Source organism: Dromiciops gliroides, chromosome 4 (assembly GCF_019393635.1).
Source record: "Dromiciops gliroides isolate mDroGli1 chromosome 4, mDroGli1.pri, whole genome shotgun sequence".
Lineage (NCBI taxonomy): Eukaryota > Metazoa > Chordata > Mammalia > Microbiotheria > Microbiotheriidae > Dromiciops > Dromiciops gliroides.
In genome coordinates this window covers 362,465,751-362,528,868 of record NC_057864.1, presented here as the reverse complement: position 1 = coordinate 362,528,868, position 63,118 = coordinate 362,465,751, and the positions used below count along the sequence as shown (strand labels likewise).

General features: G+C 37.0%; 1 protein-coding gene across 1 annotated transcript; it reads right to left on the bottom strand.

Annotated features, from left to right (window-relative positions):
• Positions 1–10,365: 10,365 nt before the first annotated feature.
• C4H6orf58 (chromosome 4 C6orf58 homolog) lies at positions 10,366–32,312 on the bottom strand. Its single transcript, XM_043963831.1, has 6 exons — positions 31,985–32,312; positions 23,977–24,063; positions 16,471–16,655; positions 15,239–15,339; positions 14,350–14,588; positions 10,366–10,742 (listed from the first exon to the last, which is right to left on the bottom strand). Exons 1-6 carry the CDS (start codon positions 32,304–32,306, stop codon positions 10,600–10,602), a joined length of 1,077 nt encoding a protein of 358 aa, XP_043819766.1. The 5' UTR covers positions 32,307–32,312; the 3' UTR covers positions 10,366–10,599.
• Between the last annotated feature and the right edge of the window lie 30,806 nt (positions 32,313–63,118).

Genomic DNA, 63,118 nt, shown 5'->3' with positions numbered 1-63,118 from the left:
AGTAAAGGAAAAGAAAGAAAAGGGTCTTTTGGACACAAGAACTGCTAACTATAGTTTCATGACCATTAAAGACCAAACTATATAACCTTGAAAAAGATTGTGTTCTGGATAGTGATCTTTTGTAAATGTTGAACAACCAGCTCTCTGAAAGAAAAAAAAAATATACACATGACACATTTTAAAGTTTAATCATTATTAACATTTTCTGTATCAGTTCTTAAATCTAGACCATCTACACAATAAATCCAGCCTTGATTTTTAGCATTTGTTTAAGTCTAAAGTGCAAATGCTTATAGTAAAATTTAGGAATCAGCTCTCCCTTTAGAACTGGCTCCAGCAAACCTCAAGGGGCACAATAAAAAGAAATGGTGATCAAACACTACTGGCAGACTTTGTCTAGGTTTTTCTGAATCTACCATAGTTAACTCAAAAATGAAATATATATGCATATATATATATATATATATATACACAAAACACATACATATTCTTTTCTGTTACTGCTAATTAGATTTAGTCAAATTCATCTGTGTATTATCATTAAGATATTTCCGGGGCAGCTAGATGGCACAGTGGATAGAGCACCGGCCCTGGAGTCAGGAGTACCTGAGTTCAAATCCGGCCTCAGACACTTAACACTTACTAGCTGTGTGACCCTAGGCAAGTCACTTAACCCCAATTGCCTCACTAAAAAAAAAAAAAAAAAGATATTTCCTCAAAAGGTAAGCCTTGATTCAGTAGACCATGCATTGGGTTAAAATGAAAAAAAAAGGGATCACTGTCCTCATTTGTTGTTATACTGTACTCAGAGGGGAAGGGAAAGTCAAATTATTTTCACATTATAAAGCTTTTGCTTTGATTTTTACAAGCCATAAACCAATGCTAATAAATCATTTGGATGTTTACCCATAGTATTGTGTTACAGGTTTATTTTAAGGTCAATAAGGATTAAAATGTATAAATGATCTTTACTATACTTTGGTGATGTTATTACTTAATAATAGTCAAATGTTTTGTTAATGTCAATGACACTAAAGAAGATGGATTATCATCTGCTTTGCAGCTGCATCCTGTCTTTTTTGATCTGCCCTGCAGCTGAACCCTTCTATATGGGTTGTTTTCTTTTATTAGAATGAATTCCTTGAGAAAAGGAATTGACTTGCTTTTCTATTTAAATATCTAGTACTTAGCACAACAATGCTTTGCATTATAGTAAGCACATAAATGTTTTTCATTCTTTGACTCCTTGATTGATTGGTTGGTTGATTGATTGATTTATGTGTAAAATTATCTGCCTGTTCTACAAATCTGTCCCAAGGAATTAGTTTCATCTTTTTCAGGTGGACTTTTATCCTTTTCTCTGGTGCTTTGTCTACACCAGTAGTGTCTTCCCGTTCCTTGCCAGCTTCCTATAACAAACAGGCCTCAAAGTTCTGGGTGAATTAGGGGAATGTCTACTCTAAGTGGGTCAAGACTTACCCCAATGGAATGGACAGGTGAGAACAATTTGTTCCTATGGCCATGTAATTGGCTGAAACTTGGTTAGACACTGAAGATGCCAAGGTCATCTATTGCATCCCTGGCCATGGCCCGTCCTTTTGACTTTTGTCCTGACACCGGACTTTGATAACTCAGCAAGAGAGTGAAGCTGACAACTTTGCACAACTCTGCCTCACTTCAATCCAATTTATGTACAAGTCAAGATATCACCCTGTGATGTTATTGGTGCTCTTCTAAAATGAAGAATAAAAGCAACATTTATCTCAGTGGGAATCACAGTAGGGTTGAACAGGAATCAGGATACAAACATTACTGACTTTGAGCTTTAGCTACTCCCAGGAGCTTATGATAAGATTGCCAACTGGAATAGTTAGAACCCAGTGAGAGTAACAACAAGGTTGTGGGTTCAATTCCAATATATACCATCGAACTTAGAAAATAGCACAGTTTTTTTATAAAGAAGGTCAGAAGTTACTTAAAGATGAGATGACATTGTTCACACTTCAATCTGTAGTTTACAATACTATTTATAATAGTACCTTTTGTATAGTTACTGCTTCCCATTAGGTTTTATACCTTAAATTGTTTTTCCCCCCACTGGGAGAGATAGATTCCATTGAACCATTCATAGACTTGTAATAGAGACAATTTTCTCATGGGGATATATATCATTGTTCACAAGGAAACCAGATGAGTGACTGAAACCCATCCCCATGATGGGAAAAATAATTCCATGCCACGGTGGATGGATAGTGTTACTTTTGGTTGCTATTGTATGAATTTCTTTATGGCTGATTTTGTTTTGGTGACAATATTAGGAACTTTGAAACTATATGTAGTAACTGAAATAATTTTCTTTATTCAGATGCAAATTTCAGAATTGGAGGGGACTCAGAAGCCCTCTAGTCCAACCTATATCTGAAGAATTCCCTTTAAACTAACCAGCTACGTGGTCAGGCGTTCTAGTCTGTCACGATATTTTTGAATCTTGACTGTCATTCAAGTTTTAAATCTTGACTGTTTTTTTTCCCATCTCCCAGGTTTGTTTGAAAATTTCATAAGCTTTCCATCTAAACCTAATAAAAGTGGCTGATAAAAATGTTAAAGGATAAAAGTATCATGGCAATCATAAATCCCTGAGGCAATCCCTTAGAGACCAGTGTTAAGGGATATGTCTCCTATGTCTCTTATCTATATCCCCACTTGTGATGGAGTTTAGAAGTAAAGAGTATCTGTTATAAATCTAACTCATTGGTTTTTCATTGTTTAATTCTTATACAATAACTTTTGAAGGGTGTGACTGATTTTAGATATGCTTGAAACTGAAAGGTGACTTATGATTTAGGTTTTGATTTTTAATGAGAAGCCAGCCAACAAAATAAAACTTTTCTACTCAGCTCAATCCCTGCCCCCCACCATTTTAACAGACTTAAATGAAATGTGTTACATGGGCAGAAGTTATTTAAAGTGTGATTACACTGTTCACTCCTCAATATAAGTAATTCAATAGAAGTAATTATAATGGTGCTTTTTAAAAAGGAAAGGTGGAGTTACTGCTTCCCTATCATTATATTTTATATGTTAAATTATTTTCCCAGTTATGCGGAGAGATTGCATCAAACCACTCACATAATTTTTCAAAGCTCCTTTATGACAGACATGAATGTCTAAGAGGTTAGGGGTATAGATACCATAGTCATCGACAAAAAATCAATCTAACTGACTTAGCCTTAAAAGCATTCTGCTCTAGCCAGCTTACCTTCTCAGTAGATATTCATGACAAAACCCTTCAGTCCTAACATTGCATAAATTTCAGTTTTGTAGCTATGCTCAACTACCTAAATATTTGAAAATTTTAATAACCTTAAGATTAGGAACTATTTTATCTTCTGGTCCTTGTACACATTTTGTAGTTTGGTAGAAGCCCTGCATTCAGAGCCAGAAGGCTTGGGTTTGAATCCTGTGTCCTACTACTTATTTGATGTTGATCATCCTGTATTTTTCTGCATCTCAGTTTCCTCATCTGTAAAATCGGGAGGTTGTACTCAATTTCTAAGTTCCTTACCCAGCATTAATTCCTATCCATTAAAACAATGAAGTTGTATTAGGCAAATAGTCTGGTTAATTGTATACTATCTCAACTTCAGTCTTTCTGATTGATCCACAATCTGACTGGGTAGCACACTCATTGTGGAAAGGAGACCAATCTAATGTTCTAAATTTTTATTTACTGAGAACAACGATGAAAATGCACAATATATTTGTGGAGAGCAGTTTGGTTTTTGTCCTTCATTTTCAAAGAAAATGATGTCTTTGATTTATGACAAATTCTAAGTACGCCACAGTGCCTGTTTCAGCCACCTTATCGGCATTAGAACACATTATTCTCATCTGTCCCTTCTGCTAGGGAAAGTTTTCACATAGTTAAGGCAATTTGGAGTCTGAGGACAGGGCTTCCAAATATGGCTCTACTACTTGCTACCTGTGTGACTTTTGACACATTACTTCACCTTTCTCGTCTTTAATTCTGATATGTGGAAAATGAGGTGGTTAGATTAAATTGTCCCTAATGCCCGGTCAAGTTCTAAATCTATAATCCTATGATCCTGCATGCTTATGATTATATTTAATGATCTATAGCTTTATTACTGGGAATGGATTTTCTTTTGGATTAATCAATAAATACTTTTCCTATTGTGGAAATTTATTTTGATTTGGGGACCCTACCTTTAGGCTGAGATTAGAAAGCCTTAGGCCCTCAGGGTCTCCCCCCTCCTCCTCAGCTTCAGCTGAGGAGAAAAAGCCCCGTGGGCTATACAAGACTCCAGGTCAGACAGCTGGGCGGGGGGGGGGGGGATGGTGGAGAAGCCCCCAACTCCCTCTGATCTGAACGGAGCTATCTGAAGGATAGCCTGTGAGGCATGAGGCTTGAGAGCACACCGACCCCCACCACCAGCTGCAGCTCCGGCTGTCGGGTTAGCTTGGTCTGCGGGGGCGAAGGAAGCCCCGAGATTTGAGTGGAGAGAAGAAAAGGTGTATATATAGACCTGGGAGTGAGACAGGAGGGAGAGAGACGGACTAGATAAAGAAGGACAGACTAGATAGACAAGATTTAGGGGTTCGGACGGACAAGAAGAGGTCAAGAGGCGGCTGAGGAGACGGCAAAGATTGGAGACTAGAGATGGGGCTACAAGGACGCAGGAGAAGGACTAGGAGCAGGCAAAAGATAGGCCGAAGGGCAAACTGACAGAGCAGACAGACAGAAGGTAACAGGCCTTAATACAAACCAGGGAAAGTGTAACGTGCCCTGAGGCCTGAGGTGTCTAAGGCCCTTATGGTATTCAAGAAGTTCCAAGTGCAGCAGGTGCGAAAGAGACCCAGTGGAAAGAGACGGCAGGAAAACGGTCAAGTTGTACTTTATTTCTCTGTATTCCTAATTTGAAATAGTATCTCATAAGTAAACTCTGCCTTGATTATTTGGTTAAGAGGCTTTTTAATCTTTAGTCTATCAGTTTGGGAGCAGTGTGGTGGAACTTTATAAACGGCCCACATTAAACTAAACGCAGTCAGATAGCCAATAGTCACAAGTCCCCAGATTAGTCCTCCAGTCAGATTATCCCCCCAAATTAGGGCTAGTCATTTAAAAATATTCTAACACTATATTCATCCTGTTAGCTAATAGACAACAAAGGAAAAATAAAAACTTCACTTTTTCCACCCAATATGCTCCTTAAGACATCTGAAAACCCTATTGTCCAAAACACAATGTGCTTTGTATTGTGTCTAATTCTTATCTATGGTAGTCTATAAGATAAGGCCAACTCTCTAAAGCTGATGCTTCCTAAATACTTACTGTTTGTGATACCATATTTACTCTCTCTTAGGTCTATTCAAGTGTTATTTTAATTTTTTGCTTTGGTGCTTTTCCCTCCAGAAAGCCTAGTGTTTTAGGCTGAGTAACTCCAATCTTCAAAAAGATAAATGAAGAGTCCTTGTTTACTGGTGATGATAGGGGAAAGCTGGAGAGGGGAGAGAGAGAGGAAGAGCATGAAGAAAAGGAGGGGGAATGATAGCAGAAATGTTCCTAAGGTTCTCATCTCCTTGATCAGACAAAAAACATGCCATATGACTGACAGACTTGACTAGTTATTTTCCCCCTTTCCATTATCTGAAAATGATTGCAAGCAACCAACTCTTTGTAACATGTACAGGGATATTGAAAGCATTACAATTTGAAAGGTTTCAACAGTTATTTTTCACACGCAAGTTTTTTTCAATCTGAAATTAAATGTATCTTCCTAGATTTTTTTCCAACTTGCTAGGCCTTATGAAAATATATGTATACATTCTATATGCTTTTATAGCTTTTGACATATAGACATGTACATATGTAGTAGTAGTAGGCTTCTGCCAGTTGCGAATGACCACGGATCAGTGCCTTGAAGAGCCATAGGCCACAGTGTGGCTGTGCAGTCCAATATGGGAGCCGCAGCTCCTGCAGCAATGAGGACATCGGAAAACTGTGCTCTCTGTTGCCCGTTGGTTCCTGCATCTCGTTGGTTTTTCTTCCTCCAGAGCTTGGAGGCCCATCTCAGCTGTGTGCAAGCTGCTCCTGAGTACTGAACTCTATCGGGCGCAGTCCTTGGCCATCTCCTCCTGGCTGCTGATGTCTATTCCCAGAGCCCTCAAGTCTCACTTGCATACATCTCTGTAGCAAAGCTAGAGGCGTCCAGCAGGTCTTTGGCCTGAGGCTAACTCTCCATAGAGTAGGTCTTTAGGAATGTGCCCATCTTGCATGCAGTGCACATGATGGAGCCAGTGCAGCCATCTTTGTTTCAGTAGTGTGTAGATGCTCGGAAGTTGCGTACGTTGGAGCACTTCTGTGTTGGTGTGTGTGTGTGTGTGTGTGTGTGTGTATATAAGTGTATATATGTATAGGTGTGATAAATTAAATTCATATAGGGCTTTACTGATTTTGCCATATGTTCATTATTTCCATGATCTTTATAGTAATATGTTGTAGGTAATGCTACCAAATTGTAGAGGAGGATATCAACTCCCAAAGAGGTTGTTACTTGCCTACAAAATCACAGTTACTAAACTTCAGATTGGAACCTAGACTTTCTTCATTGCAAACCCAGCCCTGTATTGAATGAACCATGTTGTCTCTCGGTGCTAAACAACTTCAGTCTGGTACATGCCTTAAATAATGCATTGAATACTTGCACTTAAATCTATTTTCAGAGGCTGACAAAGATCTTCATTCTGAAATCTAAGAAGCCCACATGGTGTTTTATAAATGACTCCAGGAAGGTTGGAAGTCAGGAGAGTGGGTCCTAACTCTAGCTTTACCACTGACTACTGTAATTTTGGAAATATCATTTAATATCTTTGTACCTTACTTTTTTCATCAGTAAAGTGAGAAAATTGACTTAGTCTCCAATAACTCTAGCCTATAAAATTCTATATTATAGGATCAAATATACAATTGTCTTTTTTAAGGAGGCTAAATGGTGCAGTGAATAGAGGACCCAGCCTAGAGTCGGGAAAAACCGAGTTCAAATCCAGTCTCATACCAGTGAGAACTTGGGTAAGTCACTTATCCTCTGTTTTCCCCATTTTAATCTGTAAAATGGGAACACTAATAGCACCTACCTCAGAGGATTGCTGGGAGGATCAAATGAGATAATAACTATAAAGCACTTAGTGCTTGGCATATAAGTACTATACAAATGTTAGCTACTTTAGGTAGTAAACTTTAAAACAAAATTCTTAACCTTCCCCCTTAAATTAGGGCTTAAATAGCATGTTTTAAGATGTTTCACTATGAACCAGATTTGGGTTTATTTCATGAAAGAGCAGAATAATGGAAAAAATATTAGACTTGCAGGCAGAAGATCAAGAATGAAGTCCTAACTTGATGACTGACTACCATTATGTTGTAGACAAATAACTTAAATATCTTGGATTCTGTTTCCTCACTTGTATAATAGCTTCTACCTATTTCCTAAGGTTGTTTCTAGGAAAGCACTTTGTCAGCTGTATTGTGTTCATACGACCTAACAGTCTTGTAGAAGTGAATGTCGTCTCTTGAGTTCTACTGTCAGTTTGAGCCATTGAGCCCCTGTCAGGTAACTATGAGGAGCTAATTATTAGATTTCAATAAAACAATAAAAATGGCATAAGGCATATTTAGAGTGGTGTTTAAAGGTCAACTATTGGTATTATTATTCCTTTGCATTTTTCTCAGCTTATTTCAGTGGAACTCATGTAGAAATGTACTTGATACAGGTTACTAATCTATTGTGTTTAATGTACTCTGGACTATTATATATATATATATATATGAAATTTACATGCTGAACTAAAAAAAAAGCAAGCTTTACCTAATAGAGGCTCAGAGTTTCACCTACAAGTTTCTCCCTTTGTTCTACAATGTAGATAGAAGAATGTTCATTTTTATTTGCTAATAGTTAAGTTCATAATAAAAAAAACCAAATTTTTTTTTTTGAGATGGAATTGTATTGCAGAGAACAGATTAGCCTTGGAGTCAGGAAAACCTGGTTTCAAGCTCTGTCTCTGACTTGTAATATTTATTCAACCATGAGCAATGCACTTACCTTTAGAAGGTGCAAATGAGCTGCCAATATACTTCGTTGAAATGAGTTTCCATGTAAGAAAAGGATGAAATCATAGATCTATACTACCCCTTGTTCACCCCCCACACACACAAAGTTTATTCCATTGGCTGTGTTTCAATGTTTTCTGGTGATTTTTATTATCTCAAGTACTTGAGACCTGGGCAGCAGCAAGTAGAGTTTATTTTGAAGAGGAAACATTGCCTTGGCCATGAGGGGGTAGAGAAAAAAGTATTTATGATAGGGAGGGAAATAGTTTCTCTTTTTGGTTTGGATGGCATCATGAAAAATATATTAATGTTTTCTGCCTATTGTTTACTGGAATGATTTATAAGAAGTTCCACTACAGGATAGAGATATAATACTTGTCTCTAGAACTGAAAGGTATTTTGAAAAACATCTCCTTTAGTCCCTTAATTTTACAAAGAAAGAAACTGAATCACAGAGAGAGATAAAGTGATTTGTCTAAGATCAGAGCAGTATGAAGTAGCAAAGTCACATTTGAATCTAAGATCCCTGACTCTAGTGCTACTTCTCTTAGGAACTCCATACTTGGGGCAGCTAGATGGCACAGTGGATAGAGCACCGGCCCTGGAGTCAGGAGTACCTGAGTTCAAATCCGGCCTCAGACACTTAACACTTACTAGCTGTGTGACCTTGGGCAAGTCACTTAACCCCAATTGCCTCACTAAAAAAAAAAAAAAAAGGAACTCCATACTTAACATAGATTTTAGCTGGAAATTATTGATCTGGTCTTTCTACAAAGCTAAAACTATCAGTTTTCCATTTGAATAACTACTTTTTGAGGGGGTGATTTATTTATTTAATCTTTGCAGTAAATCTTTGCATGAGCTGTCCCTTAAACTAGGAATACACTTCCTCCTCATTTTCACTTCCTAGAATGCCTTAATTTCCTTCAAAACTCAGCTCAAGCACTATCGCCTATTTAGGGTCTTTCTTAAACTCTTTGTTAAAGTGGGGCTCTATTCCAGGGTGGAAGGAACACTGTCCCAAACCTCAGGGGGTTTATGCAGTTCTCTTCAGAGATACTACTAGGGATGTGTAAATTATCAGTTCTTCCAAGGTGGTATGAGTTAAGGAGAGGTATGTTTACTACTCTCCTGGCATGTGCTCTGGTCTGCAAGTGACCACAAGCCTGCTTTTCTTCCCTGTATCTGAGGATTTTCCTGTGACCACAAGTTCTGGTGTTCTAAGTGCTCCCCCCTGCCCACCCAAGACTGACCTGGATCTGTTTGGGCAAAACAACAGAGTCCTGCCCCAGTGCTAGCAAAATACCCCTGTAATCAACTTCTGGCCAATTGTTCGACCCCTTTACGCTCTGTGGGCTGAGTTGCAGAAGCAGTTGCTGTCGCTGCTGATTGAATGGATTCGAAGGCCTGCTCCTGGTTTGCTGGGGCTGGGTCTGCACTGGTTGTGACTGTGCTGGGTTGGCCTGCACTGGACTGCACTTCACTCTCATCTGGGTGGGACAAACTTTTCCTGCTGACCTAAGTTGTCTTTGGCTGGAAAAGTATTTCATCCTATCCTTTTGTGGGTTCTGCTGCTCCAGGAATTGCCTTATTGCCTTATTTGAAAGTATTTGGTTTGTGGAAGAGCTCAGATGAGTCACTAACTTTGTTCCACCTCCTTTACTCCACCCTGAGTCTTTCTTAAAATCATAGGTTTCTAGTGCTTCTCCCTCAAATTAACTTTAATTTATTTTATATATATGTATCAAATGAGATAATATTTGTAAAGTTCTTAGTAAAATGCCCAGTACAGAATAGGCATTTAATAAAAGTCTGTCCGTCCATCCATCCGTTATGGGGGTTGGAGGGGGTACCGAATATTTACTTCTCATAGAGGTAACAGATATTTAAATTCCTTCTTTTTGAAGATTCAATTATAGGTGTAAACTGAAAAATGAAAAAAAAGTCCAAATGTTATTTTAATTACATTTTAAGAATGGATTTTAGTTCAGTAAATCCTATAGATTTATCCCTTAAAAGTACTTACAGTTTAATCATCTCGATTATATGCAATTGTAAAATCCTGTAGGAAACTTCTTGGTAACAAAGAAAAAAGGAAAAGGAAACTGTATCCAGGAAAGATTTGATTTATTACTTTTGAATTACACCATAATTAATAGATAAGACACTCATTTGTGTTTTGGCTAGACATTTTAATTAGCTAGAAATGAGAAAATAAGAATTACTAATTGGTATAATTAAGCAGAGAAGCATTAATTCAGTTTAAAAGGCACAAACATCATTAACCAAATTATATATATATATATATATATATATATATATATATATATATATATATATATATATATATATATATATATATATATAAAAGAAAATCTAAACCCAAATCACCAGATGGCCCAGGAATTATATGGTGATGTCAAAGTTCATTACTGAAATGACTTTTCTCCAAGAAACTTGAATTAGGATAATCATATGTATTGTGAAAAAATAATATCCAATTCCTGAGGTGTTATATTATAGTTTTTAATACCCTCTTCCATTATAGCATTGACTATCTTCCTTAGAAGTTTAGACTTCATGAAATTTCTGAACCAAGTCAAAAGTTTGTGTCCTGGGAAAGAAAGAGAGAGAGATTATTGGCCAAAATGTAAAATTTACATATCACTTAAATATACACTTTAAATTAAATTGATTTTTATATTAAAACATTAAATGTTCAGGTATTCTGATATTGAAAGTAAGTCACTTTCTTTTTTGATAGGCCAATCTTTAAAGCTTTCCGGAAAGTTCTTCATATGAAGAAATATTGACTATTCATTATGGAAAAGAAATGGAAAATCACACAGGAAATGTGAGCACAGTGCAACATATAACCAAAGAAAGAATTTGAAGAATAGTAGTGTATTAGGACCAGTTTCCCTTTTTTCCTCACAACAGAACTCCCTTTTCCATAAAAGGGAAAAAAAGCTGTCCCAGTGACCTAATTAGCCCTTAGTCCCATCCATTATATCTATAGTTGCCCTTTTGCTTGGTGCATATCTGAAGATGTGAGTCACCATATCCCACTCTGCTGACCAAACACTTTTTTTTAATGAGGATAAGGGGTCTGTGTCTGGAGAAACTAAGTACCACTATACTCTTACTTCATATCCTTGCCATATTAGGACAAACCACATTTTCTTTTCCTAATTATTCAATTACTTGCAAGTTTTAAGCATCATCATTAAATATGAATTAACAGAGTACTGCTGTTGAGCCCACCCCTAAAAAAGTTTAGAAATGTTATTCAGGAAATAAAATGGACTAGTCAAGTGACAAAGGTGAGGGATGTCAAGCAGACAGCCAGAGTGCCCTGTTGCTACCCTTGTGATGTCAGAAGAAAGTGAGGATGACCTTTGGCCTATTTAGTGGACACTTAAAATTTTGAGAAGACCGGAGCAAGAGTCAAAAAAGAATAAACGGGAATGTGTGGATTTCATCAGTAGTAAAAGGAACTTACAAATTGATAACATCACAAATCCATTTGAGTACACAAATATATCTATGATATTTTGCCAAGTGCTAGGGCTGGTAAAAAGGTGAATAAGACACAGATTCTGCCATTAAGGTTATCACTATCTAGTTGAGGAATAAGATAAACACATAAGATAGTGGTGGAGGAATACTCAGAGTCAGCAGGCCTTGTAAATTTATTACATGGAAACTTAAGTAATCACTATTCATCCATCCATGGGTTAGGCCAGATGACCACTAAGGGATAGTTCAGCTCTGAGATTATATAAATTAATCAACAAACATTGCATGTATAACAATTGTAATGATACCACCTGCTGGAGAGCTACTGTAGGAAAGCTCCACCATGAGGAGAAGGTGTCTGAGGGGAAGCCATGTGGTCAGTTCCTTGGTGTCTGGAAGTGACATTTGCTCATGGGTACTGTCTATCAAGGCTACCAGCCAATCAACTTGAGGAACCTCCCATTTTCTGGGAGGGGACAGGAAGGAGGAAGCAGACGCTGGCAGAGGGGTTCTTCCTCTTTTGGTTCCTGACCTCACCATGGTGGGTTGGATGATAGGGTCTCTTAGAAATAGATTTTTACCTTTCTCTCTGATCATAATGCTCTTTAATAAATACTTAAACACTTAAATACTCTTTCTAAAGCTTATAATTTATTGGTGACTACTCATTAGATTTTAGATAGTATAGCTAGAATTTTAGTGCCTTACAGTCCCCCTTTGTTTCTTCGAGGAACACTGTAGTGTTTCCTTGATGAAACACGTATTGTGAGTGGAGACACAAAATTTATTAATTTAAAGCTGGCCTTCCACTTTAGGAGCATACAGTTTATTATAGGGATAAGAACCAAAATATAGATAACTATAATGCTAAATATTACATTATCGGCTTTTACTATATCACTAACTAGCTATGTGATTTTGGGTAAGTAATTAATATTTTTTCCAATTATCTGGGTCTATCTGTATTTGTGTAAACAGTAGTTTATAATGTATTTATACAATTATTTTAAGTATCTTATTAGGTAGACTCCAAAGTATTTTACTCATTCTGTAGTTATTTTAAGTATACATCCTCTTTTTAATCTCTTCTTGCTAGGGTTTATTGATTAGTATAACATAGAAATGCTGATGATTTGTGTGGATTTATTTTATATCCTGAAAGTCTGGTGAAGTTATTATTTGAATTAATTTTGAGTTGACTCTTGAGGACTCTTTAATCACATCATCATATCATCTATAAAAAGTGACAATTTTGCTTCTTTACTGCTGCTTATTTGCTCCATTTCTTTTTCTTGTTTTATTGCTAAAGGTAGTATTTCTCGTATCATGTCAAGTAGAAGTGGTGACAATGGACATCTTTCTTTCATTTCTGATTTTATTCTAAGTGATTCTTGTCCATCTTTATTACATATAATGGTAGCTCTTGGTGTCCGGTATATACCATTTATCATTTTAAGGAAAGGCCCATTTATTCCTTATGCTTGTCTTTAAAAAACCTGAATGTTACATTTTGTCAAAAGCTTTTGCTGTATTTGTTGATATAATCATGATTTTTGTTCGTTTTGTTATTAATATAGTTAATTATATATATATATATATTTTTTTTTCCCCCTCAGAAAAGTCCAACCCGATAGTAGTATATACTCTTTGTGCTATGTTGTTTTGGTATTTTTTCTCTAGTGAGTATCCTGGCATTTTAATACCCCAGCTTTTGGGATAAGGATTCACTATTTGACAAATAGGAAAATTTGAGGAGAAATATGGAAAAAAGTTAGATTTAGCCCAGGATTTCCTTTCCTTGAAGCCTTTTAAAAATAGGTCTTATTTATTTGTCTTTAATAGTTTCTGTCTATAACTAATAGAATATGATAGAACCAGATATAGAAATCATTACATATATACAAGCTCAGGTTCAGAGGGATTAATTGACTTATCCAAGATCCTACAGCTTATAAGTGGGAAGAGGCAGGAGTTGAAGGCTGATGCTGATTCCTAATCTCATTTTCTTGCCCCTGTACCATATTGCTTCGCTATGCTCCCTGCATGTATGAAAATTATAATTCAATAATTGAAAAGAGCCATGATTTTATTGGTGTGGGCACTTCCTCCATCTCTACATATCTCCTCTCCACCACAACCTCCATGATTTAGTAGATGGCCTTCATGAGTTAAGACAAGAAACACAAGCATTTGCTTATCAACCTATTCATAGTTTCAGACACAGATGAAAAACCTTTCTTGTTTGTTAGAACCTTGCTAGTCAGAGCTAGGGGGACCACTGGCACAACCTTGGACACTCTACTTTCACTTTAGTTTTTGTTTTGTTTGTTTTTTTTGGTGGGGCAATGAGGGTTAAGTGACTTGCCCAGGGTCACACAGCTAGTGTCAAGTGTTTGAGGTCAGATTTGAACTCAGGTCCTCTTGAGGTCTGGTGCTTTATCCACTGTGCCCCCTAGCTGCCCTCTACTTTCACTTTCTTTTCTTTTTTTTTTTTAGTGAGGCAATTGGAGTTAAGTGACTTGCCCAGGGTCACACAGCTAGTAAGTGTTAAGTGTCTGAGGCTGGATTTGAACCCAGGTGCTCTATCCACTGCGCCACCTAGCTGCCCCCTACTTTCACTTTCAAGCCATAATGAAAAATCAAACTGGGACTTAAGTAGAGGAAAACATGATAAGATAAACACTGACACTTCAGCTACTTACCTGAAGCATCATCCATCTTGTTTAAAAGATCAAGCAAAAACAAGATTCTGTTCTGGGAATCAGTGAAATCATTAATGGAGAGGAGATGGTCATCATGCTTGAGCAGTCTTGGAGGCAGAGCCTTCTGGAATCTAGTAGTTTTCTTCAAAGTTGTTTCAAAGCGGCTTGCTGCAATATAATCCACAGCCTTTACCCAACTTTTTGCAAAATCTGACTCTGGCTTGCTGATATATAGATATCTAAAAGAAAAATATAAAAAAGTTAACATTTAGAATTAGGGGCTTAAATACCTATTTTCTTTAACTTTCCAAAGTATTTTTTTTTCTCTCATCATATCTTCACAAACTTATCAGTTCTTTTCTTATTTTTGTGAAGACCAGTCTCAATAAATTAATAAATTTGTCATAAAGATTTCACAGAATTAGAAAGTAGGTCCATGAGTCAATAATCTTGTATGTCCTTTTTCAATCACATTTTTGATGCTAATACCATCCACATTACTTGTCCAATCATTCAGCTCTTTACTTCTTTCAGTTATATTGAGATTTGACCTCTCTAAGCTTTCAGAATTATATTACCTCCAGCAGATATCCCTTCTATCTCTACTTGGTCTGTTCTACCTGCATCACCATCTTTGTCTTCTTTACTGTCATGGTCACTTCCTCACATAGACTATCAGGTGTTAAGCTGCCAGAATCCAAATGTGGTGTTTCCACTTATTGTTAGTGATGTTATTCTGTTACAGAAATGTTAACAGCTTTGTTCCCCAAATGGTGATGCATTAATAAATGTAAGAAAGGATCTCCGGAATAATAAAATAGAAGACCAAAACTTTTCTTAAGCATCATATCTAAAGCATGACCCTCAGTTGAAATGAATCAGTCTTTACCTATTGTCAAAAATGTATCTGGCTGCTTCAAGGCTTGTTACATGTGCATCCCATAAGTATTTCAGCAAGTCATCTAAGCTTTTGGAAGGTTTCTTTATTTGCTAAGCCAAGGAGAACAAAAATAATAGTTAGGCAGAAACAAAGAAGCAAGAAATATGTGAGCATAGGATTTAAAATGAGACAACAGCTTCTAGAGTGAATGCATCTGGAAGAAGTGAACTAAGAACCTTTTTCCAAACTCCAAGTGTCAACATTTTCATATTTTTAGAGGTGGCACTGTGGATAGAGCTATGGGCATGGAATTGGGGGTGGAAACCTGAGTTGAGATCTGGAACTTGCTAGGTGTGTGACCTTGGGCAAGTCACTTAGCCCCTGTTCGCCTGTTTGTTGAAGTATAAAATGGAGATGATAATAGCACCTACCTTTTCGGGAATTTGTGAAATTAAGTGAGATAACATTTATAAAACACTCAGCACAGTGCCTGGCATATACTAATGCTGTGGGGGAGTAATTAATTCTTGTTTAACCTTCCTTTCTCCTCAAATTGTCTAGGATTAAATCAAATTTTTTATAAAAATCACTAATTATTTAACTTTCTTTAAAAATTCATGAGAATTAAAATATCATCTTAATTGAATGAAAATCCAAGGAAGTGGGCTAGATATCTAGAAATATAAGATTATTTCATTATCAAATACAAGCCATACCTATCTTCTCCTCTGATACTCTTTTTATGGACATTATATTATGTATTTCAATTGCCACATGTTAATTTAACCAACTGCTATAAGATCTTTAATGGAAATAATGAGAATAAATAGCTCCACTATACCAGGGAAGATTCCCTGATCCTACATCTCAATAATTGATCCCTGAGTTTACCAGAATATTGAGTTAACCAGAACATCTCATTACTCAGCCATACTTGTTAACTGAAGTATGCATTTAATGTTGTTGGGGTTGAGGATCATGATAGTTGTCTGGTTCCTCAGAGGTGGAAGAGGAAAATGCTTCACAGATGTGTTAGGAATTGAAGAAGGCTAATTGAGTTGTTCAAGAAAACAAGTAAAGTGTGTGCTAATATAATGTAACTGAGGGGGAAAAGGGTGCTGCACTCTTTTATAAAGATGCCATTTTATTCCTGCAGAATTTGAAAGCAGCAAATACAATATCCCTGCCATAAGAAAGAGATAGGAAACCTTATTCCAAGAGCAGCATAAATGTTTTTAAACCTGAAAAAACATTTTCCATTTTGTCATAGCAGCTGGGAAGGATGAACGACAATCAGTGACATCATAACAGAAATGTATCTGGTCCTTTGGTGGTGGCAAAACTTTCACTTGGTCTGATGAGATCCCTAATACTCCAGCCTCAATTGCACCAAAGAAGGGTAGCACAGATAGATAGTAATTCTTGCCTGTGGAAATAATTTGGGCTGTTATTAGAATTAATATTCATTGATATTTATACAAGATCAAAGAGTTAGCCATTTATTGAAGGTGATTCTAGATGACTTAAGCAGTAGTGAACTGTATGCCTGTACACTAGTTTATTGGTTTGTTACTAATAATAAAACAGTGCTGAAGATAAAGTATTCTTAACGTGGAAATCAACTATAGCCACATTTTAATTTCTGAAACAAAGGAGTCAGGTGATAAAATTAAAATCTATAGAATTCTAGCATAATATTTCTAGTTGTTTATATTTCCACTTCAATTTGCACAGCTACCAGAAAAGGACCTCTTCCAAATTGTCTCCTGCTTATATGCATACCACTATATTCCTAATCTTAAAAGGATTTATTCTTGGGATCTTTTATGACTACCTTTACTTAATCTCTCCTCAATTTGATCCTTTCCCAAGTCCTATTGATTCTTTCTTTCTTGCTTGCTTGCTTTCTTTTTTTTTTTTAGGTAATTGGGGTAAAGTGACTTGCCCAGGGTCACACAGCTAGTAAGTGTCAAGTGTCTGAAGCCGAATTTGAATTTAGGTGCTTTCGAATCCAGGGCCAGTGCTCCATCCACTGCACCACCTAGCTTCCCCAATTCATTCTCTATAATATTTGTTGGACTCAACTTTTCTTCTTCATTACTATAGTCACTAGTGTATTCCAAGCCTTAGCATTTTATGTCCAGAGCATCACCATGATTAACACCTGAAAAACTGGAACCTGAGGCACCAACTACAAAGGCTTAATGTTGCCCTGACTAATCCTTCTAGACACAAGACTGAATGCCAGAAAAAGACCAGGGCCTCACAACTCAGGCCTGATATATAACTAAATATGTTCCACATACATGTATGTTCTGTATGTGAGATATCTTTTGGGTATACCCCATCCTCATTTATTTTAGAGATATAAATAAAATACTGAGATGATGTGATATGAGTTCAATTTGATCTCCAGGAGACCAGACCTCTGGCTCAAATTTCTACTTTCAACTCCCTCGTTGTTGGAGTATAACAATGTTACCCTACATCATCAAAGGTCTCCATAACATAGAGGCCCCAAACTCTTCATTCTCAGTTTTATGGCTAGCAAACTTAGACCTCCTGCTCCCCTATGTAACGATTGGAATGATGCCACCTGCTGGAGACTTACTGTAGAAAAGCTCCGCCATGAGGTGAAGATCTCTGAGGGCAAGACCATGCGTCTTTTCTTTGGCATCAGGAACTGATGTTTGTTATTGGGAGGAAGAAGGGGGAGCCTGGCTCTCTGACTTCCCTCTCTTTTGGGTGGACTCTGGCAGAGAGCAGAGCTAGGAATGTTCGCTCCCTTTAATAGATAGGAATCTAGGCCTTTCTCTTTCTCTTCACTGAATTCTTATTCTCCTTAATAAATACTTAAAAGTCTAACCCTTGCTAAAGCTTATAATTTATTGGCGACCACTCATTAGATATTTTAGACAGACTAGCTAGAATTTTAGCCCTTAACACCTAAAACCTGCTGTGCTGATAGAGGGAGCTGCTATGCTGATACAGGAGTTGAGCCCAACCCCACAGTCACCCTGACACAGATCCAGTCCCAGGAAGGCCTCACCAGACAAGCAGACCCCCCCCCCCCCAGCCTCTGAATCAGCTGAAGCACCAGTGTTGTCTGGAACTAAGCTCACAGTCTGGTGAGTGGGCTGAGCCCTGGGCAAGGGAGAGATTACAGGGGTCTATGCTAGTGCTAAGGCAGAACTTGGATTTTACACCCCTGCTGAGAACCAGGAGGTAGGCTCCAGTAGCAGTGGCCCAGGTTGGGGAGGGGCACAGGCTCGTTGTAGCTGACAACCACAACACACAAAGCTGGTTGATTAGCAAGTTGGTCTGGGGTCATCTAGGACCAGGAAACAGGCTGGGCGAGGGAAGAACCTGATTCTCCTTAAATCATACCACCTGGGACTTCTTAAGCTTGGGATACTGCAGCCTGGAAACAGTGCCCCACTTTAAGGAGCTAAAAGTCTAGTAAAAGAAAGGCAAGATGAGCCGACAGGGAAAGGTGAGGACCATAGAAAGTTTCTTCAGTAACAAGGAAGACCAAGGGGCACCCTCAGAGGAAGATGTCAACATCAGGGCCCCTATATCTAAAACTTCTAAGAAAAATATGAATTGGTCTCAGGCCATAGAGGTGCTCAAAAAGGACTTTGAAGATAAAGTTAGAGAGGTAGAGGAAAAAATGGAAAGAGAAATGAGGGTGATGTGGGAAAGACATGAGAAAAAAGTCAACAGCTTGAGAAGTCAAATGGAAAAGGAGGTACAAAAGCTCTCTGATGAAAATAATTGCCTAAGAATTGGGATTGAACAAATGGAAGCCAGTGACTTTATGAGAAACCAAGTCACAATAAAGCAAATCCAAATGAATAAAAAAAATAGAAGGCAATGTGCAATATCTTCTGGGAAAAACTGCCAACCTGGAAAATAGGTCCAGGAGAGATAATTTGAAAAAGCCTAAAACCAGTGATTCAAAGTTTCTTCCTCTTAAGGTAAACATCCCCTCCCTCTGTTTCTTTAGCACTGTCATACTTCTCCAGCTCAATCTGAAAGTTCCTCAGTTCTTTTGCTTTTTTGCCATCTCTCTCTTTTGTACTCTTTGGAATCCTTGCTTGAGCTTTAAAAAAAAACCTTTTATTTTTATTTACTTATTTATTTTTTGCAGGGCAATGAGGGTTAAATGACTTGTCCAGGGTCACACAGCTAGTAAATGTCATGTGTCTGAGGCCAGATTTGAACTCGGGTCCTCCTGAAATCAGGGCTGGTGCTTTATCTACTGTGCCACCTTGTCCCCCTGTTGTTTGAGCTTTAAGAAATAGCCTTCCATCTTCAATTACTTTTCACATTCTTTCTACCTTGTGATCACAGAAACCTGGGTCTCTTAGAAGACACCCTTTCCCAGTACTGGCTGCTCTTTCATGTCCCTCAACAGATTAGGCCAGGAGGAAGAATGCCTATACTCCTTGTTCTACACCAGTTCTTACAGATCATTCCTCTGACATCATATCTATGCAAGTTCTCTTCATTTGTGGTTCAATCGATTCATCTAGATAATTCAATCCTGGTTGCTATGAACTACTGGCCTTCAGGGTAGTTCCTTAAGGAATTCAGCACCTGGTTCATAGTCTCTCTCTAATATAACCTCTAATTGCAGACTTGAGTACAAAAACACACACAGTATGCCCTCAGACATCCTTGATTCCCAGATCATCATCCTTTTCAATTCCTATAATGTATAGCTTTACTCTAACCACAGCAACTCACAAGAAACATCTTACCTTAAATTTCATCACTCATAACTAAACCACTTCCAAGATTATGAGATCTAAAATTATTTTAATTAAATTTTTTTTTTAATTAACATAAATCTATTTTCTCTCCCATCACCTACCACATTGAGGAAAAAAAGTAAAACAAATTCTTTGTAACAAATATGCAAAATTAAGAAAAACAAATTTCTTCATTGAAGTCCTTCCATATCTTTATTTCTATCTTCCATATCTTTATGCCTGTCCTTCCACATCTTTATCTGTCTCATTCTTCTTAACACTATTATCCATCCTAACCATCACTCCTACTCTAGTCTCACTTTTTCTCACTTAAGTCTTTATGCTATCATTAACTATTTCAACTATACGTTGTTCTCTACCCTTTAATGCCTTGCCCCCTTGTCCTACCACTGGGGTTCACATCTATCAATCTGAACCACACCAAAATCTGCCTTTTCTCAATACTCTTCTAAGTTGTTGAATTGGACAAAGTCACATCACTATGCTTACTGGGTCTATGAAAACTGTACTTTTCCCAATCTCAATAATGAAGTCAAAATCATTTTTCATGGGAAATATTGAGGCAATTCACCATAAGCTGCCTCTTTTTCCCTCTGCCTCATATCACTCAGATACCATTAGCCACTATCTTCTCCTTCACCCCTATCTCACATGAAGAGATGGCCTTACTCCTTACCAAGTCTAACCCCTTTACCTGCACAAGTAATCCCATTCCATTCCCTATCCTTCAACAAATTACTCCTTTTGTCATCCCTACTGTATCACTTATTTTCTTCCTTTTTTTTTTGCGGGACAATGAGGGTTAAGTGACTTGCCCAGAGTCACAGAGTCACACAGCTAGTAAGTGTCAAGTATCTGAGGCTGGATTTGAACTCAGATCCTCCTGAATCCAGGGCCAGTGCTTTATCCACTGTGCCACCTAGCTGCCCTCCTTTATCACTTATTTTAAATCTCTCCTTGACTAATGGTGCCTTCCCTATGATCTGAAAACATATCCACATCTCCCCCATTCTCAAAAAACTTTCACTTTATCCTTCCATCCCTGATAATCCTATCATACCATATCTTCTCTGCCTCCTATGCTGATGATTCTCAAATATACTATCTTAGTCTTACCTCAGACCTCATGTCTTCAAGTGCCATTTAGATGTCAGCACAGAACTATCCTTGACCCCTCTTACTCACCCCCCTCCCCTATACCTATTCTGTTGCTGAGGTCTGTCTATTTTGCCTTTGTAACCTCTTTCAAATATGCCTCCTTCTCTCCTCTAACATTGCCCTCACTCTGGCACAGGTCCTCATCAATTCACTTGGACTATTGAATGAACCTGCTGTTTACTACCCGCCTTGTCTCTCCCCACTCCAATCCATCATCCATTTAGCCACCAAAATTCTTTTCTTAAAACAGAAGGCCAACCATGTCATCCCTCTACTCCATAAATTCCAGTGACTGCTTATCACCTTCAGAATCAAATGTAAAAGTCTCTGTTTGGCATTCAATGCCCTTTATAATCTAACCCCCTCTTACCTTTCCAGTCTTTCTAAACCATACTCCCCAACATACACTCTAATCCAGGGATGTTGGTTTCTTATCTGTTCCATGACACTCCATTGCTCATCTCTTGGTATTTTCTCTGGCTTTCCTCCATGCCCAGAATGCTTTCCCTCTTCATCTTCACTGATGGCTTCCCTGACCTTCAAGTCCCAACTAAAATCCCATCTCCTACATGAAGCTTTTCCCAAGCCCTTTTAATTCTAGTGGTTTCCTTCTGTTAATTTTTCTTATTTATCCTATATATCTATATGATATATATACATACATATATTTGTACATATATGTTTACTTATTGTTCCCCCTATTAGATTGTAAGCTTCTTGAAAGAAGGAACTATATTGCCCCTTTTTTGTACCCCAAGCACATACTACTTGGTATGCAGTAGGTGCTTAATAAATGTTTATTGACTACTTCTCTCTAATCAATTATCTATTTTACTCCTTAAAGCAACTATTTCAAATCTTCTCTTTTTTTGGTCAAGTCTCCACTACCTCTTCCATTCTACTAGGTGGGAAAATTAAGGCTTCATTCTTCAAGGTTCATCATCTCCTCTACAGATAAGGGATAGGGACCAGAACTGTGATTTCAGTGAAATAAGGAATTTCCAAATGAGGAAACTCTCCACCACTGCAGGCCTTAGAGAGTTGCCTTGAACAATGAGAAGGTAAGTGACTTACCTAGGTTCACATTACAAGTACATGGCAGACTTGAATCTAGATTTTCCTGCATTTTAGGCCAGTTTTCTATTCACTATGCCATGCTGCCTCATCTCCCCTAAAACAGACCTTAGAACTCAACGGTATATTTACTTATCCTTTAGTCCTTTATGCTTGTCTCTAAAGAAAACATGGACTTTTTTTTCTTTGCAAGGTCAACTCCTCTACCTGTGCCCTGGATCTCATCACTTCCTATGTCCTACAATGTTCCATGTACCATCCTTAATCTCAGTCTTGAATCTCAGATTCTTCCTTGTTGCCTTACAAACAAGCCCATTTCCTCTACTGTTCACTTGATCTTTCCATGGCCTCAAACCATGATTCTATATTTCTCTTCCTCTTTAGTATTAAATTCCTCCAAATAAAAATATCCTGCATTCATCACCTTCACCTCCTCCTTACCACTCTTTAACTCCTTATATTCAGGGTTCTGACCCCCTGAATTCTATTTGAACTCCTTTCTTAATAGTTACCAATAATTTCATAATTTCTAAAATAATATGCCTCTTTTTCACTCCTCATGCTCCTTGATATTCATGTAGTTTTTTGGCACTAAACTCGTGGGATGGACCTGTTCCCCTCCTTCGTTTCTGCCTTTCACAACACTTATCTTTTTTTAAGGTGCGTTTTTTCTTAAAGGTACATCTTTCTTCAAGGTGTAGGAGTCATTTCCTCCCTCCTTTAAGCCAGTCAGAAACATTCTCTCCTTCTTCAAAATTCCCTAGGGCAGTTGTCTCACTTTTTCTTTTGCCCTCATCACTGTCCATCTTGTATTGTATTTATCTGTGTACATGTTAATCCCAGGGGCTGTTACATTGTTTCTTTTAAAAATCTTAAATATTACTTCTTTTTGAATAGCTAAAGCCTTGTACGTAGTAAGTAGGTGCTTAATATAAAATAATGTGTGTAAATTTCTTTGCCAACTTTAAAGAGGCATATATGCATATCCCATTATTGTTTTTAATTAATTAATTAATTAAATTCACTCATTAATTAATTCATTTATTTATTTTTGTGGGGCAATGAGGGTTAAGTTGACTTGCCAAGGGTCACACAGCTAGTAAGTATCAAGTGTCTGAGGCTGGATTTGAACTCAGATCCTCCGGAATCCAAGGCCAGTGGTTTATCCATTGCACCACCTAGCTGCCCTCTATTATTGTGTTTTTGTTTTTGTTTTTTGAAGGGCAATGATGGTTAAGTGACTTGCCCAGGGTCACACAGCTAGTGTCAAGTGTCTGAGGCTGGATTTGAACTCAGGTCCTCCTGAATCCAAGGCCAGTGTTTTATCCACTGCACCACCTAGCTGCTCTCTATTATTGTTAATAAATATTTGTTGGATAGCTTTAAATTGAAAAATCAGAGTGTTCTTCAGATTGCACACACATTCCCTCTCCCATTTCATTTACTATCCTATGAAGCTTTGAAGTAAGACATGCCACCCTAAGAAGTTATTTAGACCAAATGTTGGAGAGAAAGAAGTGAAATTTTCAAGTTATAAAATCTCAGTTGTACTCATTGTCACTGTCATAGCTGAGAATGTGGAGTAATGGCCACAAGATGGTGCTGCAACATAGTCATATGTGCCCAAAAGAGATTATTTTTTTTTCTTAAATGGTAACTTTTTGGCCACTAAGATTCTAGAGGGAATTAATACTTTTAAAAAGGGCAGTTGTTTACTCTTGAATATTCAAATGTACTTACAGGCCCACCAGCTGTCCACAGAAATGCATGTAGGGTCTCCATTTTGTCTGCCACACTTAGTCTCATTGGTAGGATCAGTTAATCTGTCTGGAAGAAAATAAGTTATATCCAGGTTATAAATTTGGGTGACTTGGAAGATAGTTGGTGATACTAAATGATACCTAAGTTATGAGCTTAGGTGACTCAGAAGATAGATGGTGATACTCTTTTGGGTATCCCTCCAGTAGTTCCCTTTTGGGTACTTTTAGGGTAGTTTCAAAAAGGGAAGAATACGGGGGAAATATAATGATTTTAGTTTGGATGAGTTGTAATTAAGATGTCTAAGGGATAACCAATTTGAGAAGTATAACCAGCAGTTGGAGATGTTAACCTAGACAAGTAGCTATGGCTACTTGTACAGAGATCTGTACAGCTCTGTAAAGAGATCATAATTGAAATTATGGAAACCAGTGAGATCACCAAGTGAAATAGTTTCGAGGGAGGAGAAAAGGGCTGAATATAGAGCCTTGGAGTGTCCCCACAGTTAGTGCGTATGACATGGATGAATATCCAACAAAGGAAACAAAAACAGAGTGGTCAGAAAGAAGGAACTACAAAGAATTAAGAGAGTGGGATGAAGAGAAGTAGAGGCACCTAACAGAGATAGTCTTTTCTTTTCTTCTTATTTTTTTTGCAGGGCAATGGGGTTTAAGTGACTTGCCCAGGGTCACACAGCTAGTAAGTGTCAAGTGTCTGAGGCTAGATTTGACCTCAGGTCCTCCTGAATCCAGGACCAGTGCTCTATCCACTGTGCCACCTAGCTGCCCCTGGAGATAGCCTTTTCAAAGAGTTTAGCCACAAAAAAGAGGAGAGGTATGGTATATTAAGTAGTGAGGATGGATGGGCTCAGTGAGAGTTTTTGAGAGAGACAGAAGAAATAGAGAAGTACGGAGGAGAAATTAGCATGTTTGTAGTTAGTAAGGAAATAGCCAGTAGAGAGGGTGAAATGAAGAATTATGATAGAGAAGACAGTGTGCTAGAGAGGGGGGGATGGAATGGGTAAGAAATGGGAAGGACTAGAACTAGGTGAGTTGGCCATATTGGTGGAGAGAAAGGGAAATGACATAAGAAGAAGCATGGGTAAATTTATATGAATGGATGCAGAGTGAAGTGAGTAGAACTAGAAAAGCAATAAAGATAATAAATATAATACTGTTAATAAAAAGAAATAAACAGACTGAACACTGTGTTGCTATAATGCTCAGTATTGCCCAAGAAAAGAGATGATCAAATGTAATGCTTTCTTCACTGGATAGGTAAGAGAGTACTGCTGTTGAAATTTGGCCTCTCTTGGAGGCATGCAAGAAGGAATTAGCTTGTTCAGAGCATCTACTTCTGGTGTCATGACCCAGGATAAGCAGCTAAGTAAGAAGGGTACACTGTGGACCCCCGGTTACTTCCCTCTCCTACTTCAAGGGAAATTTACACAATTGGGGGAAATTGAAGCATTCACAGAAAGATAAATCCTATAGAGGAAAGCCCAGGAAGCTAAGGCCCTCTCCTTTTCTCTGCACTACTTGCTCTCCCCTCTTCTCCAATTCAGCTTTTCAAGAAACCAAGAAGGGGACAGCTAGGTGGCACAGTGGATAAAGCACCAACCCTGGATTCAGGAGGACCTGAGCTCAAATTCGGCCTCAGACACTTGACACTTACTAGCTGTGTGACCCTGGGCAAGTCACTTAACCCTCATTGCCCCATAAAAAACAAACCAAAACAAACCAAAACAAACCAAAACAAACAAAAAAAGAAACTAAAAACCAGAGAACTGAAGTGGTTTTGTTCAAAGTCACACAAGCAGTGAATGGCAGAGGTGGTCTTTGATCTCCAGTCCCATATTGAGAGTTCAAATATTTAAATGTCTTTGGAGGTAACCCAATTCATACTCAAAGGTCAGGGCTCCTTCCATTGAACTTCCTATTGATCCTTTAACGGCAGCTAGGTGGTACAGTGGATAGAGTGCTGACCCAGGAGTCAGGAAGACATCTTCCTGAGACGAATTCAACCTCAAACACTTACTAGCCATATGACCCTGGACAAATTACTTAACCTTGTTTGCCTCAGTTCCTCATCTATAAAATGAACTGGAGAAAGAAATGGAAAACCACTCCAGTATCCAAGCAAACCCCAAATGAAATCACAAAGAGTCAAATACAACTGAAATTATTGAACACAAAATTGATCCTTTAATTTTTTCTTCCTTGGAGCAAATCTTTCACCCTTGCACAAAAAAACCTTTCCTGAGACAAAAAAAGGATTATAGTAATAGAAAGAGATTTGTAAAACAACAAACCTTAAAGTGCTCTTCAAGTCTAACCTAGTATTGTCAATATTTATATATATTTTTGAATACAGGCATAGCACAAATGCAATAATTGTTATGATTGGTTAATGGATTTCTTTTTCATGTAGTTGATGTGCTTAATAATTGAATGAAAAGTTGGGATATTTAATTGTTAAAACCTGAAAACTTATTATAGAGAATTGCCAATGTTGCAGAAATTAAACTTTTCCACCATTTGGCTCAATATTGTATTACTAACTGCAATCTAAAACATGTCTGGGGAAGAACTATAAAATGCCTCCTTTGATCAATGAACATAAATCAAATATTCCCAGGTAGTAAAAAGAATCACACAGAGAAGAGTATCCTTTTATTTTGACAAGATAAATGGAAGTCAAAGTAATTGTGATTTGCTAACATGTTGGGTGGGGAGGGGTGCTTCATAAGTTAAAGATTTTGTTTTTAAGTTTAATACCATCCATCATAGTAGCTCCTCTCTTTGATATCTATGTTTAATTGATAAGAAATTGACTTACAGACAAATTATAGTCTAATTCAAGTTATTTTCACCCATTGAGAGGCGAATAGGCACGTTTCCTGCAAACTTAGGAAAATGAGTTCTATAAAAGAATTATGCCCAGGTTCAGCAATGTTTGTGTTGAGTTCTTTTCATGATGCCATATCATTGAATGTTTTTTTTAAGTGAGGCAATTGGGGTTAAGTGACTTGCCCAGGGTCACACAGCTAGTAAGTGTTAAGTGTCTGAGGCCAGATTTTGAACTCAGGTCCTCCTGACTCCAGGGCCGGTGCTCTATCCACTGTGCCACCTAGCTGCTCCATATCATTGAATGTTTGTATTGAGATGATAAGAACTCTAAAATTAATTAAAGGTGAAAACAACTCCCTACAATGAAATGTGTAAGGAACCATTAAAAATACATATATAACATAATATATATTATATATATAATATATAATATAAACTTCCAGTCCATAATAGATAAATGACACAAATTTCAAAAGGAAATTCAAATAGTTATTATCACTGTATAAATGTTCAACCTCAATAATAATTAGAGAAAAGCAACAAATTTAGATAATTTTGGAGGTACCAATTCTCATTCATAAAATTAGCAAAAATAACAAAAAAAAACCCAAGCTGGCAAGGCTGTAAAGAAACAAATACGCTCAATCACCACTTTATTCCTATTAGAATTGCAAACTCATTGAATCATTTTGGAGAAGAGAACAAAAAGTACTGGAAACTTGGGTATTATGTGATAAAGATTACAAGATCATACATTTAGAACTCATAATTCAATTGTTGGGAACATGCCCTGAGAGTGTTGTCAAAAGAGAATAAAACACTTTTGGATTAGATACTATCTTAGGGGCATTATGTCATAGCAAAAAAAAAAAAAGTGGCATTCTATTAAAATGTTCAGCAAAAAGGAAATATTTAAATAAATTAGGATGTGTTTGTATAATGAATATTCACAACAAAATTAATATAGATATGCAAAAGCAATATAAGGAGATATGGAAATGTTATTGAAATAGTGAAAAAAGAACAAGGAAAACAGAATATACCCTAGCTATAATTACTTAGGACAAAATTGAATGGACAAACAATCATGATAGAGTCAGAAGTGACAAAAAGTTGTTTATTTAATTATGTGTTTGCAAAGAGAGGTAGCTGTTGTATAGTGTATAGGAATTGACTTTAAAATCAAGAAGAATAGGATTTAAGTTTTGCCTCTGACATGTACTTCATTGTATGATCTGTAGCTGTATCTGTATACTACATATCTCTATAAAACTATAAATTTCAGAAAAGACTCAGTTGACATTGGTAGATGGAGTTTCCTCACTGGATGCCAATGGAAATCACAGGTCCAGTTGTTAATATTTTGTTTATAATAAATCAGTTAAAAAGAAAGGCCCAGTGTTCTCATCCATCCTTCCCAAAGATATGAGAAATGGGGAGTTCTAAGTCCAGTGTAGGGTAAAGTGGATCTTATAGTACCCAGGGGTCTTAGACCCCTGGAGTGATCAAGCATCTGGAATGGAATCCATGGAATCAAACTATCCAACTTAGTTCCCACAACAAACTAGCCCTTTGGATACTTTCTAGGCTGGAGAGTGTCCAGAATGAACTCTGCTTCCATTCAGATCTAGATTTCTAGCCTTTGATGGTCTAGAATCTGAAAGGATTTGATTGGAGGATTTTCATGTATGGATTTATTCTTTAATATAACCAAGTGGACTTTCTGAAGTACCTGACTAATCATTAAGATCACAGTCCTGTATTCCTTTAGTCCTACATGAGAAACTAATCCAATGATACCCATCTGGGTGTATGACAAAGGGAAAGAAAGAAAATGAGCGATAAAGAGCAGATGAAGAGAAAAAAAATAAAGGGTAGGGATAGGAAGAATCATAGACTTATAGTATATTAGAGCTGTAAGGAACCTAAGAGTTCATTATATCTGCTACCTCCTAGTTGTGACTTGGCTTTCTTTATGGCTCACCTAATATTTCCTCATTTGTGACATGTGGGAGTTAGACACAATAATTTCTAATATCCCTTTAAGCTCTGAATCTATGATCCTATAGAACACCTATTCTGGACACCAGAGGTGTTAGTTGTCTGCTTTCCTCTAAAGATCATGTAGATACTGACTTGTCTGTCTATACAACATGTCTCTCAGCAGAATTTAAGGACATAGATTGCTTTTTTTTTTGTTTTTGTATCCCAGAACCTAGCTCAGTGACATGCACAGTCTTCATTTTATAAATGCTTGTCGAATTGGATAAGACTTCAGTTTAATTTTTTAGATTTTAAATTTTAAATTTTTTTTGCAGGGCAATGAGGGTTAAGTGACTTTTCCAGGGTCACACAGCTAGTAAGTGTCAAGTGTCTGAGGCCGGATTTGAACTCTGGTCCTTCTGAATCCAGGGCCAGTGCTTTATCCACTGGGCCACTTAGCTGCCCCTGGATAAGACTTTAATCAAATTATTTTACTCCTCTAAACTTGAATGCTCTTATCTCTAAAAGGAGGTAAGTTGGCCTTTCTCTAAAATCTTAGATGATCTCTAAGGACTGTTCTAGATTTAAAGCCATTACATTAGCAGACTAATTCCTTCATTTTATAGAAAGTGAGGAACAGAAAGATTAAGTGAATGACTTGATCAAGGTCATACCATTAGTTAGTTGTAGAGTTATGTTTAGAACACAATTCTCCTGATTCTGGGTCCAGCATTGCTTCCAATGTATCACCAGGTAAGGAAAGAAAACAAAACATAGGCAAAAACAAGAAAGGCGGGAGAGCCTATGCCAAGGAGTAGTAGAAGGTCATCACTGACAGCCTCAGATGCCACAGGATTTTTGTCCTATGTTGTGTTTTATGCACTGAGAATATATGATTCATTTCCCAGAATGCCTCTCCTCACATTGTAAGAGGTGGCAAAAAGCTCAAAGTAAAATTTTGGTAGTAGATTCTTAAGAGCCCTTAAGAAAAAAAACAACAACAACCTGGGCTTAGGTCTCCTATTTCAACAATTTGTGGCCTCAAATCAATATACTGAATTTATCATTGCACAGTTCTAAATCCCACAAACCTGTAAGCAGTTGAGAACCAATGGAAAATTTTGTGCAGGGGAATGACATAGACAAAGTAGAATTGTAGATGTTCATTACAAGGAGTGGGGAAGACCTCTGTTCATGTCCTTCTCAGGTTATTAGAACTGGTATAGACCTTGGATATTGTCTAGTCCCATCACTTCATTTTATAGAGGAGGAAATTGAGTTTCAGAGAGCTTTTATGACTTACTCAAGATAATCTAGGAAGTAGGTAGGAGTGATGGATTCAAAATATCAGGTGCTCTGAAATCAAATCCATTCTATAATACTATAGGACAGAGTCAGGTTTCTTTGCCTAATATTTAAGAGTCTCCATAATTTCCTCTTTACTTTTACAAATTCAATTCCCATTGCCATCCATATACAAATCTGATGCCCTGACAAACTGATATGCTAATTGTTTCCTGAAAATGCTGTCTCCATTCCTGTCCTTTCCTCCTGCCTGGAATTCTTTCCATAATTTCTTTTCACTTTTCTAAGGTCTCTCTTTCTTTAAGGCCTAGCTCCTTGACATTTTTCATGATATCTTCTTTGAATACCCCCAGTTTTCCATTGTCACTCTCTTCTCTGAAATCCTGAAGCACTCTTTTGGGCACAGCAGATGGTGCCTTATATTTTTATATTTTTATTTTTTGTTGTTGTCCAGTCATTTCAGTAATGTCTAACCCCTCATGACTGTATTTGGAGTTTTCTTGGCAAAGATGCTCAAGTGATTTGATATTTCCTTCTCCAGCTCATTTCACAGATGAGGAAACTGTTAGGGCCAAATTCAGTATGGGGAGTTAACTGGGCTGCTCACCAGAATATTAGAGTTCAGGAAATAATGGGGGACCTCTAGATCCAGAGTTTCCCCTTGTCCAAACTGCCACTTTTTCAGTTATGTCTCCCAGACTGATAAGAAAGGAGATTAACAGCCTCTTTTCCACAAACAAATCAGGTTTTATTAATGGTAACAAAATTTACAACACAAGTGGAGTTAATAAAACCAGGTACAACTTAAGTCAGGCAAAATCTAACTCAAACACTAAACTTGTTTCCAGCTCAGCTGGCTTAACAAGCCAGCCTCACTGGAATGAACACAAACTTACCACCACCTGGAATCTTCAGTTCTAAGGAGAATCAGCTTTGCAGCCTCTCCTGGTTAGGTCCAAAGATCAAAAAACACACCAAAACTGAGACAAACAGGGTTAAGTGACTTACCCAGAATCACATAACTAGTAAGTATCTGAGGCCAGATTTGAACTCATAAATTAGTCTTCCTGATTCCAAGCCCAGTACTCTATCCCCTGGGCCACCTAATTGACCTTTATTTTGTCTTATTCATTTAATTTTGCACCATATGACCATTTTCTGCCTCCCTGGTATGAATCAAATGCCATGGCAGTTAGTGTTCTACACTTGGGACTGACTGCAAGGGATGTGTTATCATGCTGTTTTTATGTACTTACTCATTTGAAATTGGGCTAGCCACTTGACCTTTTAGAGTTTCTTCATCTGTAAAATGGTAATCATAACACATACTTCCTGCTTCAGAGTGGTGGTGAAGATCAAATGAGATACTATAGGTAAAGCACTTTGTAGATCATATAAACCATAAATGAAAGTTATCATTACAGTTTCCACATAATAAATCTATAGCTGGAAGGCCATGAAGAAGTCATCTTGGATAACACTATCACATTATAGATAAGGATATGAATGAACCTGTGACTTTATAATTATATTAGAAGACACTCCAGAGGTCATCTCATTCACACTCTTCATTTTAAAGTTGATGACACCATGGGACAGAGAGATCACATAACAAAAGTCAAATAGATAATATGTGGGTGAGACAGTTTTGAAGCCAGGTATGCTGGCTTCCCCAAATCCAGCACTTTTTGTATCCTCGGCAACTCCCATAGTGTCTCACATGTGGTAGGCACTCACCCATCATCAGTCATCAGTGTTGATGATTATTAATCAATTACATAACACATTGACACATTGTTTCCACCCCCTTTGCAATTTCATGGTGACATTTTACTAAACAAGCTTATTCCTACCTGTTTCATATTGCCATCCATGCTGTAGAGGCAGTCCCCATAAAATGTTTGCTTCATTATTTGGTGCAAATCTTTCAAAATATTCAGCTGTCAATGTAATTAAGATTTTGTACATCCCCATTCTTTCAGTATATAGCCATGGATCAATGATGTATACCCCATCCTCTACACTGTAGTCACTCAACTGGCCAGGACACTCCTTCCAAAGTGGAGGATAGAGATCTGTGAGATCTGAAGTTTCTGACAAAGAAGCAGAAACATAGCCAGCTAAGGCACAAAGTAGGGAAGGTAGCAAAAGTATCATCTCTGGGACTGTGAGCATGGTAGGTGGTTTATATAAGAATAGATGAGGAAATGATGGTATAATTTTCCTATCAGCCAATCAGAGAGTCTGTTCATTTACATGCTGGAGGTACTAGGGTGTGGAGAAAGAGTATAAAATTATGCTCCAGAGAATGTTTTTAAAAGCAAGCTATTGAACATGTAGTAGTTATAACCAAATAATTCAGAACACACTTGCATATGTAACAACATTTTACTCACCTGGGAAAGAGAACATATGGCAGTCATGTGGTATTTTCTTATCAGAGAAAAAGCATGTTTGCAGCAGTTTTTTGAGCAAATAAATGTTTGAAAAATTTTGTTAAACAATTTTAAAATCTATTTATTTTCTCTTCAAAAGAACCAGAGAAACTCGTTTATTTATTATCAGCTTAGGTTCAGTGCATAGAGGACTCTAGCCTTCCACCAAAGGATGAACCCCCAAAACTTGCTAGCTGTGATCAGCAAATAAGAAATATTTCACACGAATTTTTCCAGAAGTAGCTCTGGAATATGCTGTGATTTGAAAATAGCTTATCAGCAAGATTAAAGGATCTCATTTATTCATTGAGAAAATGTTATTAAGCAATCCCTATGTTCAAGGCATTGTGATAGGTCCTGGAGATACGTTGAAGAAAAGCTATGCATTTACAAAAAAAAATCCCTTTCATACTCTTTCATGCACTGTACATTACAGCTGATATAGGCTACTGGAGGGAGCCTACTCTTCAAGGAGTTTATAAAGTTACCATGGGGAATCACAAAAGAATACAACTTGTTGATAAGCAAATATAATAGACAAAATGGGATAGGGAAAAGGAGAAGGCAGGACAAAGTAGTCTAGGAAAATTTAAAGAAGGAGAAATCACATTTGGCTAGAGGATCAGGAAAGATTTAACAGAGTAGGAGTTCTCAGAGCTGAAGGAAAAAAATGGATTTCAACAGGAAGTGAGGAAGAGGTCATACCTTGCATGCATGGGATAAAGTCTGCTCAAAAGCAGAGAAGTAAGAAAGCCGAGGATGACATTAGAGGATGGTTAACTGAGCTTGGCCAGAATAGATATGGCACAGAAGTGAGAGAAAGGAAAAAAAACTAGAAAAGTAGGCTGAAATAAATTAGTGGAAAGTCTTAAATTCCAGGCTAATGAGTATGGATTTATCTTATAGACAATAAGGATCGATAGGAAGTTTTTGAGCAATCAAGGAATATATCCCTAACTGTAGGAGGCAGTGAGGTGGCATGGTAGATATGTAGTATGTGGTAGATTCTTCTGGGATGGAGAAGTTCTAAATTTAAATTCCACCTTACACATCTGTTTACCTGAGTGATGCTGACTTCAGGTTTCCCATATATAGACTGGGAATAATACTACCTGGCAGGATTATTGTGAGTATCATATAAGGAAGTTTTAGAGTGTGACACAAATATCAGCTTTTATTACATATGGTAGAATATTTTGGCAAGGGTTTAATTGGAAAGAGGAGACACAGGAGACACAGAGATATATCAGGCTATTATAATAATTCAAGCAAGAAATTTTGAGGTCCTGAAGTAGTAGTTTGAGAAGAAAAAATGGAAAAGGAGAATGGAATTTGAATTGGCAATACTTTATATTTTATGGCAGGGAAAGAAGCAGAATAACTTTAAGGAGTGGGCCTGGATGACTGGTGCCAATAGAAACAGAGAAATTAGAAGGAAGGAGAGGTTTAGGAGAATGAGGAATTCAATTTTTAACATGGTAAGTTTGAAATGTTGGTGACCCCACACAGATAGTTGGAGATATGAGAATGGAGCTTAGGAGAGATGCCTGGTAACTATAGGTCTTAGAGTTGTGTTGATTTTCATTTTACTTATTATTAATGGTTTGGAGCATTATTTTTTTCACATGGTTGTGAATACTTTGCAATTCTTTTTGGGAACTATTTGTTCATATCCTTTGATCACTTCTCTATTGCAGAATTGCTATTAGTTATATGTATATGCTCATGTGTATAAATATATACACATATATGTATGTCTATACACACAGACATATACAACAGAGGGAGGGAAAGAAGGAGGGAGGGAGGAAGAAAGAGAAAGAGAGAGAGAGAGAGAGAGAGAGAGAGAGAGAGAGAGAGATTGATTATCTATCTTGGATACCAAACCATTATTGGAGAAATTGCCACAAAGGTTTTTTCCCATGTGACTACTTCTTTTCATCTCTTATATAAATTAATTTTGTCTATGGAGAAGCTTTTAAGTTTCAAATAATCAAAGTTATTATATATTTTATCTTTTGCAATTGCTTCTATCTCTTGTTTATTTAAGAATATATCTACTCATAGTTGTAAAAGTTATATGGTATGTATTTTAGTCACACCCAACTCTTTGTGACCCCATTTGGGATTTTCTTGGCAAAGATACTGAAGTGGTTTGCTATTTCCTTCTTGAAGAAACTGAGGCAAACAGGGTTAAATGTTTTGACTAGGTTCATATAGCTAGTAAGTGTCTGAGGCTGGATTTGAATTAACATCTTCCTGACTCCAGGCCTAACACTCTATCAACTGCACCACTGATCTTCCCTGGTGTGTGTATATATATACTCTACTTATTTCATATTTTTATAGTCTGTTAAGGTTACATATTAATTTAGAATGTATTAAGCAATATTGTGTAATACTGTGTAATGTAGTCTAAGCCTAATTTCTGCCAGACTGCTTTCCAGTTTCCCCAGCAGTTTCTATCAAATAAGGATTCCCACCCCCCAATAATAATGTATTTCCCCAATAATTTTATCAAATACTGGATTATTGAGTTTCATCATTTTTCCTTGTCTAATCTGTTCTATTGATCTGTCTCTCTATTTTTTAACCAACTGAAGATAGTTTTAATGACTACTGCTTTATAATATAGTTTGAGGCCTGGAAATACTATCCACCCCTTTATCCTTCTTTCTTTCTTTTTTTTTTTTTTTTTTAGTGAGGCAATTGGGGTTAAGTGACTTGCCCAGGGTCACACAGCTAGTAAGTGTTAAGTGTCTGAGGCCAGATTTGAACTCAGGTACTCCTGACTCCAGGGCCGGTGCTCTATCCACTGCGCCATCTAGCTGCCCCTATCCTTCTTTCTTTTCATCATTTCTCTTGATATTCTAGATCTAATCACTTACTAGTTATGTGATGTTGGGTCACTCACAAAATCTCTCTGGGCTTTGGCTTCCTTGTCTATAAAATTAGGGTATTTGCTTAGATTGGGGCTTAAACATTTTTCACTTGGGACCCCTTTTAGCCCGAGAAATTTTTATGCAACCCTGGGTATATAATAGGTATACAGAACCTTTTACTGTTGCCAAATTTTTCATGCCCCCCCCCCACCACACACATTTAGTTATACAACCCCATATGGGGTCTTAAGACACAGTTTAAGAGGCTAGGGCCTAGATGGCCACTGAAAATCAACTCTATAGCTGTGATCCATCCCTCTCAGGTGCCACTTCTCCCTTATCCCTCTGCAAATGATGCCCAAGGATCATTCCTGGTTGTCTTCCTGGACTTTACTTAGGACCTACATACTTAGGAATAGGACTCTCCAACCCTGATAGGCTATAGGGCAGAGACAAGAACTATGAGACTAAGTACTAAATTGTTGTAATCATTTACATTTGTACATACACTGTCTTGAATATATGTGAATTATCTTTAGAAAAGGGTGACAAGGTGTTCAATTTTGTCTTAATTATGTTTAAATTGAAGTAAAAATACTTCAAAGTTCAAAGCTTGTGGGAGCTTTTCTTTATTGTAATTTACAAAAAATAAATACAAGCATAACTAATAATTTATACATGTATATACACAAAATATATTTATGTATGTATGTTAGTCTGTATATGCATATCCATATTGCTTTATAACCATACAGATTCCTCACTGGGGATAATCATATCTATATTTGAAAAAGGAGTATTGGTTAAAATGCCCTTTTAAAAACATGTCCTATTTTCTTACAATCTGTACTAATAACTCCTAGTTCAGGACATGATTATTGAAGGATTTATTTTGACAATACTGGCAGATATTATGATCAGGAAGGGCTGGGGTTTGTAACTGTTCAGTAATATCCTTCAAGACAAATATAAAATTATTTCTGTTAGAATGAAAGGAAGGAACATAGTTTATGGGCTATGATATAGTGCGGTGTTGTATTATCAGTGACAATAATGTAACTTTGAAAGGAAGAATGGTGAGGTGAGGTGCCTTTTAATACCTAAATGGCATAATGGGAAAATCCTCTTAAGTTGCAGGAAGGGACTAATGTCAGTCTTTATAGAACAAGGCCAGAGATATCTGCCAACATTTTGAGATGGTTAAAAAAGATACTGGAAAGAAAATCTGAGTTGGTCCTATAACATTATTAAAGCATTTTCTGGTAGGGCTTGGTTGGTTGTGTGTCATCTTACCATAGTCCAATATTAAACTAACCTCTCTGGCTTAAAGTACTGTGCTGGGGAAAAACAATGATCCAATTTTTGTTACTCCTCCAAAGCTTAAGTATGGTAGACTTATAATGTAGAGAAGATAGGGGAATAATTGGTCTCTGACTTGTTGAAGTGCTTCATCACTTTCCTAATGTGATACCATGCCTAATTTTAAACTTTTCACATACTTCCTCCTTCTATCCCATTCAGTTGTAGTATATTTCAGATCAATATTGATCTTCAGCCAGTTGTGTCCACCATATTTCCTCCACAACTATTCCTAGCTCATAGAGATCTTCGCATGAAGATCTTTCCTTTTTTTTAAAAAAAAGTATTTGCAATTAAATTTTATTTTCTCAATCAACAAAATATACTTTTTAACCTTCCCCCCTTAATTGAGAAAGAAAAAACAAATGTTACCAACAGAAACAGTGAAGCAAAATGAATTCCCACATTGCCCATGTCCACAAAAACTACATTTCAATCTTCACTTAGTACATCAGCTCATTATCAGGAAGTGGATTTCTTCATGAGTCTTCAGGAATCATAGTTGGTTATTGTATTGATCAAAGTTCCTAAGTCATTCAATGTTGTTTCTTTACAATATTGTTGTCACTGTATAAACTATTCTTCTGATTCTGCTCATGTCACTCTTTATCAATTCATACACGTCATCCCAGATTTCTCTAAAACCATACACTTTTTTCAATATTAATAGTATTTTATTTTTCTAGTTATATGTAAAGATAGTTGTCAATATTTGTCTTTATAAGATTTAGAGTTCCAAATTTTTCTCCCTTGTCCACTTCCCTTCCCCCTTCCCAAGACAGAAAGCAATCGGATATAGATTATATGTATACAATCACATTAAACTTATTTTACATTATGAAACCATACCTTTATTAGTTCTTATAGCACAATATAATTCCTTTTTTAAAATTTTAGCAAAATGGAATTCCATCACACCTATGTACCATAACTTGGTCATTCATTATCCAATTGATGGGCAACCCCCTCAGTATTCAAGTATTTGCCACTGCAAGAAGAACGTTTATAAATGTTTTTTCTTTATATTCTTATATTTTATTTTGCTTAGGACTGATTTCTTCCTTAACCTTGCTTCCCTCATATTCCTCATCTCCCTTTTCTCTCCCATTTTCCTGAGTGAATTTTATTTTTATACCCCACTCTTTGTGTGTTTTCCCTCATCCTGATCATTTCAGATAAGAGTGATGGTCAAGTGTTACCCATTTGCCCCACCCCTTCCTTTTTCTTTGTATGGACTTCTACTTGTGAACTTCAGTTATGTGAGATTTTTCTTATTCTTCATTGTCCTTTCCCTTCTTTCCCTTTCCTTTTTCATTCTTCTTTTAATAGTATCAAAACATAACAGAATCACTCCCAAGCCCTCTGTCTAATAAGACTCTCTATATGGCCCTTAATAGACTTCTTTTTTCAAAACAAATTGTTGACATTAATTGCTTTTTTAAAATATATTTTTATGCAGGGCAATGAGGGTTAAGTGACTTACCAAGGGTCACACAGCTACTAAGTGTCAAGTGTTTGAAGCCAGATTTGAACTCATGTCCTCCTGAATCCAGGCCTGGTATTTTATCTACTGCACCAACTAGCTGCACCCCTTCATAGACTTCTTAAGGGACACATATATCACCTTTCCATATATTAGAATAGAAACAGTTTATTCTTTTGTAGTTCCTTAGGATTGTTCCCTGAAGTTTACCTTTTTGTTTTTCTTGATGCCTGTCTTTGTATGTAAAGTTTCTGTGTACTCTGGTCTCATCAGAAATCCTTGAAAGTTCTTGATTTCATTCAAGGTATATTTTTTATGCCATGAAGATTCCATTTTCTATATCTTATTCTTTGTTTTAAGCCTATACCTGTGCCTTCTAGAATATGGCATTCCAAGTTCTCTTTTCCTTTATGAGCATGGCTGCTAAATCATGTATAATTTTGACTATGCATCCTCAGTACATATTTTTTTTTTCTTTATGGCTACATTTAGAATTTCTTCTTTGAGCTAGAAACTCTGGTGTTAGAGTAAAATCTTCTTGGGAGTTTTCAAGTGGGGATATTTCAGGATATAGTTGGACTTTCCATTTCCATTCAGCTTTCTGGTTCTAAGACATACAAATAGTTTTACTTTATGATTTCTTGAAACATTATATCTAAGCCCTTTTTTATTTATAGTTTTCAGGTAGTTCAATGATTGTTAAATTATCTTTCCTAAATCTGTATTCCAATTCAATAGTTTTTTTAATATCAGGTACCTTACATTTTCTACTACTTTTTTCAATTTTGTTTTTAATATTCTTTGTTGCCTCATTGTCTTCTCTTCAGTCCATTGTGATTTTTAGGGACTTTGTTGCTTGGTTTTGTTACCTGCAAGATTTTGTGCCTCTTATGCCAAGGTGCCAATTGCTTTTTTAGCTTTTTTTCTATGACTCTAATTTCTATTTTTCTCTAGAGCTCTCACGTTACTTATAAAATCAATTAAAAAATTTTAAAAATGATTGGTTCATCTCTCTCACAAATTCTAGTTGCATTTGTGTGTAAGTTTTAAATATTTTTTTTTCTTAGAGGCTTTGCTTATAAATGTTTTGGAGTTACTCTTTTTTTCTGGGTTTATGTCTTTTGTGTCCCTATCACCTAATAGCTTTTTAGTGTAAAAATCATTTTTCTTAACTAGCTCATTCTTTTTGGCACTTAACTTAAGATTTTACATTAAGGTTGGACTTTGTACATGTCTGGAAAGAATGTCTGGGATGGTCCTAATGCTGCTTTCTTTGGGGCATTGACAATAGTGCTTTGGATCTCAGGGACAGCCCAGGCTAGAGACCTGAAAGCTTTCAGTGGTCCTTAAGTGGTCTGATCCAGGGAAAGTCTGATTTTGGCCCTCCTGGCTTGAGTTCTACAAGTCTTTGACTTAGGTTTAAGTCTCAGAAAAATGCCTGTGGGTTGCTCCTAGTTGTAATTCCAGTAGACTTATTCTGTACTCTGCCATTATCAATCAACTTGAAAGCTTTGCTAGTTCATGGTAGTAGAACTGTAAGCTCTCTTCTGTTTTAAGATTCTTGCCCTGATTATTCCATTGTAGGATTCAGACTGGGCTGAATACTGAAACTGAGACTTAATTCCAATACTAAGGTTAAAACCACACAACTATTGCTTATTTTTGAGCTTGCTCCTTGTTCAACATACAGCCAATAGTCCATAACCACTCCTTTCCCTGGAATACCATCACACTTAATTAATTATCTTTTCAGTCAGCCCTGGCTTTGTGACAGAACTGGGTTTTATGTAACAAAGCTGTCAGTTGAGACACTCCTCACCTTACACAAATTCAATCCCTTCCATTATGGATTTGGAACCTCTACTTGCCCTGGTGTACATCCTCCCCATGTGTTGGAATGCTCTGCATTGCTATCCAGGACTAGAAATTGTCCTTTATGTCTAAAGATCTCTTATTCTGTCTTCTGATGTTTTCTGGCCTGGAAAAAATTACTCACAATGATTTTTTTCTTGGATTTTTCTGATCAAGAGTCAGCCTAGTGCACTTTCTAGTTCTGTTTGGAACAGTGTTGGGGTAGATCTCAGCTGAACTTTTCTCTGTTACTTTTTCTATCTTGGCTCAATGATACTTTCATAAAATACAGTATTATGTGGTCAATTTAGATTGAGATCCTACTCATATGTATGCAGGGGCATGTATACATAAACAACTAGAATTGCTGATGAATCTATTTAATCCAGCTCTTATCATTAAAGGAATTATGCCAACTCTGGTGATTGACTTAATATTGGTGAACTCAAAGCTGAGTGGGCTCTGTTTGGTTCACTTCTAAAAGATGTGTTCTCTCTTGTCTAATATCCTAAAAACTTTTACCTTCCCTAGACATCCAGAAGTTCAAAGTTCCAGATAGAGCTATTAGCCTGGGACTATTGTGTGTCCTGAAATACCTCTCAAACCCAGAAAATATATCATGACCAGGAATGATAATCCAGGTTTATATGCTATCAACTAAAACCCTATAGAGATAACTGAGAGTGAGATTGTCTCCATACTTAGAAATCCAGAACCAGACTATTAGATAGTGTTGCTCCATCTCCTTAAAGAAATCTATCCTGATCTTTTTGAAACAAGTATACCCTTCCATAGTCACATTCAGTCTTGATTCCCACCACATCTTTCTTTATGAGAATTATCATATCAAAGCAAAAGGCTTTCACAGATTATTTTCTATAATATACAGTATTTTTATAGTTATTCAAATAACAGAGAAATGGAAATTTGTGTTAATTAACAAAGAGTACACCAGAACACCCACCATCGCTCCCCCGCTCCAGCACTTCCCCAGCTCAAGGATGATCATGGAGTGGTCTTTCCAGCAACAGTTCATGCCATCAACAAAGTTGTGTCAATTCCAGTTTATATAATACTATCATGTTTGGTATCTCACTGTAATTCAAAGGCACTCTATAAATAACTATAATCAGAACAGGTGGTTTGATTCACATTGAATATGTGAAAAAATAATCACACAGAAAGTTTGGTAATTTGTCCAAGGTCACAGCTAAAGAGTGAAATAGCTAAAGCTAGATCCTGAAACTATTACTCTGAACTCACTGTTATTTTTCTTAGAAAATTTTCTGCCCCATTCCTTGTGAGTTCTTATAAGGTCAGGGAAAAGGTAATGGAAAGACCAAAGCTCCCTAGTTCCAGTCCAGATACCAGTCAGAGAAACAAGCTTCACATTCCCAACCCTTGCTATCTGAACACTTTAAGAGGAATCTTGGGGTAAGTATGGCTGTTGGGAGTTTCAGACCCCTTGTTTGGAGTTTATATTCTAAGGCAGCCTGACATAGAGCAAATGGTTAGACATGTCAAAGGGAATTCCCATAAGGTATTTAGGAAGCAAGAATTGAGGAGTCAGGAGCTGGGTAAAACAAGCAGGTTTATTCAGTACATAGGATTGGAAACAACTGGAACAGGGGAAGGGGGGGGGTGTCCCACTGGGATGGGTCATCCTTAGGTAGAGAGTGGCACCAGAGATTTGACCACACTTTGACACACACACACTTTAAGGTCAGAATCATCCTTTCTTTCTCTGATTCTTACTTGATGGGATTAGATATGACCAAGGCCTGATACCAAATCTGCCTCCACCAAGGCAGGAGTGTAGATGATATAGCTGCTAATTAGGCAACCATAAGGTGGTGGGGCAGGATCCTAGTTGTGAAGGGTGTTGAGACATCATGACTGCCATTCAGGGCACTCCAGGGAACATTGGCCAAAGGCCTTTGTCCTTACATAGAACCTTTTCACATCAGCTGGTCAACAAACATTTATTAAGTGCCTACTATATGCCAACTTCTATTCTAGTCAATAGAGGTACAAGGATAAAAAATAAAAAAATTCCTTCCCTTAAAGACCTTAAATTCTATTAGTGGTAGAAACCGTATATGTGTGTATTATATCTCTGTGTATGTATGTATACACACACATATACACCCATACATATATGTTTATATATTTGTATATATGTATATTGTGTATGTGTAAATACAATATAATGGAGGGGCAGTTATTGGAACCTGGGAACAGTAATCAAGAAAAGCCTTGTGTAGGAGGTGGTATGTGGCTTGAGCTTTCAAGGAAGTTAGACATTCAAAGAGTTAGAGATAAGGAGTGAGTACATTCTAGGATTGTGATGTCATGCATGAGGAGCTGCATGCAAGTAAGTCAATTTGTTTGGAAAATAGTTCAGGAAGGGGAGAAATGTGCAATAAGCCTTGAAAGGTTGCCTGGAGCCATATTGTAAAATTTAAAAATGCCAAATAAAAGAGTTTTTATTTTATGCTAGAGGCACTAGGAATGCACAGGAGCTTTTTGAGTAGAGAACTGACATAGTCAGATCTTGCTTTAAGAACAGTAATTTTGGCAGTTATGTGGAGGATGGGATGGAAAAGAGGGAGAGGCTTGAGATGGGAAGGTGATTGGGAGAATGTTGCAATAATATAGATAAGAATGGATGGGGGCCTAAAGTAGAGTAGGGTGGTGTGAAGGACTAGAAGGGGAAAAATGAGAATGATGTCATAGAAATAGATGTTACTTGACTTGGCAATTGATTAGACATAGGGAGAAAGAAGTAATCATATCCTGGGTATAGCCTTGTAAACTTTTAGGGAAAACTAGGCTACCCCTTTTGGAGATGGGGATGTAGGAGGAAATGAAGGAAGCAGAGAAAATACTTATATTAGTCCAATCACTTAGCATACCATGTATAAACACACAGGTACATATGCATCAAACCTGAGATTTCAATGGTGTAAAGAACTCTTAGTAAGAAATCTTCCCCTATCAGTGCAAATCACTGAACTATTCTAGAATTTATTTTCTCAGAAAGATGTGGATATTTAGAGGTTGTGTCTTGCCCCATCAGTATGTGTCAAATGTGGGATTTGAACCCAAGTCTTCCTGACTTAGGTCATCCAAGTTCAAGACTTTATCCACTAGGTATTCTATATTTACAGATAATGATTTAGGGTTACTTGTCTCTTTTTCAATGTTCTTTAGAAGGACTATCTCAGAAGATCCTAAAAAAAGCAAAACAGAACAAACCCCCTGTAAAATAATATCAGGCCAGGCTTGACTTGAGCTAGTCTGGTGCTTAAAGGATGGCATTAGAATGAAAGGAGATACTTATAGATGACCTAGTAGTTAATAGAAGGAAGTTTACTTATCTGTAGAAGGGAATGAATACTCATTAAGGAGCTGGAAAAGAAAATTACAAACTGCTCCAATATCTTTGCCAAGGAAACTCCAAATGGAACCCTGAAGAGTCAAACATAACTGAAAATGACTGAACAACTGATCACCTTGCCAAGGGCAACAAGATGTTTGGGGTTGAGAAATACATAACATACTGAGAAATTAAAATTGATTCTACTTTGTGATTGATTCCATGAGGAATTCATTTCATATTGTAACCAATTCATATCTATCTGTTATCTTTCTATGTCCTTTAACAAAGCTTTCCCCTCTAAGCCAGTTTAAATTCAGCCTGTCCATATGTTCCTGTAATTAAAGGAAAAAGACTTGCTATCCACTATACCTTTCACTCCTGGGAAAATACCAGGACATATATTGTTATTTTTAACGATCTACAAACTTGCCTGATATATTTCCATAAGATAAATTGTCTTTCCTTGCCTGTCCATGTACATTAAGAAGAGTCTTATCTCTGTAACAAACCTTTCTAGGCCCCAGGGAGTGTGCTAACTCAGGTCCACTAATAAGGTCTTCACTATGCAGATGGATCCATAAATCAATCAAGCATTCCTTACTGGCAGAGGAGGGTGGTTACCAGTTCCATGTGGGTGCCAACCAGCTTTTCTTGATGTACCCAATCATGTTGCTCCCACACCATAATGCTATCTATCCTGTAACTAATCACATTGTCTTCCCCACCTAGCCAACTCTGTTCTATGCTTCCCTAAAAACAATATAAAGTGCTGTTGACCCTATAACAGGTTCTTAGGTCTGCTGGCAAAAGTTATTGATAATTTCCTACTTTATCAATAAATTAAATGTGCTCAGAACTTTGTGCCTGAGTTTACCTCAAATGCAACAGTACTCATTTCTAAGAAAAATAATAACAAACAAATGCTTCATTTCAAAATTTAAAGTGGAGCATAACCTTTTATAACAATTGTGAGTAAAGGTCATCATGGATGCTTAGGATCAAAAGCATTGACTCCTCTGATGCAAATAAAAATTCAAAAGGAAATATAAAAGAAAATCTTAACCTTTTACTAACAGATTTTCAATCTTTCAGAGCCCATTTTCCACTTTGCTATCAAGCTGATTTTTCTTAAATCACAGATTCAACCATGTCTTCCCATTTCAAAAAACTTAATTGAGTTTTATATGTGACCTTACTCTCCTCTACATACTCTCTGATTTGGGGACAAGGGCCTCTGCTATTCCTCCCATACTCCACCTCCCAACACCAAGCATCTTCACTGGCAGTACCCAATGCCTGGAAATCGCCTCGTCTTCACCTCATGACTTTCCAGATTTCTTTCCAGTCTCAGCCAGAATCCTACCTTCTGCAAGCAACTCTTCTCAGTTCTCTTTGACGTTAGCTCCTTTCATTGGAAATTATCTCCAATTCAACCTGTATATATTTTGTTTGTACATATTTGTTTTCTTATAGTCTCTCCAATTAGACTTCAGTGAACTCCTTTAGAGCAGGGACTATTTTTGCCTTTCTTTGTCTCCCAAGAACTTAGCAAAGTGTGACACATAATAGGCACTCAATAAATGTCTTTATTTGCCTAGGTATGGTAAAGGAAATACTGTAGATATTCCATTGAGAGTTCAAATGACAGTACAAACCTCATTAGTACACAATAAAAGGGATTGGCAACAATTTTATTTGGGGTTGTTTGAAATTTATAGATGAAAATAATCTGTAAAATGAAGGGTGTATCAAGGTAGATTTTACAATCTTTCGGTTAGAGTGGTGGTCGATAGCTTGTGACTTTTGCTAGCTTTCCACACCCCACTTACCCTCCCCCCAAATGCAGCTCTCCTACATGGGAAAAATATGTGCTAGTATATGCAAAAACTTCATTTTGGTGAAAGGCTGGGAAGAGAATCAACCTTCAGGTTCTAACTAAAGGCTTTGGTAAAAAACAATCTCCCAATCTTGATTTCCTCCCTGATCTGAATAATCTAAGTTGGGAAATGACCCATGGTAAAATTCAGGCAGGACCTACCTTGTCCATAGACAGAGTGTCTAGCTACTATGTAATATGACTTAAGAAGCATCAGTAAGGTCTCATTGCTCAACAGAATCTCCCTAATAATGCTTGAAATCTGATGAATTCAAGATTGGCTTGAATTGCCAGGAATTCTCAAAAGCCTGGTTCAAGGAAGTTTATGTAAGGGTGATTATCATTTATTATTTTCTCCACAAATTAATTTTATTTTTTCCTCAATTACATGCAAAAACAGTTTTCAACATCAATTTTAAAAACTTTGTCTTCCAAATTCTCTTCCTTCCTCCCTCCCCACACCCTCCTTTGAGAAGGCAAGCAATTCAATATAGGCCATACATGTGTAACATTTCTACATTAGTCAGGTTGTGAAAGAAGACACAAAAAGAAACCTCCAAGAAAAGTAAAGTAAAAAATGTGCTTCAATCTCTATTCTGACATGATCAGTTCCTTTCTCTGGGGTGTATAGCATCCTTTATCATAAATCCTTCAGAGTTGTTCTGGATCACTTCACTGCCAAGAATAGCCAAGTCATTCACAGCTGATCATCTTACAGTATTGCTGTTACCATGTACACAGTACATTTCACCTTGCATCAGCTCTTGTAAGTCCCTCCAGGCCCCTCTGAGAGCATCCTGCTCACCATTAACAACAGCACAACAGTATTCCATCACAATCACACACCACAACCTGATCAGCCACTCCCTAATTGATGGGCATTCCCTCAACCTCCAGTTCCACAAGAATTAAGTTGCCATAAATATCTTTTGTTCATACAGGTCCTTTAACCCTTTGTTTTTTAAACTTTTTTTGAGATACAGATCTAGTAGTGGTACTGCTAGTCCAACAAGCATGCATAACTCTATAGCCCCTTGGCCACAGCTCCAAACTGCTCCAGAGAGTGCCTAAATTAGTTTACAACTCCACCAACAGGGCATTAATGTCTCATTTTCCCCATATACTCTACAACATTTGTCATTTTCTTCTGCTTTCCTATTATCCAATCCAATAGGTATGAGGTAGTACCCTAGAATTGTTTTGACTTGCATCTTTCTAACCAATAGTGAATTAGAGCAAATTTTTCATATGGCTATAGATAGCTTTGATTATTTCATCTGAAAACTGTTCATGTCTTTTGATCATTTATCAATTGGGAAATGGCTCTTATTCTAATAAATTTGACTCAGTTCTCTATATGTTTGAGAAATGAGGCCTTTATCAGGCAAACTTGCTTCAAATATTTTTTCACATATTGCTAACTCTATTTCCCTCCAACCTATTCTCCCCCCATGCCATTTACTCTTATTCTCTATCTCCTTTCATCTTGTCCCTCTTCAAAAGTGTTTTGCTTTTGACTGCCCCCTTCCCCAATCTGCTCTCCCTTCTATCACCCCCCTCATCCCCTTCCCCTCCTACTTTCCTTCAGGGTAAGGTATATTTCTATACCTAATTGAATGTGTATGTTATTCCCTCTTCGATCCAATTCTGATGAGAGTAAGGTTCACTCACTCCCTCTCACTTCCTCCATCTTTTCCTCCACTATATAATCTTTTCTTGCTTCTTTTATGTGAGATAATTTACCCCATTCCACCTCTCCTTTTCCCTTCCCCCAGTGCATTCCTCTCTTACCACTTTTATTTTTTAAAATATATTACCCCTTTATATTCAAGTCATACCTGTGCCTTTTGTCTAATATACTCCATCCAGCTGCAATAATAATGAGAAAATTCTTATGAGTTACAAGTATCATCTTCCCATGTAGGAATGTAAACAGTTTATCATTTTAATATCCCTCATAATTTCTTTTTCCTGTTTACCTTTTTATGCTTCTCTTGAGTCTTGTATTTGAAAGTCAAATTTTCTATTCAGCTCAGGTCTTTTCATCAAGAATGCCTGAAAGTCCTCTCTTTCATTGAATGTTCATTTTTTGCTGGGTAGGTGATTCATGGTTGTAATCCCAGTTCCTTTGCCTTCTGGAATATCATATTCCAAGCTCTCTGATTCTTTAATGTAGAAGCTGCTAAATCTTTTGTTAAAAGGTATTTGGAGGGGAGAGGTCAGACAAGTCATTGCCTTTCCTTTTTCCATCTTGGCCCTGCCCTATCATTTATTATTATTATTATTATTTTTATTTATTACCCTCCCTGCTATTCTATTTGTATGGGGAATTCCTAGGATTGTGATTTGGAATCTATTCTGCAATTTATAATCTTAGAGAGTTGACTGAGGGCACTGCAATGTTGAGTTATTTACCCAGAATCACAAAGCCATTATGTGTCAGAGATGGAACTTTATCCAGCTTTTTCTCATTCTGAGGGTGGAAGTACCTTATTACACCGTGAGCTCCTTGAGAGCAGAAACTGGTTTTTGCCTTTATTTACTCAGTTTCACATTGTACTGTGAGAAACGATTATTAACTAATACATCGGGGAAAGATTCAGAGCCTCCCCCCCCCCAAGTCCTGACTTAGTCTTGTGTGTGTGTGTGTGTGTGTGTGTGTGTGTGTGTGTGTGTGTGAGAGAGAGAGAGAGAGAGAGAGAGAGAGAGAGATAAATGTCTCCTCCTGCAGAATTCAGCCCCTTGAATTTCCTCGGTTGCTTGTTGTTCTTTGTCTTTCAATCCCTAGTGCCTAGAACAAGCTTAATAAATGCTTGTTGATTGATTAATATTTCCTACTAGATTATAAGTTCCTTGAGGGTACAGACCATGATGTACTTATCTACATATTTTTCTCTGTGCTTTAATACTTTTTAGATTCTTCATTTTGTGTAAACCAGTTGGTTTAGAAATATTGCCATTTCAAGCAGTTGGTAATTTGAACTCTGAGGTTGTGTGTAGTTCTGCTTTCTCATTATATTTCATGGAAGAATAGCAGTACTTTGGGGACTTTGATAAATCCCTTGTATATATAAATAGCTGATTAACATAATTTAGAACCTTTTTATCCCTGTAAAAAGTGAGTATGGGACAGAGATGGGAATTATATGTGGAAGGCTCAAGAATAACCAGAGATTGGTAAGTGATTGAGTTTGCAATTGAGTCTGTCAGGCCACAATACGCTATACTTTAATTTGCAAACCATTTAAAAAAATTTTAAGGAGGTGTGAAAGACTAAAAAAAATAGGGCCAAATTTAAGCTGTGACTATATAGGACCAAACTGAAAGGTAATTTTCAATGTTTTCAGTTTCTTTTCCTACCAATCTATGTATTATATTTGCATCAATTGAACTTCTTGTGCCATCCTTGCTGCTATACTAAGACAGATGATGCATATATTTATATACCAAGACAAAATAGACGTAACATAACTTTGGGGTTACATGATGGAGTCATTCATCTTCAGCAAAGTGGTAGATACCCCCATTATATTTGGAAAATATGATCTGTATATACACATTGGTTTGATATTTCATCATTGGTACCATAATTTTGACTATCAAAAGATGAATATTGTCCAATTTATTATTGGAATTAAAAAAAGAATAATGAGGAAACAGTCTGAAAGAGATTTTATTCAACTTTGTTAAGAAAATGACAAATTGGGGGGCGGAGCCAAGAAGGCAGAGAGGAAGCAGCAAGCTGCCTGAGCTCTCCTTCTGTTCCCTCAAAAAGAACATTAAATCAAGCCTCTGGATGGATTCTGAAACTACAGAACCTGCAAAGGGACAGAGACACAGTCCTCCAACCAGAGATAATTTAGAAGACTTCAGGAAAAGGTCGGTCTGACTCCGGCAAAAGGGAGGCCCAGCCCAGGGCAGCAACCCAGCGCCAAGGGGGTCAGGGCAAGTCAGCAGGAGCTGCGGGCCACAGCCGAACAACTGAGGCCCCTGGAACCTGGTTCAAAAATCTGGTGGCCAAGAAGGACAGTGGAAAAACCTATCTGCACCGGCCGGGAGGGCCACGAATGGGTCAGGTGGGAACGGACGCTGGGAGCGGGCGCCTGGCTGTCCGAGCACAATCAGACAGGAAGTGCAGGGTGGGTGATCTCCACACACCATAAAGGCCTCAGAGTAAAAAGCCAGTCACACAGCACCTGCACAAGAAGCCCAAAAGAGGGACCCTGGTGCCCCCAGAGCAGACCTCAACTTAAAAAATAAATAAACAAGCTGCAATAATGAGTAAGAAGCAAAAAAGAGCCCTCTCCATTGAGAGCTTCTGTATCAATAAGGAAGAAGCCAACTCAAACTCAGATGAGGACAATACCCTCAAATTGACTACACGTGAAGCCTCACGAGGGAAGGTGAATTGGTCTCAAGAACAAAAAGCCTTCCTGGAAGAGCTCAAAAAGGATATTAAAAATCAATTGAGGCGGAACCAAGATGGCGGAGAGGAAGCAGCAAGCTGCCTGAGCTCTCCTGTTCCCTCAAAACGAACATTAAATCAAGCCTCTGGATGGATTCTGAAACTACAGAACCTGCAAAGAGACAGAGAGACACAGTCCTCCAACCAGAGATAATTTAGAAGACTTCAGGAAAAGGTCGGTCTGACTCGGGCAAAAGGGACACCCAGCGCAGGGCAGCAACCCAGCGCCGAGGGGGTCGGGGCAAGTCAGCAGGAGCTGCGGGCCACAGCCGAACAACTGAGGCTCCCGGAACCTGGTTCAAAAATCTGGTGGCCAAGAAGTACGGTGGAAAAACCTACCTGTACCGGCTGAGAGGGCCACGAACGGGTCAGGCGGGATCAGACGCCGGGGTCTGACGTCTGGCTGGCCGAGCACAATCAGACAGGAAGTGCAGGGCGGGGGATCTCCACACACCATAAAGGCCTCAGAGTAAAAGCCCGGTCACACAGCACCTATACCCTTGCACAAGAAGCCCAAAACAGGGACCCTGGTGCCCCCAGAGCAGACCTCAACTTAAACAATAAATAAATAAGCTGCAACAATGAGTAAGAAGCAAAAAAGAACCCTCTCCATTGAGAGCTTCTGTATCAATAGGGAAGAAGCCAACACAAACTCAGATGAGGACAACAGCCTCAAATTGTCTACATCTGAAGCCTCACAAGGGAAGGTGAATTGGTGGCAAGAACAAAAAAACTTCCTGGAAGAGCTCAAAAAGGATTTTAAATATCAATTGCAAGAGGTAGAAGAAAAAATGGGGAGAGAAATGAAAGCAAAACAAGAAAACTATGAAAAAAGAATCAGCAGCTTGGAAAAGGAAGCTGAAGAAAACAAAGCCTTAAAAAATTCATTTGGCCAAATGGAAAAAAAGCTGCATAATCTCACTGAAGAAAACAATACCTTAAAAAATTCACTTAGCCAAATGGAAAAAAAGGTGCATAATCTCACTGAAGAAAACAATGCCTTAAAAATTAAAGTGGGACAGTTGGAAGATAAGGAATCCATGAGACACCAGGAATCAGTCAAGCAGAATAAAAAAGGAAAAAATAGAAGAAAATGTGAAATACCTCATTGGAAAGACAACTGATCTGGAAAACAGATTGAGGAGAGACAATTTGAGAATCATTGGACTGCCTGAAAGCCCTGACCAGAAAAAGAATCTAGACACCATATTCCAGGAAATTATTAAGGAGAACTGCCCTGATATCATAGAATCAGAGGATAAAATCATCATTGAAAGAATCCACCGATCACCTCCTGAAAGAGACTCCAAAAGGAAAACTCCAAGGAATATTGTAGCCAAATTCCAGAATTATCAGGTGAAGGAGAAAATACTCCAAGTAGCCAGAAAGAAGCAATTTAAATATCATGGAGCCACAGTCAGGATTGCTCAGGACCTGGCAGCTTCAACATTAAAAGACCACAAGGCTTGGAATATGATATTCCGGAAGGCAAAGGAGCTTGGATTGCAGCCGAGAATCTATTACCCAGCAAAAATGTGCATTTTCTTTCAGGGGAAAAGATGGACATTTAATGACATTGGGGACTTTCAATCTTTCCTGTTGAAAAGACCAGAACTGAATAGAAAATTTGATCTCAACATATAAGACTCAAGAGAAGTTTAAAAAGGTAAAGGGGGGGGGGGGAAGGTTACCCTATTAGGTTAAACTGTTTATATCCCTACACAGGAAGATAATACTCATAACTCTTAAGAACTGTAAATGTATTTGGGCAGAGAGAAGGACTTTACATAGAGGGTATAAATATAAATTGTCTTTGATGTGATGATACAAAAAAGAATTAAGGGGTTAAAAAGGTAGTCTATGGGGAGGAGAGGAAAGGGTAGGTGGAATGGGATGAATTATATCATATGAAGAGGTGGGAAAAAAAAAAACCTATTACAATAGAGGGAAAGAAAGGAGGGGGGAACATTGTTTCAACCCTAATTCTCATTAGATTTGATTCAAAGAGGGAATAACATATACGTTCATTGGGATAAAGAAACTTAACTCATTCTTTAGGGAAGCAAAAGGGGAAGGGAAAGGAGGAGGACTGATAGAAGGGAGGACAAAAGCAAGGGAGAAAAGGGTAAAGAAAAGAGATGGGGTGATAAAAAGGGAGGGCAGATGGGGGAGGCAGGGACAAGAAGTAAAACCTCAGTGAGGAGGAATAGGGTGAAAGAAGGGGGGAAATAAAAAGGGGGTAAATAGAATGGAGGGGAATAGACAGTCAGTAATAATAACTGTGAATGTGAATGGGATGAACTCTGCTATAAAACGGAAGCGAATTGCAGAGTGGATTAAAAACCAGAATCCTACAATATGCTGTTTACAAGAAACACATTTGAAGGAGAGAGATACACACAGAGTGAAGGTAAAAGGCTGGAGCAGAATATATTATGCCTCAGCTAAAGTAAAAAAAGCAGCGGTAGCAATCCTTATCTCAGGCAAAGTGCAGGCAAAAATAGATCTCATTAAAAGAGATAAGGAAGGAAATTACATCTTGCTTAAAGGTACTATAGATAATGAAGTAATATCAATATTGAATATGTATGCACCAAGTGGTATAGCATCCAAGTTCTTAGAGGAGAAGTTAAATGAGTTACAAGAGGAATTAGACAGTAATACTATACTAGTGGGGGATCTGAATCTCCCCCTCTCAGAATTAGATAAATCTAGCCAAAAAATAAATAAGAAAGAAGTGAAAGAGGTGAATAGATTACTAGAAAAGTTAGACATGATAGATGTCTGGAGAAAATTGAATGGGGATAGAAAGGAATATACCTTTTTTCTCAGCAGTACATGGCACATTTTCAAAAATTGCCCATGTATTAGGGCACAAAAACATCATAGTTAAATGTAGAAAGACAGAAATAGTAAATGCATCCTTTTCAGATCATGATGTAATAAAAATTACATGTAAGAAAGAGCCAGGGAAAAGTAGAATGAAAATCAATTGGAAACTAAATAATTTCATTCTAAAGAATGAATGGGCCAAACAAGAAATCATAGAAACAATCAATAACTATATCCAAGAGAATGACAATAATGAAACAACATACCAAAATCTATGGGATGCAGCCAAAGCAGTGCTTAGGGGAAAATTTATAGCTCTAAATGCTTACATGAATAAAAAAGAGAAAGAGGAGATTAATGAATTCGGCATGCAACTTAAAAAGCTAGAAAAAGAACAAATTAGAAATCCCCAATTAGATACTAAATTAGAGATCCTGAAAATCAAAGGAGAAATTAATAAGATTGAAAGCAAAGAAACTATAGAATTAATCAATAAAACTAAGAGCTGGTTATAAAAATAGATAAAATATTGGTTAATTTGATTTAAAAAAAGAAAGAAGAAAACCAAATTACCAGTATCAAAAATGAGAAAGGGGGGGCAGCTAGGTGGCGAAGTGGATAGAGCACCGGCCCTGAATTCAGGAGTACCTGAGTTCAAATCCAGCCTCAGACACTTAACACTTACTAGCTGTGTGACCTTGGGCAAGTCACAACTGCGCAGGTTAACTGAAGAGGAAATAAAATCCTTAAATAAACCCATATTAGAAAAAGAAATTGAACAAGCCATTAATGAACTCCCTAAGAAAAGATTCCCAGGGCCAGATGGGTTTACAGCTGAATTTTACCAAACATTTAAAGAACAATTAATTCCAATATTATACAAATTATTTGGAAAAATAGATGAAGAAGGAGTTCTACCAAATTTGTTTTATGACACAAATATGGTGGTGATACCAAAACCAGGCAAAGCAAAAACAGAGAAACAAAATTATAGACTAATTTCCCCAATGAATATTGATGCCAAAATCTTAAATAAGATATTAGCAAGGAGATTACAGCAAGTGATCACCAGGATAATACACTATGACCAGGTGGGATTTATACCAGGAATGCAGGGCTGGGTCAACATTAGGAAAACTATTAACATAATCAACCACATCAATAAGAAAACCAACCAAAAACATATGATTATCTCAATAGATGCAGAGAAAGCTTTTGACAAAATACAATACCCATTCCTAATAAAAACACTGAAGAGTTTAGGAATAGGGGGAGCTTTCCTTAAAATAATAAACAGTAACTACCTAAAGCCATCAGCAAGTATTATATGCAATGGAGATAAAGTAGAGGCCTTCCCAGTAAGATCAGGGGTAAAACAGGAATGTCCATTATCACCCCTATTATTTAATATTGTCCTAGAAATGTTAGCTTTAGCAATCAGAGAAGAAAAAGGAATTAAAGGAATTAGAATAGGCAAGGAGGAAACAAAACTATCACTCTTTGCAGATGATATGATGGTATACTTAAGGAATCCTAGAGAATCAACTCAAAAATTACTTGAAACAATTAACAACTTTAGCAAAGTAGCAGGATATAAACTAAATCCACATAAATCATCAGCATTTCTATACATGACCAACAAACTCCAGCAGCAAGAGATAGAAAGAGAAATTCCATTTAAAGTAACAGTAGATAATATAAAATACTTGGGAGTCTACTTGCCAAGACAAACCCAGGAACTCTGAACACAACTACCAAACACTCTTCACACAAATCAAATAAGATCCAAATAATTGGAAAGATATCAATTGCTCATGGATAGGCAGAGCTAATATAGTAAAAATGACAATACTGCCTAAATTAATTTACTTATTCAGTGCCATCCCAATCAGACTACCTAAAAATTATTTTATAGAGCTAGAAAAAATAATAACAAAATTCATCTGGAAAAACAAAAACTCAAGAATATCCAGGGAAATAATGAAAAAAAATTCACAGGAAGGTGGGTTAGCGGTACCAAACCTGGAGCTTTACTATAAAGCGGCAGTCATCAAAACTATCTGGTACTGGCTAAAAAATAGAGTGGTAGATCAATGGAATAGGCTAGGCTCAGAAAATGCAGTAGTAAATGACACTAGTAAGGTAGTGTTTGATAAACCCAAAGACTCCAGCTTCTGGGATAGGAATTCAGTATTTGACAAAAACTGCTGGGAAAACTGGAAGATAATATGGCAGAAATTAGGCATAGACCAACATCTTACACCTTATACTAAAATAAGGTCAAAATGGATACATGATTTAGACATAAGAGGTGATACCATAGGCAAATTAGGAGAGAAAGGAATAGTCTACCTATCAGATCTTTGGAAAGGAAAACAGTTTATGACCAAACAAGAGATAGAGTATATTATGAAATGCAAAATGGATGATTTTGATTACATTAAATTAAAAAATTTTTGTACAAACAGAAGCAATGCATCCAAAATTAGAAGGGAGGCAGAAAGCTGGGAAACAATTTTTGAGGCCAGTACTTCTGATAAAGGCCTCATCTCTAAAATATATAGGGAACTAAATCAAATTTATAAGAACCCAAGTCATTCCCCAATTGAGAAATGGTCAAAGGATATGAACAGGCAGTTTTCTGATGAAGAAACCAAAGCTGTCTATTCCCATATGAAAAAATGCTCTAAATCTCTAATGATTAGAGAGATGCAAATTAAAACAACTCTGAGGTACCACCTGACACCTATCAGATTGGCTAAAATGACAAAAAAGGAAAATAATAAATGTTGGAGAAGCTGTGGGAAAATTGAACACTAATCCATTGTGGTGGAGCTGTGAACTGACCCAACCATTCTGGAGAGCAATTTGGAATTATGCCCAAAGGGCGATAAAGCTGTGCATACCCTTTGACCCAGCAATACTACTTTTGGGTCTTTTTCCCAAAGAAATCATGGAAAGGGGAAAGGGACCCACATGTACAAAAATATTTATAGCTGCTCTTTATGTGGTGGCAAGGAATTGGAAGTTGAAGGGGTGCCCATCAATTGGGGAATGGCTGGACAAGTTGTGGTATATGAATACAATGGAATACTATTGTGCTGTAAGATATGATGAGCAGGAGGAGTTCAGAGAATCCTGGAGGGTCTTGAGTGAGCTGATGATGAGTGAGATGAGCAGAACCAGAAGAACATTGTACACAGTATCATCAACATTGAGTGTTGATCTACTGTGATGGACTATATTCTTCTCACCAATGCAATGGCACTGAAGAGTTCCAGGGAACTTGTGATGGAAGAGGATCTCCAAATCCAAGAAAAAAAAAACTGCGGAGTATAGATGCTGAATGAACCATACTATTTCTTTTGTTTTTGATGCTGTTGTTTTTTTTCTATTTTGAGGTTTTTCATCATTGCTCTGATTTTTTCTCTTATAACATGACTAATGCAGAAATATGTTTAATGTTATGTATATATATATATATATAGATATAGATATAGATATAACCTATATCAGATTACCTGCTGTCTAGGGGAGGGGGGAGGGAGGGGAGGGAGGGAGAAAAATCTGAAATTGTAAAGCTTGTATAAACAAAAGTTGAGAACTATCTTTACATGTAACGGAAAAAAATAAAATATTTTATTAATAAAAAAAAGAAAATGACAAATCTATTTTGAGAGGATTAAATCACAGGATTCCAAAGAGATGTAGAATTAAAATTTTATGACTCTTATTTGTACCTATGTGGCTTGAATATATCACCATTAAAAATTAAAATAAATATTCAGACGACTCACACCAAAAGATTCTTTGTTCTTAAGTGATCTTGAACTTCTCTGAAGATTCTCAACTCTCTCTCTCCTTCCCCCATTCTCTTATATTCCTAATAGCTCTGATGCAATTATGTAGTATTTTTGAGTTATTGTTGCCTTTATATAGCTTTACACTCTTTTGTCTACTAGAATAATTTTCTGATGTTATTTAATCCTCCAGGAAAGTTTTGCTGAGCATTTCTTTCTTTTGGTCTGTTTGAAAATGTGTCACCCTCACATATGTATTAGATTTCCATGAAACACATAACACTCCAATCTCTGTTTCCTGGTTATTCATCTTGATGAAATATCCTCAGGGGTGTGCTGGAACCAGCTCCATCTGTCTTGCAATAGCCCATTGTTAAATGTTTAGTGTGAGCATTTAGACCTCAGAAATCGACAATTGCTACAAATCCACAAGTTACTTTGTTGATTGTCTAGATTTAAGGAGTTAAGAATGCATATTAAGCCTAAAATTGTATATACATATTTTTTCCCCAGAGAGTCTGGTTGTTAGATATTTACCAGCATGCTCCTATATTGCTCTATTAACATTGCTTGAGTTCAAAAGAAGTGTAATAGAGAGCTCAGAGAATGGTAATCACTGTCACCATTACTCTAGGCCTGGTGAACCTAGGATAATCACAAGAAAAATAAGCATTTACAAAATAAGCACTTCAAGGTTTTCAAGTGTTTTATATATAATATCTCATATGGGTTTCACAATACCCCAGATTATATTCTCAAATTTTCCTTAGGCTATATGTTACACACACACACACACACATACAAAATTTCTAAAATTTTGGACCACATACATGATTTAGAACAATGATGTCAAACTCATATAGAATACCCACTCAGGAATATTATGGCCTATGAGTCTGGACACTTTTGCTCTAGAAAATCATATACATTTTAAGTATTGAAATATTATAACAATCTCTTCTATCCTATCTATAAGCCCACTATCTACAAAGAACTTATTCTTCAGGAAAAGAAATAAATATGAATACAGACCCAGAATTGTGGGACAAATTTGATATATTTCCAATTAGATCAGAATGGGAGATGAACTCAGTATATTTTAAATTTATATCTCAAGTCTAGAACAGTTTTCTTTCTTTCTCTCTAAAAACTTTCTGGAATTATATATATATATATATATATATATACACACACTAGTGCTTTTTATAGTGACCATCCTACTTGAAATACATTCTAAAATATGCCCAAAGGACTATAAAACTGGGCATACCTTTTGATCCAGCAATATTACTACTAGGTCTATTACCCAAAGAGATCATAAAAAAGGGAAAAGGGCCCACATGTACAAAAATATTTCTAGTAGCTCTCTTTGCGATGGCAAAGAATTGGAAATTGAGAAGATGCCCATCAATTAGGGAATGGCTGAACAAGTTGTGGTATATGAATGTAATGCAATACTATTATGCTATAAGACATGATGAGCAGGAAGATTTCAGAAAAACCTGGAAAGACTTAAATGAACTGATGCTGAGTGAAGTGAGCAGAACCAGGAAGACATTGTATACAGTAACAACAACATTGTGTGATGATCAGCTGTGATAGACTTAGCTGTTTTCAGCAATACCATGATCCAAGACAATTCCAAAGGACTCATGATGGAAAATGCTCTCCACGTCCAGAAAAAAGAACTGTGGGATATTAAAGCAGAGTGAAACATACTATTTTTACTTCATGTGTTGTTGTTTTTTTCCTTTTTTGAGGTTTTTCACTTTTGATCTGATTCTTCTTTCACAAATGATTAATGTGGAAATATGTTTAATGTGATTGTACATGTATAACCTGTATAAGATTATTTCCCCATCTTGGGGAAGGGAGGGAGGGAGAAAAATTTGGAGCTTAAAATCTTATAAAAATTAATATTGAAAATTATCTTTATATGTAACTAGAAAAAATAAAATACTATTAAGATAAAATACAAAAGTTACTTTGAATAACAACAAGAAAAAGAAATTATGTCTAAAAGTCTGCCTCATATGGTAAAGTTCACCTCTCTCTTCACTGTGAATCTAAGCTTTCAAGAGTAGTTTTCTTTATTGTTCTGGCAAAAAGACTTCTAATTGACTTATCTTTGCAATTGGCATTCTAGTTTCTATATAATCAACCATTTTGTATGTAAATCAGCCTTTCTATCTGACCTATCTAAGCATGGGGAAAATCCTGATTCAAGACCTGAAAAACAAAAAAAGTTTACTTTTAAAAATGATTTTAAGTTAAAGAACACTGAAATTAGCATATTAATGTTTTTTCAAAGTCAAATAATAGTAAAAAATGGACATCAAAAATGCTGATTTCGCTTCCCAACCAAAATATTGGAAAAGATGACAAAACATGAAAATTATCAATGTTAGAGGGGTTGTTAGAGGCAAGCACACTGATGCATTGTTGCTACAAATTCATCCAATCGTTAAACACAGCAATTTGGAAGTAGGCAAAGAAAGTAATGAAAAAGTATGCCATACTCTTTGATGTGTCAGGGATTATAGAGATTGACATTCTATATGTAACACCATTTCCCATGGATAAATGAGAAAGAGGAAGGATATTACATATTTACATAACATATTTATATTATACAGTATTTATATTACATATAACATATATACATTTATATTATACACTATATATTTGCATATAACAATATTTACAGAAGTGCTTTTTGGAGTAAGAAACAGTAGATATTGTATATGTCTATTGATTGGAGAACAGCTAAGTTGTAGTATATAAAAGAAGTAGGATATAACCTTCATTATTAAGGAGTGATGAATACAATTAATACAGAGAAGAGTGAGAAGATTTAAACACAGACTCATCAAAAATGAAAAATGGAAAACCAGGAAAATAGTATACACAATGACTCTAGCAATGTAAAAAGAAAGAACCACAACAAATCAATAAAAATTGAATACTATGAAATTCTGATGATCAAGTTTGGACCAAAAGAGAAGCCACAATCTCACCTTATTTGTAGAGAAGAGAGATAAATGAATGTAAAATCCTACTTAAAATGTGAGGCTTTTCAATGTTGTTGATTTTGATGCACTGTGGTTTTCCCCTCTTATTTGTAAATCGATAACTTTCTGAAAAAAGGCACAGAAGGAAGTTGAGAAAGTGCATCAGAAAATGTAGGTAATATAAAAAATAAAAAACATTCAAGTAAAAAATTATTTTAAAAAATTACTGGAGTTAATTGGAGAATCTACTTTGTTGAGTTAAAAGTCAACTAAAAAGAAATAGAATTTTTCAAAAGGGTAAAAATAATTAATTTTTAAAACTTGAACTTTTGCTTAGAGTGTGTGCATTTCTGATTTTAGTCTAAGATTTCTGAATATTACTGGAAAAAAAATCAGTCAAGCCAATTTCACTACAAATTTCCAGGGAAAAATAACTTACCTTAGAGCAGTGGCATCAAACTCAAATAAAAACAGGGGTCACTAATCTGTACATGAGAATCCCTGTAGTTGCATAATGAGAGTTTTTAAATGAAATATTATTTATGTTTTATCATACTTTTATTTATTTTGTTAAGTATTTCCCAATTACATGTTTTTAAGTGAGGCAATTGGGGTTAAGTGACTTGCCCAGGGTCACACAGCTAGTAAGTGTTAAGTGTCTGAGGGCAGATTTGAACTCAGGTACTCCTGACTCCAAGGCCAGTGCTCTATCCACTGTGCCACCTAGCTGTCCCCCCAATTACATTTTAATCTTGTTCAGGTGCATTGTGTAATGTTATGGATTGTAAATGACCCATGGGCTGTGTGTGATACTTCTGATTTAGAGAAGGTAAAATCTCAAGGACCAGACACACCTCACTCTTACATAATACAGTATGTATGACTGTGGGCAAGTTATTTAACCAACTTGGAGTTCCGAGGCAACTTTCTAAAAATAGAAATCAAAGGCAAATTCCTCATTTGTATCAGTGAAGGAGGTTTCCCATACTGAGAAAATCACAGGTCAGCAAATTATACGCACTAATTCTGGTACTAGCAACAGGTGGGCAGTCCCTTGATGCAGCTCAGTATATGTCCTCTATCTCTTTACCCACAGTGATTGTTCCCAACCTTTTCATTCTCTCCATTCACTTCTTATTTATCTTCCAGTTACCACAAATACCCTAATTTCTTGTGACTATTGAGGCTATCATAAGCTGAATTCCTCATAACTTCTCAGTATCATCACCCATTATTTTTCTCTTTCCATCTGATCCAGAAGTATTTTCATTCTTCACAAAGGCTAATTCCTTTACTTGAGTACTTGATGCCATTCCTTCTTGCTTTGAATTCTGGCTTAGTCAAGTATTTTGACCTTGCTCAAGTCATTTGAAGTTTATGTTAGATGTCCTCTAAATTCATCCTATAATATTAACACTAATGTTCTCCTTGTGGCATTATATGACAACTGATTATGGGTACAATCCCCTCTAAGATTCCTTCCTCAATTAAATTCTCAATTGGATTTCAAGGAGAGAACAACTAATGTAGATTCAAGGTTCTCTGGGAGTCTTCAGTCTCCCAATCAGTTTCATGATGTGCTCCCTTTTCAAGGATGAGACAAAAGATGCATATAATTCAATGTAAAAGTGCTACTGAAATACCATCTTCAGAAACATAACATCTTCCATATAAACCTGAGGCACACTCTTCCACAGACACACAAAGCATTAGTAGTGACACTAGAGATTACACAACCAGACAAATAAAGACTCATTCATATAAGGAAAGCCGGTGATCAGAGCATGCATGAGTCAAGGGATACTCTGCTTCTTTGTTGCTTGTCTTTCATCAGGGTCTTGCTATTTTTTTTTAGCTATTTCTTTTGTAAAAACAAACAAACAAACAAAAACAGATACCATTGTTAAGTACCCTCAATGAGGCTTGATTGTTGAACTTTTGGGCTCAGCATATTGATGGCACATTGTATCCTTAAGAACAACTGACTTGAAACCCATAAGCCATATTTTGAAGCCACTTCTGTTGAAAAGCTAGGGTTTTCCAGAAGGGAAACTTCTCTATTAATCCATTACTTAAAAAGCAGAAAACCAGGTGGTCTCCTTGAATTTATTGGCATAGATTGTAGAAGGAAGAAAGGTACAAAATTATTTGAAGAATTTTTTATTATATCCCCAGGGCTTAGCATAATTATTTGCACATAATAAACAGTTAATAGAGGCAGAGAGGTGGTAGGATGGATAGAACGGAGGAGTTGGAGTCAGGAGTACCTAAGTTCAAATCCAGCCTCACATACTAGCTTTGTGACCCAATTAAGTCACTTTATCACTGTCTGCCTCAGTTTCCTCATCTATAAAATGAAAATAATTAGTTTGCATCTACAGCCCAGGATTGTTATGAGGATTAAATGATACAAGACTTATAAAGCATGTATATGGGTATCAGGGAAGGCTAGCACCTTTGGCGTGAGGGCTGCTTTCCACCTTTGGTATCTACCTTCCACCCTCTGTGGCTCCAGGTAGCTATAGCATATACAGCAATCATACCCCAGTAAACCATTTTAGTAGACAGGATAAACCAGATTGAGGATAACCAATGGGCCTCAAACCCAACAGAGTGAATTAGGGGCTGACTACCCCAAGTATATGAGTAGCTCTATTTTTGATGTTGTTGTTATTGCTATTTTTTTTTTGGTGGGGCAATGGGGGTTAAGTGACTTGCCCAGAGTCACACAGCTAGTAACTGTCTAGTGTCTGAGGCTGTATTTGAACTCAGGTACTCCTGAATCCAGAGCCGGTGCTTTATCCACTGCGCCACCTAGCTGCCCCTGTTATTGTTATTTGTTTGTTGTTTGTCCTTTGTTCTTAAAGAGGGCCATGACATACATAGAGGTTATGTTATGACTTGCACTGAATTGGATTTAAGTGAGGGAGGGCTGTGCAAAGGCACCAGTCTCACTCTCCTCCTCCAGAGCCATCTGGGTCCAGATATAGATCAGGATGACTAGAAATGGCCGTGGATGTTTTAAGGCACTTGGAGTTAAATTACTTCCCCAGGGTCACACATCTAGAAAGTGTCTGTGGTCAGATTTGAACCCAGATTCTCCCAATTCAGGGCCAGCACTCTATCCACTGTACCACCTACCTGCCCTAAACATGCTGTTTTAACTGGTGTACCCCAAACTCTAGCAATATAATAACACCTTTAATAAGCTTTTCCTTCTACAGGTAAACCACTAAAGCACATGGCCTTGCTTTCTAGCCTACCTCAACCTCCCCCACCCCTTCCCTTTCCCCTACTTAACCCTTGTTCCTTGAAACCATCTTTTTTCCTGTTTTTTGAAAGGCATTGAAATGGCCTGGAATTCACCACATACTTAAGTTTCCTCATAAACACAAAAGGGTACTTAGCAAACCTTTTGCTTTTTTGTTCTTTTGTTTCTGTTTTGTTTTTGTACTTTTGTTTCTTTTGCTTTATTTTTAACTCAATTTTGTAAACTGAGTGAATTTCAAAGACATTTCTAGTATATACCATTCAACTCTGATGACTTCAAGAATCTATTATCTTGACTGGACTAAGGATAATGCAATCATTACAACTAAGGATATAGATGG

Bases quoted from the DNA above. Each gene is read 5' to 3' on its own strand.
- C4H6orf58 (XM_043963831.1), bottom strand. From the start codon at position 32,306: ATGCTCACAGTCCCAGAGATGATACTTTTGCTACCTTCCCTACTTTGT. The intron at 16,656-23,976 runs GTAAGTACATTT...TTATTTCCACAG, and splicing joins TGTGGACAGCTGGTGGGCCT to GCAAGAATTACTATCTATCT. The intron at 10,743-14,349 runs GTAAGTAGCTGA...TTTCTTTCCCAG, and splicing joins CAAGATGGATGATGCTTCAG to GACACAAACTTTTGACTTGG.